The sequence below is a fragment of the Schistocerca nitens genome, chromosome 1 (assembly GCF_023898315.1).
Source record: "Schistocerca nitens isolate TAMUIC-IGC-003100 chromosome 1, iqSchNite1.1, whole genome shotgun sequence".
Taxonomy (NCBI): Eukaryota; Metazoa; Arthropoda; class Insecta; order Orthoptera; family Acrididae; genus Schistocerca; species Schistocerca nitens.
This window is the reverse complement of record NC_064614.1, coordinates 648,166,537-648,238,625: the sequence shown is the minus strand read 5'-3', so window position 1 is coordinate 648,238,625 and position 72,089 is coordinate 648,166,537. Positions and strand designations below refer to the sequence as shown.

The following is a 72,089-nucleotide window of genomic DNA, read 5'->3' as shown; positions in this document are numbered from 1 at the left end:
CAATTGATCATTCTTTTATGCTGAATGTCAATACCATCATCACTGCTTTCTTTCCACCATCCAATACAGGTTTTGTAATGGATTTATAATACACATTACTTTGGCTATTTGCATTCTTATGCAGGTCAGTTAAAAGCAATATTTCACGATATATTTTCACATCTTTAGGCGAATAATTTACAGATTTTGTGGGTCTTGGGAAAATAGGGGTTCAGTAGACCAGTTATCCTTTGAAACCGTCTATCGCCAATCTGTATGGAGTTCTCAGTTAAAGTTATGCTCAACATGCCCAACATATATGGTTTCTCGATACTGACACCGAATGTTTTGTCTATCCTACAGGAAACTTTCATTTATTCCTGGAAAACTTGGATGCATTGTTGTGCTATCTGTCAGATAGGGGAAAGCAAATTATTATTTGTGGGTACTGCAGTGTTGATTCACTGAAAGAGTGTAATAGGAAGAATGACCTGGAAGTTTGCTCGGTTCTTTCAGTTTGACATCTGTCATTAATTTTCCTACTCGGGTAGTAAAGGACAGCAGCACGTTGATAGATAGCTATTTTATAGACCAAGATAAGTTTAAAAACATAAATTCTTGTCCTGTTGAGAATGGCCTTTCTGATCATGGTGCTCAGCTAGTTACAGTATATGACAAAGCTCCATTCAGTAATTCAAAATTACCCTCCAAAGTTGTGCATTCAATTAATGACTCAACAATTAGAAATTTCAGGGAAAATCTTCAGCAGTTAGACTAGGATGAGATGTACAAGGAACCTGATGCTAATTAAAAATGTAACTTATTTCATGATGCACCAAGAAAGTAGTTAAATCTAATTATAAGAAACGATGCAAAAAAGCTTGGCTTACTAAAGGAATAAAAAATCTTGTAACCACAAAAGGGAACTGTATCTTAACAACAAGAAAGAGTAATGACCCAGAAACAGCCAAATATTATAAAAACTACTGTGCTACATTAAGAAAGGTTATTAAAAAGTCCAGAAGCATGTGCATCATGTCTGAGATTAATACCTCTGATAACAAAATCAAAACAAATTGGAATATTATTACAAGGGAGACAGAGCAACCAAGAGTACAGGATGATGGCATTACCATCAAAGCGAATGGAAACTTGAGAAACAACCAGCTGGAAGTCGAAAACATTTTGAATAATCATTTTTTAAATGTTGTTGAGAAAATAGGATCTATATATTCATTAGAAGAAGCAAGGCAGTTAATGGAAGAGGCCTTACCCACACAATTCGATAGAATTGAAATTCCACCCATGTCTCCTTGAATTAGGAAGATAATAAACTCTCTCAAGAATAAAAGCTCACATGGAATTGATGGCATTTCCAGCAGGATAATAAAAGCTTGTTCCCAAGAGATAAGTGGGATTGTTAGCCACATACGTAATAGCTGTCTGAAGCAGGATATTTTTCCAGATAGACTGAAGTATGCCATTGTTAAACCACTGCATAAAAAGGGGGATACATCTGATGTCAACAACTACCGCCCAATTTCTCTTCTGACTGCCTTACCAAAAATTCTTGAAAAAGTAATGTATTGTACAGTAGCATCATACCTATGTAAAAATAAAGTTTTAATAAAATGTCAGTTTGCTTTCGAGAAAGGTTTTTCAACGGAAAATGCTATATATACTTTCACTAATGAAATATTAAATGCTCTGAGTAACCGGAAGTCACCCATTGGGATTTTTTGTGATCTCTCAAAGGCTTTTGATTGTGTAAATCATGGAATACTTCTAGATAAGTTCAAGTACTGTGGTATGAATGGGACAGCGCTCAAATGGTATAAATCATACATAACTGGAAGAGTGCAGAAAGTTGAAATAAGCAGTTCACGTAACATGCAAAAAACTGGTGATTTCTCAAACTGGGGAACAATCAAGACCGGGGTGCCGCAAGGTTCGGTCTGGGTCCTCTGCTGTTCTTAATATATATTAATGACTTTCCATTCTATATTCACGAAGATGCAAAGCTGGTACTTTTTGCCGATCATACAAGTATAGCTATCAGACCCAACAGACAAGAATTAACTGGTGAAATTGTAAATAATGTTTTTCAGAAAATCTTGAAGTGGTTCTCTGCAAATGGACTCCCATTAAACTTTGACAAAACACAGTATATACAGTTCCACACATTAAATGGAATGACACCATTAATAAATATAGATTTCGATCAGAAATCGGTAGTTAAGGTAGAATATTCAAAATTTCTAGGTGTATGCATTGATGAGGGTTTGAACTGGAAGGAACAAACTGAAGATCTGCTGAAACGTTTGAGTTCAGCTACATATGCTATTAGGGTCATTACAAATTTTGGCGACATACATCGCAGTAAATTAGCTTACCACACCTTGTTTCATTCTCTGCTTTCGTATGGCATCATATTCTGGGGTAACACATTAAATAAAAGAGTGTTCATTGCACAAAAGAGTGTAATCAGAATAATTGCTGGAGCTCATCCTGCAGGCACTTATTTAAAGAGCTAGCGATCTTCACTGTAGCCTCACAATATATATATTCACTTATGAAATTTGTTATTAACAATCCGAACGAATTCAAAAGTAATAGCAGTGTACATGGCTACAACACTAGGAGAAAGGATGATCTTCATTATACAAGGTTAAATCTAACTTTGGCTCAGAAGGTGGTAAATTATGCTTCCACAAAAGTCTTTGGTCACTTACCTAATAGCATCAAACGTCTGACGGATTTCCATATAGCATTTGAAAGGAAATTAAAAGAATTTCTAAATGGAAACTCCTTCTACTCATTAGATGAATTTTTGGATATAGTAAGTAGGTAATTTCCCCTCCCCTCACCCCCCAAAAATATTAAGTGTCATGTAATATTTTGTCTAATGTAATATCTTGTACAGACACCTTTTATTAACCTGACACGTTCCACATCATTACAAAGTGTCGTATTCATGATATATGGAACAAGTACTAATCTAATCTAATCTAGCGTCATTGTGACAGTTAATGAAATCGGCAATAGTGTCATTGTCGTCGTAGTGAAATTTCACTAAGCGTTCATTGAGAGATTCAGTAATTGGTGTAAAGGTTTCTCACAGTCTCTGTTCCCCTCATCAAATGCCCTAACCCCAGCAACCGTAACTTCTCTCAAACGACCTTGTGTGCCTCATTGACTTCATGCTTAGTCGACATCTTGTTGTATAGTGATCAGACTTCTGTGTAGCGTGAGGTTTTATGTACTCACTCTTCTTTTTTTTATGACGCTCCTCCTTCTCGGTAAAGCTATTTCCTCTTCAGTTAAGTCGTTTTCTTTCTTTTCGAGTGCATTAATCCGATCATTCATGTTATGGTTCAGTCTCAGAAGGGTTTGACAAAATGTCTCTAGTTCCTTGCTGATTCCTCTGACTTTACGTTCGAGAGTTTTAATTTTCTTGCCCATGTACAGGTGAACGTTTTGTCTATATGCACCCATCCTATCCTCCGGGAATGTGTGCAAATTTATCCATGGTGATACATATATTGATATACACACCTCTTTCCATGTCTGTATATAAAGGAACGCCTGGAAGTTCCATCTATACGTTCCATTATTCGGTTTTTTCGTTTTACCAACAACAAGAAACCCATACTGTAAGTGATTCCAACAATCTGCACGTGTCTTTACAAAGTCATTGAACGACATGTCAGTTCCTACGTGAACCTGGCAGATGTGTTTTAAATTCACATTGTCCTGTTTGAATTACTATAATTACGTTTGCATTATACCTCACCAGCTGTTTTGGGAGTCTGGAATGTGTATGACTTATACAACATACCTCGACAGCCATATGGCGACGAAAACAGAAAGATCATCGAATTGTATCTGTATTTCAACAGCAACATCATCAAATATGAACAATGTGTTTGGCTTTACTTTTTCTGGTGGAGGGTGTAACGCCGGAAATGCATATCCTCCTATTTCCATCTATTGTACTATAATTTTTTTCCTTGTTTTGTTACCTCAAGATATGACATTTCTGTGTCTTTATATATTGTAATTGTTTTAATATTTGTGTATATATATATATATATATATATATATATATATATATATATATATATATATATATACACACACTCCTGGAAATGGAAAAAAGAACACATTGACACCGGTGTGTCAGACCCACCATACTTGCTCCGGACACTGCGAGAGGGCTGTACAAGCAATGATCACACGCACGGCACAGCGGACACACCAGGAACCGCGGTGTTGGCCGTCGAATGGCGCTAGCTGCGCAGCATTTGTGCACCGCTGCCGTCAGTGTCAGCCAGTTTGCCGTGGCATACGGAGCTCCATCGCAGTCTTTAACACTGGTAGCATGCCGCGACAGCGTGGACGTGAACCGTATGTGTAGTTGACGGACTTTGAGCGAGGGCGTATAGTGGGCATGCGGGAGGCCGGGTGGACGTACCGCCGAATTGCTCAACACGTGGGGCGTGAGGTCTCCACAGTACATCGATGTTGTCGCCAGTGGTCGGCGGAAGGTGCACGTGCCCGTCGACCTGGGACAGGACCGCAGCGACGCACGGATGCACGCCAAGACCGTAGGATCCTACGCAGTGCCGTAGGGGACCACACCGCCACTTCCCAGCAAATTAGGGACACTGTTGCTCCTGGAGTATCGGCGAGGACCATTCGCAACCGTCTCCATGAAGCTGGGCTACGGTCCCGCACACCGTTAGGCCGTCTTCCGCTCACGCCCCAACATCGTGCAGCCCGCCTCCAGTGGTGTCGCGACAGGCGTGAATGGAGGGACGAATGGAGACGTGTCGTCTTCAGCGATGAGAGTCGCTTCTGCCTTGGTGCCAATGATGGTCGTATGCGTGTTTGGCGCCGTGCAGGTGAGCGCCACAATCAGGACTGCATACGACCGAGGCACACAGGGCCAACACCCGGCATCATGGTGTGGGGAGCGATCTCCTACACTGGCCGTACACCACTGGTGATCGTCGAGGGGACACTGAATAGTGCACGGTACATCCAAACCGTCATCGAACCCATCGTTCTACCATTCCTAGACCGGCAAGGGAACTTGCTGTTCCAACAGGACAATGCACGTCCGCATGTATCCCATGCCACCCAACGTGCTCTAGAAGGTGTAAGTCAACTACCCTGGCCAGCAAGATCTCCGGATCTGTCCCCCATTGAGCATGTTTGGGACTGGATGAAGCGTCGTCTCACGCGGTCTGCACGTCCAGCACGAACGCTGGTCCAACTGAGACGCCAGGTGGAAATGGCATGGCAAGCCGTTCCACAGGACTACATCCAGCATCTCTACGATCGTCTCCATGGGAGAACAACAGCCTGCATTGGTGCGAAAGGTGGATATACACTGTACTAGTGCCGACATTGTGCATGCTCTGTTGCCTGTGTCTATGTGCCTGTGGTTCTGTCAGTGTGATCATGTGATGGATCTGACCCCAGGAATGTGTCAATAAAGTTTCCCCTTCCTGGGACAATGAATTCACGGTGTTCTTATTTCAATTTCCAGGAGTATATATATATATATGCATTTAGATCGATTTATAATTGGTTTGTTTTGTGAATATTATTTGTATTTATACGCTGGGTCTGGCCTAGGGAAAACTATGCTATCGAACGAATACATCGATAGGTCGTGTGGAGAACGGAAGTGTTTAGGATCTTTGGTAGTGTTAACTCTGCCGCGTGGAGCGCCGGCCGAGCAGAGAGAGTCTGGCTGGAGTAGTGCAGTGGAGCAGGTGTGTTGTGTGACGCTCCCGCGAGTTGCCGCGCGTTAGGGGTTGGGCAGCATGTAATTGCGCTCGACTGGCTATAATAGTTTCTAGCAAGGTGTCGCGGACGGGAAGCATTAGCTGGCACACATCAAGAGCCCGTTTCGCCTGGTGGCCATGTCGAGAAGAAGGCGCGCCAGCATCCAGCTTCTGCAACAGCAACGGCCGACAATGAGTGACTGTCGTCACCTCCTCGATCCACGACTTCAAACCTTCAATCAATCAACAAGGAAGATTAAAAGCACGTAAAGTTTCAGAACTGTATGGCAGACCTCAGCTTTTAAAATTGTTGCATCACAAAATTACAGCAACTTAGCATGAACCTTTGTTGCTCATTGTCCCAATTGCATTGCCAAGCAGGGTCCCTTCCTTTTCCGAAATGAACCCGAGTGTCGTTGAAATTCAAACGCCAGCATTAAAATAATATTATTCTATTTCATTGCTTTAATTTCAAAGTTCAGTTAAAGTATTCATAGCTGGCTACAATATTTAGATTACACAAGCACAAATTATGAGTGCGAGTTTTGTTACCATATTTTAGCTTACCTGTGACTACAGCTCGGCTTGGTACGTACTAAATTTTACTATTGTTAATTGTTCACATTCATTTAATTCAAGTTCAAAGTTAAATCTCTTATTTCTAAATTGCGTGGATTCAAGTAGCTTTTGAAATGATTGTTGAGGTAGCCCAAGACTAACCGTATTTTACTGAATTTCGATCTGCTTCAGAAACAAAGCTCACTATTAATTTCAGTCACTAAATTAACTTTCAATTTTCTGGTTTTATTAATTCTTTTGCTAAATTAAGTCTGAGTGTAGCGAAATTTATTACTTCTGACAAACTTTCAGTTTTCACACTACACGTGTCAACCTTCAGTTGCCACGCTTCTAGTGCTAATTATATGTGTAATAACTTTTCTTTTTCAGTTACTATAGTAATTGTCCTTAGGACTGGCGACCGTAATTTCCCCCAAATCTCAAATATCTAATTACCGCTAGTTAATTGTTGACGTAACGGCCGCACATTTACTTTCTTTATTAACTTTACCCCTTTTCAAAATTAATTTCCACCAGTTTCATTTGCATTTTTCCTTTCATTTAGATGTAACCCTTTCCTCCCTCTTTACCGACAGATTAACTTCGGTGACGATTGCTTTTCCCAAATTTCCATTAGGTACACGCGGTTTAATTTTTCACTGTCATTGAGTTCGATAAGTGAGGGGGAGGTTACAAGGGATATAACTGCTTAATCACCTGTAAAAGCTTGTACTTGGGCTGAAACAGTGTTTTTAAAAGTACACATACATGCTCAAAGTGGACTTCATCCAGATGTTTTAGCAGCAACATAAGAAATTCTGTCTTGCCGCATTTGGATGGACATATGATTATTGCACACATGTTGTCGGAAATGAGTATGACTTCTTCTTCCGGTCTTCTCACATGCTGTCACAGCTCCAATTACTTACAACAAAGTCCTGATGCTTCACACTCCCTTCCATGATACCTACTACAACAGGTATTGGCGAGCAGTGGGTTTTTATAGAAAATAATGAACACTATGCCCTGCCATGATACTGACTATGTCAGATACTGTCATGCAATTGGCTTTTACAGAGAATTTAGTTAAATGACATAATTTTCTGCTGTTGTATGCATGTGGTGAAAATATGGGTAGCAATAGCTTAAGTACTTGCAATACAGTGAGAGATAAGAAATAAAACACATAGATTTTATTCAGTAATCATACATGGAATGCACTACATCAACAGCTTCTTTTTTTATCTTAACACCAGTACAAAATACAAAAAATAAAGCCTTCTTGTAAGCACAGAATTCACCATGTATTTCTCTCAAACTTATTGTCAGTACATTAGTTTTCGCCGGCATTATACTGACTCACTGTTTGAAGTCGTCTACATGCACACTGCTCATACTTAGATACTCTGCAATGTCTCTGTACATAGCTTTAACACAAGACAGCCATCTGTTCAGTCTTTCCAACACAATGGGTAGCACCATCTGCAGATCGAAAAAGTTTTTAATGGTGAAGTGCTGTAGATAAACGGATGTGTCACCTGATAGTCAGCAGTTAACTGCTGCTTGATGTAAGATTTTGCACAGCACAGTTCATCCCATTCCACCTCTTAAACCATACTTTAATACTTTAAGCTGTACAGAGGAGCCAAGCAGATGACGCCTCTGTGCGATGTCAGGAATCGTCTGGAAGTGCTTGTGGCACTAAGAAACATGATTTTTCAGCGTATAGTTTATTTTGACAATTTTTACAAAAGGTAGTGCACTGTTGGCTGTAGTTGCCTCCTGCCCTGGTCATGGACAGACTCTCAGTGTTGGACACTGTGCTAGTCCTTGCACCTGCTTCCTAGTGAGATATTGTTCCTCTTGCGTCGATACGGATGCTTAACCCAGCCTGGTAGTGCATGGATGGCTGCTACTGGCTAAGGGAGTGTATTCGATCCTGCTCCATAGCTCTTCTTCCCTGGAACACTGCATCCGTGGTGTGGTGTAGGCGGCAGGCATTGTAGCCAGTACTGCTAGCCTGGTAGACCCATACCTGGAGGCGCTTAGGTATACCACCAGGAACTCTGGTCATTGTCTTCTGTCCCACACTGAAAAGAGTACAGCACCTGATACTGCACTGTTTCTGGTAGTTCACCAGCTCTCCTATCAGTAATGGTTGGTGTGACACAACATGAAGTTCATCAGTGCAGTCCAGCATCTGCAACACTCCACGACTGACTGGTACTGTGCTGGTTGATCTGAGACAAGACTTACTAAAACAGTATGGTCACAGAATGGAATGTCGTCGATACAGACTCCATCGCTCCCATTGACCTGAACCATCCTCCCCTACTTTGAGCTGGGGCTCTGGTATTTAAAGAGCTCTCCGTAGTTCTGTGAGGTGCGGTTTCTTAACAATGACTGCATATGATCTCCTTATTCTGCTACCCTTGCTTTAATTCTCTCTTAGCAGGTAGTTAAATTGTTCTATGAGTGTTTTTCCTAGGCGTGGTTATTGCTTCTTCTGACAGTCCGCCACATGAATGAGCATGCATGTTATTTTGCTTAGTCGCTGTCCTTTCCTGTTTTCCCACTGCATTTGATCTCTCTCACTCAGCTAATGTAGAGTTGTAGACTGTGACGCCTGTCTATCTTGCATCACTGTGCTTCCTGGTCCACCGCTTATTGTGGTGTAACATCAAGGTGGTTGAACTCTGTTAAAGTTTTATAACTTGGAACCGTATTAGTCTGTGCCATAACAACTGCATTCTCAATCTCTATCACGACATGGCAGTCTCTATCTGTGGATCCTTCTAAACCAATATCTACACACTTTGAACCACTTGTGGTTAAATAATACACTGAAATGAACAGTAGTGGCGCACAGGGCTTAATTGGTATCATCTCATCCATTACATCCTCACTTTGTCCATGCAGTATCATTGGAATATTCTGTAATGGCGCATGCGATGGGATCCAGTACTGACCTGCATCATGTCTGATTGGAGACCCCAGTGCACTTCTGTGTGCCAGGGGCTGGTTGGGTGTCAGTAGTCCACAATAACAGCTCATTGTTTTCCTACAACAAGCTGACCAGGTGCGCGACAATCTGGGACACATGTGCGACAGGCTGAGACACGTCACTGCTGCAGACTCCAATAGGCTGGAGGATGTTGCGTCTACTGATGAGCATAGACGAAAAATCGTTACAAGCGTTAATAGTAGCACAAAGTCTTCATCTTCCTCACACAACAGTAAACACAGACATTAAGCACGGGGTACTTACGCTTCTGTGGCTTCTTACTATTTCGCCAGCCATCTTATATCCCCTATGTAATCGGATGCTGCGTTCTATAGGCTACTGCCAGTTTCAAGCCCTTCTGGTGGCATTATTGTGTTGGGGGGTGCACTTGGGCTTTCCTTCCAGATGGACTGTGGTTCGAGTCCCAGAAAGGGCACCACTATTTTTTAATTTCCAGCCAGTTCTCAGCTGGGGGGGGGGGACGTAATTGTAGCCTTGGGAGAAAGAAATTCCCACTAAAATTAGAAATTCCCGCCAAAATTCGAAATTCCTGCCAATAGGGAGTGGGAGGAGGTGGGGACCCACCTGCTGGCAGGGGAAAACACATGACTTCATCTGAGGATGGGGGTGATTAATTGATTAATTTAATTAATTTGTATATCAATTCCATATGAAAATTGCACCAGTACCACCATCTCCCTACTACTACCGACTCCCTCATTTACAGAGAGCGTCAAACGAAATTTATCTACAATGCTCATTGGCTTCCATCACGATAATCATATTATGTAGGATACATCCTTGTGTTGGTTGAACTATGTGTTTAACACTTTCTATCCATGAAGCATAAGAGGATAGTCTGACCAATATGATGTTTCCTTCCCAAAATAATTCACTCCTGTTCAACATATGGCACTTGAGTGATTTTTTGTGGAATGGACTGACACTGTGCAAATCTATGATATGTGGAAGAAGGCAAGGAAAAACGTGAAAATGAAACATGAAAGGACTGCTCAGCATTATAATATGGGGAAGGACCCATATAATTAAACCCAGTTATCAGACATATGTCAAAAATATTGGTGTTGTGAGCAAGGGGACGAGTTAGGTCATGGGCAAGCTTTTGCCCTGTTTCAGAGGTCCTGTTCAAATCGAAGGGTTCTGGTTACCTTAATGATAAGGGATCCAAAGAGAAGACTTATTTTCAGTGTCCATATCTGAAAGAGTAAACCATATCTGGGGGGGAGGGGGGTTTTTCTGAAAGTAACAAAAATGTAACCAGGTATTCATTATTGCACAGTATACGTTAGTTGTCCTGTACATCAATGTTCTTTAGTATTTAATGGTATAGTTTAGTTAAAATTAAGATATTTTATTTTTTTTGTTTTATATACTCTGAAAGTTGTAAACACTGCATACCTTACAGCAATCTTTCATGTTGGTTAATCGGCATGTGGGAGTTTTTAGGGCCTAGTTCCTTCCCCCAGGGCCTTAAGTTTTGTGGTAGGGAGGATGTGCCATCACCAGAGGTCAAACATCTGCGCCAATTTGGAAGGCTGTGTAAATCGAATTGTGACTGTGACAGTGCTACAGTGTGAGGTACTGTTGGCAAGAACACCGCTACACCCAGCACCGTCCACAGCCAATGTGGGTAGCTAGTAGTCATGGAAGAACAGAATGCTGGACACCACCAAGAGTAACGCTGACCACAAGAAGGAGGTCAAAGGAAGCATTGGAAGACATGCTCAGATAACTGTTGGCTGGCATTAGGCATGTGCTGTTTGCTGCAATTATGGCTCTTCCAGTGCAGTTTCAGTGAAAGAGTCTGTCCTGTGGCCCTATTGGAGTGTGTGAACTGAGGTTAGTCTTGGATCTGTGTGTGTATCTATTTTGATTACAACTCTCTCTGGTACATGTTATATGTCTGCCTGCTATATAGACATTATCATATTTATAAGAAGCAGACGTAAGTAATCTGTGGATATTAATCTGCACTGCTGCCAAATACTTTGAACCAAATTCTGTTTGTCATGCTAACCCATATGCTTGTGGGTAATGTAAAGTTCAACATGTCAGGCATGGTGGTAAGTCTAATTACTTGATAGCAGATAATTCAGCAGGACCATGGGCTCCATTAACTAAAGCTGAATTTCCTCTATGTTAGATATTTTATATAGTGTCATTTTATTTATCTCCCTGTTTTATTTAAATTGTATATAATTTCTATTTATACATTTACATCTATATTCTTCAAACCACTGCGCATGGAAGTGTGTGCTCCCATTGTATCAGTTATTAAGATTTTTCCTGTTCCACTCATATATGGAGCACAGGAGAATGAGTGTTTAAATGCCCTGGCACCTGCTGTAGTTAATATAATCTTGTCCTCAAGATCCCTAAGGGAGTTATATGTAGGGGGCTGTACTACATTCCTAGAATCGCCAATTAAAGACAGTTCTTGAAACTGTGTGAACTGGGGTTAGTCTTGGATCTGTGTGTGTATCTATTTTGTATGCAGCTCACTCAGGCTCTGGTATATGTTGTAAGTCTGCCTATTATATAGACATTATCATATTTATAAGAAGCAGACAGAAGCACTTTGTGGATATTAATCTGCACTGCTGCCAAATAATTATGTGTCTAACGAATCACACATGATTTTGAGCACAAGGTTGAAGTTGAAATGCTAGTTTGTGTAACAATACTCATTGAACCAAATTCTTTTTTTAATGCTAATTCATATGCATAGTGTTCGACATGTCAGGCATTGTGGTAAGTCTAGTCTTTTTCATGATAGTTTACATCTGTCTTCAAGAGTCTGCCAATTTAGTTCTTTCACCATCTCTGTGATGGGTTAGACAAACCTGTGACCATATATGCTGTACTTCTCTCTATAAGTTCAATAGCCCACATTAGTCATATTTGATATGGGTTCCACAAACTTATGCAGTATTTTAGGAATGGTCACAAAAGTGATTTGTAATCAGTTTCTTTTGGAGACTAGTGCCAAAGTCTGCTACCTGATTTACCCACAACTGAACCTGTGTGATTGTCTCATTTCATTCCATACTAATTGTCACATCCCGGTATTTTTATGGGTTTACCGATTTCGACTGTGGCTCACTGGTATGATATTCATACGATACTATGTTTTCTCTTTTTGTGAAGTGCACAGTTTTACATTTCTGAATATTTAAAGCAATTTTGCCAATCTTTGCACCACTTTGAAATATCATCAAGATCTGGCTGAATATTTATGCAGCTTCTTTCAGACAATCTTCATTACAGATAACAGCATCATCTGCAAAATATCTGAGGCTATTATTAATATTATCTGCAGGGTCAGTAATATACATCATGGATGGCAAAGGCCCCAACAAACTTCCTTGGGACACACCTGAAGTTACTTCTACATCTAACAACGACTGTTCATCTGAGATAATTTGCTTCATCCTCCCTAGCAAAATATTCTCAATCCAGACACAAATTTCATTTGATACCCTATACGATGTACTTTTGGTAATAAGCATTGATGTGACACTGAATCAGATGCTTTTCAGAAATCAAGAAATACTGTATCTACCTGACTGCCTTGATCCAAAGCTTTCAGTATGTCATGTGAAAAAAGTGAGAGTTAGAATTCACAAGATCGATGTTTAGGGAATCTAAGCTGGCATGGAGGAGGTCATCCTGTTAGAAATATCTCACTGTGTTTGAACTCAGAATATGTTTTAAGATTCTGCAGAAAATTGATGGCAAGGATATTGGACAGTAGTTTTGTGGACCATTTGTACTACCCTTCATGTAAAGGGCCTGCACTTTCCTTCAACTACGGGGCATGGTTGTTTGTGGCGTGGAGCTCTGTTCAGTTTTAACAGTTTCAGCTGTTTCTCAACATCACAAACACTAATATCTGTTTCATTCATGTTTTGAAAGGCACAAGGATTAAACTGGGGCAACTATCCTGGGTTTCTTGTGTAACGGAACATCTGAAAATGGAGTTAAGGATTTCTGCTTTTGCTTTGCTAACGTCAATTCAGTTCCTGTCTCATCTGCGGGTAAGTTGACACTAACTATGTTGCCACTAACAGCCTTTACATGAGATCAAAATTTCTTTGGATGATTTTGTGAAAGATCATCTGAAAATATTCTGCTATGGAGTAATTGAACTTTTCACACATTTCCCTCTTAACAGCCAAAACATATTTCATTCAGTATCTCTCTGTCTATAGTCCTATGCTTTGTTTTATGCTTATTACTCAGTAGTTTCTATTTCTTCAGAACTTTCTTTACAGTGACTGTATATCATGGGAGGTTCCTTCCATTATGAAATGTTCTACTTGATATATATCTATCCAGTGAATGGTAAACTATTCTTTTAAACTTGAGTCATATTCCTCTACATGCTACTGTCCTGTGCTAAAAGTTTCAAGTTCCTCAATGAGATAGGACACTACCGCTTTTTTTTTATCGAGTTTAGTGAACGTATATATCTTTCTACTCGTTTTAGTTTCCCTTTGTACTATGGTATCAGTGTTGTCACAACTGCCTTGTGATCATTGATACCAGTGTTCATGTGGGCGTCCTCAAAGAGGTCAGATCTGTTTACTGTCATTAGATCTAATAAAGCCTACAGGGTGGTCAGAAAAAGTCTGAAAAGCTTTCAAGGGGATTTCAGGGTAGGTTTCACTGAGAAATAATTGTTAAGAAAAAAATTCGATATGTTGCGCCATTTCCGAGTTAATTAGCATTAAGATAGGCATTCGAGGCATTGCACTCGCAAATTCAAGTGCCCTGCCAGATACAATGATTGTCAGTTGTTCTCATAGCATAGATGGTAGTGCACGAGACTGTTCAACCTTTGGCTCGGATTCGATCCTTACTACCGTCCAATGTCCAATTTTTGTGTCACTCTTTTGTTCGGTTTTAGGAAACCAAATGAAAGACTTGTTCGGCGATGCTGTCTCTGGTGGACCGCTTGAATTTGTATGTGCAAAAACCTGACAGGCTAACTTCAGTGATAATTAACTTGGAAATGGTGCAACATATCGAATTTTTTCTGATTAATTATTTCTCAGTCCCACATACTCTGCAACACCCTTACTAGCTTTTCAGACTGTTTCTGTCTAACCCACATTTCCATCATGAATAGGGTTCTGAATTATCTGTTCTAAGTAGTTTTCAGAGTAGATATGTAGTAGTGTTTCACAGGATGTCTTGCCATGCCTACCAATAACAAAACTTTAATTTGTCAGTGGGCTGTTGGGTGTTTAAAGTCTACGCTGATGATTAAAGTATAAATGGAGAATTTACGTACATGGGAACTGACGTTTCCTCTAAAGTTTTCGGTGAGTCTGGTAGTCGATAGAAGGACGCAGTTACAATTTTATGCCCAGTCCTGATGCTCAGTCTTGCTCAACAATCTCACATGCAGCTTCAGTTTCTGTATCGTTGTATTTGAGTGTTTCGTCAACTGTGACAAACAGACCACCTCCATTTCCCACAGCCTATCCTTTCGATGTACACTAAAATTTCCCTCCAAAATTTCACTGGTATCAACTTCATATTTAACCACTGTTCTGTACCTAGTTTTAGATAAGCTTTGCTGCTTTCCAGGTGCACTTCAAAATTTAGCACTTTATTGCGAATCCTTCTGCAATTAACCGCTAACCTGAAGCAGCTGAAGAAGTACACCGGGAAACCTGCCGTATTCTGACGAGAACTAAACCGATCAAGTCGAATATTACCAGCAGGGAGAGGGCAGCCATTCGGGACCTGAGACAGAGCCCTGAGATTGTTGTCTTGCCGGCTGACAAAGGCAATGCTACAGTTGTTCTTTCCCATAAGGACTACATTGAGAAGATGCGGAGCTGCTAAATGACGAATCTTACAGGAAGATCAACGCTGACCCGACAAAGAAGGTGGAGAACAAGACTAGAGCTCTTCTGAAGGACGCAGATTAAGCAGAGGGTGTCGCCAAGAAATTGACACCTCAAGGACCTCTACTGCCAAGACTTTATGGACTCCCTAAAGTCGACAAAGAAGGGGTGTTGTTACGCCCAATCGTAAGCAACATTAAGGCACCTACATATTTGCTGGCCAAATACCTGGCAGAATTACTAAGCCCTTATGTGGGTAAATGGCAACGGCCTTGCCACAGTGGATACACCGGTTCCCGTGAGATCACCGAAGTTAAGCGCTGTCGGGCGTGGCCGGCACTTGGATGGGTGACCATCCAGCCGCCATGCGCTGTTGCCATTTTTCGGGGCCTCGTGATGCCAATTGAGGAGCTACTCGACCGCATAGTAGCGGCTCCGGTCAAAGAAAACCATCATAACGACCGGGAGAGCGGTGTGCTGACCACACGCCCCTCCTATCTGCATCCTCACCTGAGGATGATACGGCGGTCGGATGGTCCCGATGGGCCGCTTGCGGCCTGAAGACGGAGTGCATATGTGGGTAAATGACCTCATCACGTTTGTAATTCTGTGGATTTCGTAAAACGTCTCGACAACTTCAAGCTGAAAGACTTAGTTATCCTGGTGAGTTTTGACGTTGTTTCATTATTCACCAGGGTGCCTCTTCGAGAATCAGTTGAGCTTATTGCACAGAAATTTGACGAGAAGACAACCGACCTTTCCAAGCACGTTCTAACCTCCATGTATTTTCTCTTTAATGGAGAACACTATCAACAAACAGAAGGAGTCGCAATGGGGAGCCCACGCTCGCCTGTGGTCGCAAATTTCTATATGGAGTACTTCGAGGAGGAAACTTTTGCGTCATCCAAATGGAAACCTACTTGTTTTCTACGTTATGTGGATAACACGTTCGTGATCTGGCCCCATGGAAGGGACAAGCTCCTAGATTGCCTTACACACCTTATCTCCATACATCCGAACATCAAATTCACTATGGAGACCGAAGCAGAAGGAAGATTACCATTCCTGGAATCTTGGTCAAAAGAAGAGTGGATGGCACCCTGGGCCACAGGGTATACAGGAAGAAAACGCACACCGTCCTGTATTTGCAAACGGATAGCTGCCACCACCTTGCACAGAGGAAAGGGGTGCTAAAAGCACTGGTTCACAGGGCGCACACCATCTCTGACACAGAGAGTCTGCCCCAAGAGCTGGAATACCTCAAAACTATATTCCAGAAAAACGGGTACTCGGAATGGCAGATCAGCCGCGCTCTCCACCCCACCTCTACAGTACAGCCTGTGGAGACGGAAGAAGTTACGGAGGAAGAGATAGCCACTTCCTGTATACCGTATACTGGCGCACTGTCGGGGAAAATAGGACGAATATTGAGGAAACACCGAGTAGGAACTGGCTTTTGCCCACCAAATAAAACGCGAGCGTTATTGGGAAGTGTCAAAGACGATCTCGGTTTGCGGAAGGCCGGCATATACGATTCCGTGTCATGTGGGAAGACTTATATTGGACAGACAGTGCGCACCATCGAAGATCGTTGCCGAGAACATCAGAGGCACACTCGACTTGGGTACCCCAACAAGTTGGCGGTCGCATAGCACTGTGTGTCCGAAAATCACGAAATGAACTACCAACATACCAGGTTCTTGGCACAGACATCTAAATACCGGGACAGCGTCGTTAGAGAGGCTATCGAAATTCATACCAGGGACGGACTCATCAACCGAGATTGCGGCTACAACCTCAGCAGGGCATGGGAACCAGCAGTGAGTGTAATTAAAAAGACGCTCAGCAAAGGAAACGAACGTGCGACTAGGGTGGACGAGGCAATTACACCGACGCCACCACAAACACCGACGCCAGCGTCTTACCGACCACTGATGCGCTGGCGCGGACCGCGAAGAGAACGCCTCGCGAGGGGAGGGAATTTAAGACGGCTGTCCGCCCGCAGGAGCACAGTTTGTCAGCGCACCTGACGATGGCGACATGTCTGATCGCCGAAATTTTGTGCCCATTGGACACTATGGATCGGCAGTATACCCGTGGACTGTTCGAGTAACCTCTAGGATTTTAATACTCTCGCCTCTCGGGGTCATTCCTTTGGATCTCATACTAATACTTCTGAATTTCCTACAGCTGTCATTATCTGGAGTGAGTAGAGAGTTGCCTAATCAAAAAAAAAAAAAAAAAAAACATCATGTGCACCCCACACGGTCAGCTACCTGGGTAGCAGTCTTTTACGTGCAGTGCACATTTGCTCCCTTTGGAGACCCTAAAATTCTCAACCCTATGGCACAAGTTCAGGAAGTCGCAGTCTACAGCCTCACAGAACCTTCAGAGTCTCTGGTTCAGTCCATCCATTCTCCTGAGAACGAGAGGGGCCCTATCAATTCTGAGGACAATGCTGCAAATTGTGAGCTTTGTTGAAACTACATGCACAAGGCTGGCTCCCCAACCTTCTCTGCCAGTCCCTGGAATGATCCAGGTATGACCTTCAAGCCCACACAACAGGCATCATCTGTTCCAACGTGCACCACAGTCTGCAGTTGGTTGCACACTGTTACTTCAATGGCTGTCGTAATACCCTCTTCAGCATGGTGAATGAGGCCTCCAGGCATACAAACTGAGTGCACATGATGTTACTCCCTGTCCCTTTCTGCCATTTGCTTGTGGGTACCATACTTTTGAACTGCCAATGATTAATAGATCCATACCCTTTTGTGTTTGTCTCCTCTTGACACATGACAAAGTAGGTTTCCCAACAAGTGAAGTGAGTCCCACTGACTGAGTCTTAGTTTCAGTGAATGACAGCACCTCGAACATGTTCATTAGGGAATTGGTAATGCACCTAGAGTCCTCCCTGGTCTCTGTCTACCCTTTATAGGATGTCTAAACCTACCACTGACAGACCACTTGCAGAGAAGTGGACAAGCAGTGACAACAGGGGAGACAAGATCTACAGGAGAGGACAGCACTTGAGGTATCTATCGTATCCCCAGTGTCCGAATTTCGGGAGCTCTCCCAACACTCGGATCTGCAGCAGCTGCCGATCGTTTTGACAGTAGTCAGAGCAATTTCTAGCTGCTTATGAACGTCATCTAACTTATCATGTATTCGAGAACAGTGTTCATGGTGGGAACTGTATTATGGCTGGTGCAATGTTTTCCAGTACAGTGAACAAATAACTTTAAACTAAGCCTGCTGATTATCTTTTGATCTGTTGAGATAAAATATTATTTATTCCCTTTAAGAACTGAAGCAATCAGTACACAAGGAAACAAAAAAGCCTGTGATAAAAATTGCTAGTCTCCTAGAACTTTTTTAGCTTACAGTTGCTAAGAAAGTCGAAAACAGCGTTATGGGCTATAGATAACATACACTCCACTTGACAGGGAAAGTATGTAACATGATATGTTTGCTATAATATTTGCTACAGTAACTAAATTTACTACAAAATAGCTTTTTCACACGACAGTGGTAATTTCTCAAAAATTTGTTTTTATTCATGTTGATATACACTGAAATTTGGGGTGAGCTGTTCTATCACAAACGCTAATTTGCTACATATGAATTAAGTTATCCACAACATTTGTAACTTACGAAAATTTTCAAGAATATGTTGTTGTAAGCGCCCAAAAATGGTCAAAAATGAACCTATTTCTCGCATAATTATACAGTAAAATTAGGGAACGATTGTTTTGGAACAAGGACGGATATACTGTTATTAAAAATTATAAAATTTCTAAAAGAGAACAATTTAAGTTTAAATCTACAATTGACGATAATAATATGAATTTATCACAGCACTCGCAATTGTCCGAAATTTCGCAAAATGTCATAACACACATTAGTACTGACACAATGAAAGACTGTACAGAAGTGATGTGAACAGTAAAATATTAGCATCCAGAATTTCAAAAGGCACACGAATTTGGCACATACCATCTCACAAAGGACAATTCGGAAGTAATCTTTTATATGTGAATAAATATGTGAATTGCACATATTTATTTGCTAACCTGAATTATTTGACAACTTCTACACTAGTACGCTGAAGATGAACACCACATTGTCAGTTTATCTCAAGGCTTAAAATATTTTTTAGTAACTCTTGCCTTTGTCTTCTATCAAGAAAGCATTATGTTGTAAATAAATCTATGTTTTTATTTTAGAAGCCCAAGTGATTTGTTTAAAATTAAAGCCAATTTTAGAGAAGTTTTTGTAAATGTGTATTTCATGTGGTTGTTAAATAAAATGTTGAAAGCATATGTTCAGTCATATTTCAACCCAGCCCTAGCAGTCCCACTGCCACCAGTACAGAAACTGTGGTTACTGCACAACACACGTGCAACAAAGCATAGATTTATAGACAGAGAGATGCCGAATGAAATGTATTTGGTTGTCGAATAGGTGTTCAAAGACTATCATAGCAGAATCGTATTGAAACATCTTTTACAAATCCCAAATAAACTCATGTGAAGGTACAAAAGTTCGAAAACTACGAAAACTACTAATGGGCCGAATTTGGGGACTGTATCTTTCCAACACAACTGAGACCTACAAATCCTTGGTCTGACCAATACCTCGTTATGTCGAAGTCACCTGAATTTCAGGTGAATCATAATTTTTCCACTACCTCCAAATCCTGAAATACCATGTACTCCGCTTCTCCTTCCATGTCTGCCAACAATGCAACTCTAGAATCGTTTAGGAACGTAGTCATTTATCGTCTTTTCTCTCCTTTGATGAACACTTTCAGATTTCCTGCCAACTTTACACCAAGCATCCTAACATTTCATCACTGATTATTAATCTTAGTACTCTAATGGATCTATGCTAGAGCACTCTCCATATCGTATCCCAATGAAACTTTATCTGCCTCCCCCTATCTGAACATGAAATCTACCCAGAGATCTATCCATCCTTTTATCTTTAATAGAATACTCCTCTTCTATTCCATGCCTAGCCCCTTCCTCTTCCACTTTCCTTTCTCTCTTTATAAGCGCTTTGTTCTGGGTCTTCTTCTCCAGCTCTCCCATTCCACACCCTTTCCAAAGCACTCTTTCTCCAACAATACCCTTCACCTCCAAGTCCTGTGCCTTCACTGAACTGAAGTGCTCCTTTTTATGAAAGCTGTCATCAGTTGACAATGTAGAAAAAAAGACAATATTTTACTGAAAATATTAAATATTCAGCCATATGTTTTGACCATTAAATTTTTTTTCTTCAGACTATGTTTGTAAGTTATATTCATTTCATGCTCTCCATGGAAGGGGGCAGTGTACAGCTCACATCCCATCCCCGCCCCGACAGGCGAGGGAACGAAATACCAGTAAAAAAAGAAAAGAAGCATTTAACAACCTTCTTAAGCGAATTAAAGGGGAAGAGTATCAACAGTAGTCCTTCGGACTGCAACAACAGACGAGAACGAAAATATGGACTGATCTTCCACGGAAAATGAAATGGGCCTAACGTGGGATATCCTGAAACGGAAAATAGAACAGAATACAGTGTTTCATATTCATTGGTCTCCTTGCGTTTGCCAAATTTCAATCTGGACCTCGCCACGAAATGTTACCAATACGCCTAAGCTTACAGTAGTATCCAGTTTGAGCAGAGTAAGACATAAAGGTTTCCTTCTCATATAACCCGTGGAAAATTTTAGTAATTCGCCTAATTACTGCCGTGTGCCGCAAAGAATAAGACTGTCAGGAACTGTTTTTGCGGCGGGCCGTAGCTCTTTGTTTGTCGGCGGGATCAGAGATGCGTACTTGCGTAGCACTTGCTATTCGTCACTTACCTACTCTCTGGCCTTTACATATACCGTGTTTGCATGTAGTCACAATTTTTGCAGTATATGCGGTTTTGCTTTGTGTAGATATTTATATTTATTTTGATAGTATTGTATTTATCGCAATGGGTAGTATAGACAAAGCAGTAATTACAGGCTTCATATGCCGGCTTTGTTCTAAAATGAACAGATTTGTTATTCATATTTATGGAGAAGAAGGAGCGAGGCTACGGCTTGCTGAGAAGATTAACGCTTACTTACCCATTACGGTTAGTTCTTGCTTTCATTGGTGATGTGCATTGTAGTACGTCTCGTGTGTTAACCTAATACTATCTTGTAGAGGTGATTAACCTTGTTATGTTTGCAAGAAATCGCAAGGCTACAGTTCAGTATGAATTGTTTATAGATGGAAAACAATCACAAAATCAGCAATGTTCCGTAGATTTTTTAGTGAAATACCAACTTCTGCCAGCACTATGAAAACTGCATTGTGTACAATAGTACGCAATGTTTCGGAGTATGCAGTATTTGCAAAATATTTCACAAATGTTATATTTGTTTAGTTAAAAGTTTTCTTTTAGTCTGTAGTAAGTATCTATTAAACGTTAGCTAAGAAAGGCATCAGTGAACATGATTTTAAGGACTGGACAGTCTTCTGCATTCTCTGTTCATCATATAACGTTTCAACAAACAAGGGACAGTCTACTGTATGTAACAAGTACTGTTCAGTGGTTTGCATGCATAATAAAGTATGGTGTACCGGTATCTCAGTGCTACAGACAAATTGGCGTATTCTATTCAGATCTCAGTACACGTCACTATATTCATTTACGAAAGTAAAATCCATAAGTGACCTTTTTATATAATGGAAAGACTACTTCAAGCAACAGTTACCTAAATAGAAGTATCTGCAGCCCATGATTACATTGTAGGGCGATTAGTAAGGCTTCTGACTCTCAAGTGCCGCAGCAAAAACTTGTTACAGTCATCAGTCATTGCTTTGTATTTTGCATGTTTTTGTGCAACCTTTTTCAACTGTGCATATATTCTAAACTGAAAGTAATTCTTATAAATTTCTAAATGCATGGCTGACACATGTCTGAGGAAGGTATACTTTCTTCTGTAGAGATGTATCCCATGTTGTTCACTCACTTATTTGCGTGAATTTCCTCACCGTCAACACACTACTTTCTGAAGTCTTGTGTAACACCACGTATCAAAACCGTTTCTGCCTTTTTGTAACCCTTCATGTCTGGGTGTCCCCACCATTGCCATTTAATTACTTCCAATGTTCTTCAGTGATACTCCAGAACCTTACACATTTCTTGACCACTACCTACCTCTAGTATGTTTCATCAAAAGCTTTTCCTGAAAATTTAAAGAACAACTTTGCTGTATACTCAGAAGCACACTATTAATGATTCTGTACATGTGTCATTAATTTTTCCAGTGCTTGCATTCTTTTGCTCAGACAAAGATGCCTTTGAATTTTTGTAATCCTTTCTACCTCATTTTATTACTTCTGTTCTGAACTTTTTAGGTGCTCAATTACCTGAACTGCTAAACTGTAGCTCTGTTGGGTCGACAGAAGCGTCCGATCCCACGTGTCGGCTTTGACCCGTGACGTAAGGGTGTTGTCGTGTGTGACGTCATGACGGCACGGAGTTTGGTTTGAGTGTGGCTGTCTCCAGTTCTGTTTTATCCTATTTTATTTCCTTTTCTGATCTGTTCGTTCTATCTCGTGAGATTTTTTTTTTTTTTATTTAAAACACTTATTACTTATTTTAATTATCTGTTTCCTCCAATTTCTGTTTTAGTTTATTATGTTTATCTTTCTGATCTGTTCGTTCTATCCCGTGAGATTTTTTTTTTAAAAAGACAAAAAACCCTAATTAGCTACTGAAGCATCTTTATCTTCTATGGGTTGCAGGGGTTACGACCCCTCGGGAGATGGGTGGGTATTCATGCATGGCTGTCTTCACTTACACGTTGTAGCTACGCAAGGCGTCTAAATTTGTTTATATTTAGTTTGCCCCCCACCCAATACACGCCATTTCCCACACTTGTCCCATTAGTGTCATTAGGCTTCTTGTGGAAAGTGTGTGTGTGTGTTTTTGTTTCTGCCATATTTGTGATGTCATGGGTCAAAGCAGACGGGCGGGATCGGACGCTTCAGTATTTCCGCTCTGTTGCTTATTAATTTTTGTTTGTCATTTTAAGTGTTAGTTTTATTATGTATCCTCTTTCTTTCCTTTTTTAGCATCCTTATGGTGCATTTTTGTTTTGGTACATCATCTGTAGTCCATTGGTACTTCGAATACCTCTTTTAACTTGATAGTGTGGAAAGTTCCCACAAGAGATTAACTTGATGCATTTCAAATAGAGATTGATAAAATTCAATTGTTAACAATAATGTCCACCAATAATTTTCCTGTTTGTGTCATATAGATTTATTTTGTCCTGTATTTTCATATATTGTTCTCATCACTATTATAGGAGCGTGGAATGTAAGATGAAAGAATCTCATTATTTCTTTTGAATATCCTTGAAAGCCTAGCAGGCCCCTTTCCCATGAACATGTCACTGACACAGAGGCCTTTGATTAGAAATAAAACCAGTGATGTCAATAACTCTTTACCCATGATAACTATTTTATTGCTTGAACTTAATCACTTTGTTATGCAAGGGTGCAGCACATCATGGAGCTGTCATAGTTGCAAGTGGTCACACACCTGGAAGGAAGTAACACTGAATCTTGTGTGTCATGTCTTACACCGCTTGTTACTCCAAACTACCCCCACACCCCCAGCCCTTAATCTCAGTACTCTGTGAATTAATTTCTTTTCTGTGTATGGCCCAAAATTATTAAAATAATTTGCAATATTACTGTAGGGGCTATGCATTACTATTTCTTCCAGTGGAGAGATACTGATGTCAGTGTCCTATTTGTAGCCATTTTTAGGATTATTTACACTACCTGGTGATTTCATTCCTAACTGTTGTGCTTCGTTCCTTTAGCTGATGAATCTCAATTTATAAGTAAGTTGAAAATATTCTGTGCAAATATGTAGGTCATGCTCACCACCAAAAGTAAATTCCAGTTAGGAAAGGGGTAAAATGATGTGTGATAAAAAATGTAAAAAAATGAAAGAAAAAAGAAATCGTACCACAGTGAAACTAATGTCTCAGCATGAAAGCTTAAATGAAAATATCTGTTAAAAAATTGTGAATTTTTAATGAGGAGGAATAATTATTGCTCACCATTAATGAGTATAAAAATTATTGTAGGGAAGACATCACCCTGGTTTGGAATTATAAATTATGTTAGTGTTGGTGTGAATGTTAAATGTCAAAAATGGGTGTTAAAGTAGCATAGGTGGATCATAAAACATTAACTGCAGCAAAACAATCAATGATATTACTTGGACGGAAGCAGAGATACTTTAGTGGTGATGTGTTACGTTTGTTGAGAGTCAGGCTTATACAGAAAAACTAGGAATGGGGATTTCTTTATCACAATGTCCTTCATCTTCTTTCCTTTCCCTATTTGTGTTTTTGCTTTATCCTGATAGTTAGTTCTGTGGTTCCAGAAACACATCAGCTGTCTAGCTATTAGTGGACACCGAAGCATCCTGAAGGAGATCCCAGGAGAGCGGTCGAAACGTCGATTATTTTAGAAGGAAATATGACGCAGCCTAATAACCCAGAAGATTTAATCTATAGTGACAAGGACCACGAAAGCATGCAGACTTTAATAATTATATAGTGCTTAGACAGGGATTTAGGATCCAGATTTTAAATTTTAAGACATTACCAAAGGCAGATGTGAACTCTGACCACAATTTATCAGTTATGAACTGCAGATTAAAACTAAAGAAATTGCAAAAAGGTAGGAATTTATGGAGATGGGACCTAGGTATGGAAAGAACCAGAGGTTGTTGAGGGTTTCAGAGGGAGCATTAGGGAACAGTTGAGAACAACAGGTGACACGAATACAATAGAAGAAGAATGGGTGGCTTTGAGAGATGAAATAGTGAAGGGAGCAGAGGATCAAGTAGGTAAAAAGGCGATGGCTAGTAGAAATCCTTGGGTAACACAAGATACATTCAGTTTAATCGATGAAAGGAGAACGTATAAAAATTCAGTAAATGAAGCAGGAAAAAGGGAATGCAAACGTCTAAAAAATGAGATTAATAAGAAGTGCAAAATGGCTAAGTGGGAATGGCTAGAGGACAAATGTAAGGATATAGAAGCATACATCACTAGGTGTAAGATAGATACTGCCTACAGGAAAACTACAGATGCCTTTGGAGGAGAAAAGAGAACCACTTGTATGGATATCAAGAGCTCAGATGGAAAACCAGTCCTAAGCAAAGAATGGAAAGAAAGAAGAAATGATCACAATAATAAAATAAGGGAAGTGAGAGCTTGCACTGAAAGATGTAGGTGTCTTTTTTTTTTCACGCACTGTATGAGATTGGAATAATGGAGAATTATTGTAAAGGTAGTTTGATGAACCCTCTGCCAGGCACTTAAAAGTAATTTACAGTGTATCTGTGTAGATGTAGGTGTAGAAAGACGGAAGCCCAAAGGAAGCAAGTTCTGACAAGTGTGAAATCCCCAATGGTATTCAATCTGTATATTCAGCAAGCAGTAAAGAAAATAAAAGAAAAAGTTGGAGCAAGAATTAAAGTCCGAGGAGAAGAAATAAAACCTTTGAGGTTTGTCGGCGACATTGCAATTTTGTCAGAGCCAGCAAAGGACTTGCAAGATCAGTTGAACGGAGCGGACAGCATCTTGAAAGAAGAACATCAACAAAAGCAAAACAAGGACAATGGAGTGTAGTTGAATTAAATTAGGTGATGCTGAGGGAATTGGACTGGGAAATGAGACACTTAAAGTAGTAGATGAGTTTTGCTATTTTGAGAGCAAAATAACTGATGATGGTTGAAGTAGGGAGGATATAAAATGTAGACTACCAATAGCAAGAAAAACATTTCTGAAGAAGAGAACTGGTTAACATCAAGATTGATTTAAGTGTCGAGAAGTCATTTCTGAAAGTATTTGTATGGAGTGTAACCATGTATGGGAGAGAAACATAGATGGTAAACAATTTAGACAAAATAGAATAGAAGCTTTTGAGATGTGGTGTTACAGAAGAATGCTTAAGATTAGATGGGTAGATCACATAACTAATGACGAGGTACTGAGTAGAATTGGTGAGAAGAGAAATTTGTGGGACAACCTGACCAAAAGAAGGAATCAGTTGGTATGACACATTCTGAGGCATCAAGGGATCACCAATTTAGTGCTGGAGGGAAGTGTGTGGGGTAAAAATCATAGAGGGAGACCAAGGCAAGAATAATACAGCAAGTAGATTCAGAGGGATGTAGGTTGCAGTAGTTACTTGGAGATGGAGAGGCTTGCACAGGATAGAGTAGGGTGGAGTGCTGAATCAAACCAGTCTCAGGACTGAAGACAATAACAACAACAAGATTACTGCAACACTGTCTAAATTTTTCACATGTGGTTCAGTATAGAGCTTTCTGATTGTAATTTGTAAATTTCCACAATTGGCAAAAAGTACTTCAGTTATCCATGGATTGCAACACAGTATTACAGCAGCCTATATATTAAGTTCCAGGAACTGTTTCAAAGGCAAATTACTGTAGAGTCACAGTGTGTCTGAAATTTGTCCCTCAGTACCGTGTCACATTGCAGATCAAGGATTTCTATTGGAAATGCTTGGTAAGGTGTCTCAATACCTATATCTAAGTCCATACGCTGCAATCCACCGTGAAGTGCATGGCGGGGGTACTTCCCATTGCACCAATTGTTAGTGCTTTTTCCCTTTCCAATCATGTACAGAGAATGGGGAAAAAAGATTGCTTAAATACCTTTGGGCGTACTGTAGTTAATCTAATTTTGTCTTTGTGATTCCTGTGAGAACAATATGAAGAGGTTTGTAGAATATTCCTAGATTCATCATTTAAGGCTGCTGCTTGAATCTTTGTAAGTCAGCCCCTTTGGGGTTAGTTTGTGCCTGCTTTCAAGTATTTGCCAGGTCAGCTATTTTGTTATCTGCATGACACTCTCCCATGGGCAAAACAATCCTGTTTCCATTCGTGCTGCCTTTCTTTTTATCCATTCAGTATACTTTGTCAATCCCATTGATACACGTTCCTTGTACAACATTGTAGATTGGTTGAATAAGTGTTGTGTATGCACTACAATCTCCTTTGTGGACTGATCGTTTTTCTCTAGTATTCTAACACTGCAACAAAATCTGCCACATGCTTCACCTGTAACTAATCCTTTGCAATAATTCAATTTAATATCCTTACAAATGTGGCATCCAGGTATTACGTGAGTTGACTGATTCCATCTGTGAGTCGTTGATGTTACAGTCACAGAATATTACGTGTTTTGATTTTATGAAGTACACAATTTCACATTTCTGAAAATTTAAAGCAAGTTGCCAACCTTTGCACTATTTCAGAATGTTATCATGATCTGACTTAAAATTTGTGCATTTTTTTTTTTAGGCAGTAACTTAGTTTATTAATAGATTACTGCTCCATCTTCAAAAAGTCAAGATTTAATATTAATATTACCTGCAAGATCATTAACATGTAACGTTGCAGCAAGGGTCCCAACACATTTAATTGGAACCAAGGAGGTTAGAATAAGGGAAGATGGCACTGCCCAGGAAGTGAGTTTTTTAGTTAAGTACTGTGTGACATTTGCCCTCTTAGCTTTCATACGTCTAATTAGCAGTCATTTCTGAGTATGTATTTTAATACAGTACAAAGTATCACTCCAATGCAGTGTGAATACACACTCAACGCCAAATGTTGTGGACATGCCAGTATGTTGTAGGTGGCTTCACTTTTGCTGTGTAAGGATCTCTCTCCTTATTCCAACTTCTTTGGTTGGAACACGCGTGAAGTTATTTGACTACCACTCTAGATGAATTTCCATCCAAGATTAACATGTTGCATCCTCCATACCACCCACTTAAATGGAGAGATGATAATCTTCATTCTAGTCTAGGTCTAACAAATTTTGAAATCGTGATGGATTTTTGGCATGTAGTGTTCTTCTCAATTCCATGTATTTACGATAATTTTAACTTCATCAGCACTGTACAACGAAGTCAGTATTGAGAAATAAAACATATCTTCAAAATTAATCCTTTTTAATTGAAGTTATTTCGGTTTGAATGCATTTGTCTTATCAAATAAATAAATCACAGATTTTTACCGTGAAATGACATTATCATTAATTTCTAGTATTTCACAGTGTCTGATAGGCAAGTGAGTCATCCAGAGACGGAACAACGTACAGCACCTTTAACACTTACTTTTATATCACATTTCTAAATCTTCTTCTGAGTTCTTAATTCTGCACTACAATGGCTACTGAAAAAGGTAAACTGTTTGACATTGAGAACTCTTTATTAGAGTAAGGTCCTGCTTGATGAATTACTTCATTGAAAGGTTTCAGATAAGTAGTGAATTAATGTGGAATTTTGTAACTTATGCTTCAAAAAGTTTTTACTCCTGCAAATTTAAGTGAAAAATTTGGGTTTTGCTGTGCTAGTAGTCCTAGTCCCATAATGCTACTGTACATGAAACTTTTTCACACAATTTAATGTTGTGTCACACTAATATGTAAGGGGCAGTCAAATGAAAACAAGACAGATGGAAAAAGCAAGCAAAGTGATTATTATTTCCAAAGTAATCATTATAACTGATGAGAGAGAAGACAGTCAGTGCCTTCATGGAAAAATGTTTGCAGTTGCCTACAGAATGCCAATTGTATCCGGGCATGCATCTCATTGTCTGAAACAAATCAACAGCCACAAATATCTTTCTCTGGGCTCAAACAATATGGAAACCGTATGGGGAGAGATAGGGACTATATGGAGGATGTGTAAGGGGTTCCCAGCAAAACTTCTGCAACATAGGTGAAAGAACTTTGGCAGCACAGGCCAACACACACTGAGCAATTCTGAAACAGCAAAGCTGATCAGTTGTCATGTGCTACTGTTGTGAAGATCTTTGAAATATACATGAAGGACAGTGAAACAATGAGTAGGCATTGAAGTACATAACGTCCATGTCTCATCATAAAACATGGAAGTTGGAGGCTTGCCTGCTCAGTAAAGTAGGGTCTGTGGCAGCAGACCAACTCTATACATTCCCACATTGGCCCAATGACATCATCAGTTACAATTGTATTGGGCGTGGGATCATTGTGACTGGATCAAAGGTCAGTGGAAACCTGTCACTATGTCAGAAGTATCATGTTTCTTGCTGCACTAGGTCAATAATCACGTCAGGACATGCCATAATTCAGGTGAACTGCTGCTCGAAACATGACACAAGCTGCTCAAAACATGACACAAGCTGCTGAGCCCCCCCTCCCCCCCCCCACCCTCTCCCAGGGCTCATGGTTCTTGTGTAAGTTCGTGCATGTTGCATACGGGCCCCGAGCTATTGCAGCTAATTCTTCCTTCCCTGGCTACATTTCCCTCACCCTGCCCTTCCTCCCTATCCTTGCTCCTTCCGCGTTGCCATCTCCTTCATCGAGTGAGGTGGCGCAGTGGTTAGTATACTGGACTCGCAGTCAGGTGGACGACGGTTCAGTCCTGCGTCTGTCCTTCCTTAATCCAATGAGACCAATGACCCCCAACTCCTTCCCCTCTCTCAGTGTTCTGATTTCTGTTGACATGGCTATCCACCTGGTTTCCTGTATTGGTTGCAAATTTGTTCCTTCTGTCTGTTCTTTCATCCTTTTTGGCGTTTAGGTCCCCACATGAGGTTTGACCGCCACTTCCAAATTTCCTGTTTCTAGTGTGAGCCATATGGGGAAGAATTCCCTCCCTAGCATCTATGATGTGGATTCCTCCCCCCCCCCCCCTTCCTTCTTCTCTCCCTTCCCTTCTCCCCCTTCCACTATACTAGGTCACCAGCACGTGTAGCCAGTCTGTGTGGTGGGGCTGTTACGTACCCACATGGCTGAGTCCCCAGACAACACAGGGATCACACTACTGGTACCTGAGCATTTCCCTCCCTATGTATGCCTAGGAGTGGTTCTTGTCTTCTTAGAGCATAGGAATTCCCAACAACGGCCTCTGTGCCAGACTGCCCTTGCTGTGACTAGGTGGTGCCCATGGGGAAAGCCCCTGCTTGGAATGGGTGGTATCAGGGTAGATGCTTGGCACATGAAGTGTATCAAGCTGCAAAAATTTGGCTGTTCTCAAAAGGCTGTCTCTTCAAATGGTGAGGGATCATTGAATGCTGCTTCATATGACCTGGCAACCTTCCCTTCCCTGGCTACACCATGGGAGGAGGGCCAGGCTCGCAGTCTTGGGATGAAACCCTTTCCCGTTACCTCATCTGTACGAGGATAAATGGGAACACATTCACCGCCACAAAGCCATTATTTTTCATGGAAAATATCGAGGACAAGTCTGGTGAAGTGGAGTCTCTTAGTAAGATGCAGTCTGTCTCCCTATTGATCAAAGCTGCTTCTACCACCCAATCCACAGCTCTTTGTGCCTGTGATCTTGTTGGCAATGCCCTGGTGTTTACCACTCCTCACTAATCTCTGAATATGGTCCAGGGAGTAATTTTTCGTAGGGACCTCACCCTGCAAACTGATGAGGAACTCCGGGCTAATCTGGAGCGGCATGGTGTTCATTTAGTTCGACATGTTCGCAAAGACAACTGCACCGATATTGGCACCTTCATTCTAGATTTTGATGGAGACCCCCCCCAGAGAAGGTCAAGGTTATGTGCTACAGATGATGTGAAGCCGTATGTTCCTCCACCTATGCAGTGCTTTCATTGCTAGTGTTTTGGGCATATGTCTTCCCACTGTACGGTGGACCCTTTGTGTGGTGACTGTGGCCACCCACTCCATGAGGGAAGCCCGTGTTCCACCACCTGTGTGTGTCAGTAGTGCTGACCACCACTCCCCTCGCTTGCTGGATTGCCTGACTTACAAGAGAGAAAAGGAGATCCAAGAACACAAGTCTCTGGATAGCTTGTCGTATGCTGAGGCTCACCAAAAGTATAAGAGACTGCATACAGTGTCACTTTCTTCAATTTTTGCCTCTGTTCCTTCATTTCCTCCTCCTCCCTTGCCCTTTCCCAGCCCCATCTCTCTCCTCCCTTCTTTGGCATCTGCCGGTGATTGGGCTCCCTCCCTGGACTCCTCTCACCGGCGTCTCTCAGGCCAGAAGACTCTTATCACCACTCGGTAACGAGGTACACCACGTGTGCACCCCAAGGTCGCCCACTCTCTTTCGGTTCCAGATCTTGCAGAAGCCTGTACTCCTCCTGTGCCCTGCCCTCCTCCACCTTAGAAAGAGAATAAGAAGAAACATAAATCCCAAGACAAGGTGCCCCCGGTACCCCTGGAGGTGCCATCTCCCCCTTCGCAACCTGAGTCTGACATCTTATCTGTGGATGTCACCCCATTCTTGTCGGTGACGACTACTGACCGAGTGACCTGACCTTGTCCTCGGCTTCTTCATGTCTATGTTGGATTCTCGCCACACAATCATCCAGTGGAATTGCAACAGATACCATAGTCACATACTGGAAATGCAACATCTTGTCTCCTCGTAATCTGCATTCTGTCTTGTTTTTCAAGAAACGCATTTCCGTGCTGACCACTCACCAACGTTTCGTGGTTATTGGAACCGTGCTGTTTCGGGGGTAGCATCTGGTGGGTCTGTGCTTTGGTTCGCTCCGATGTCATTAGTGACTGGATCCCCCTAAGTACCAACTTAGAAGCGATAGTGGTTCGACTGCAAACGACTCCAGCAATAACAGTTTGCAATGTCTACCTCCCTTCAGGTACGCTACTTTCTTACGTTGCACTGTCTACCTTAATCCAGCAACTCCCACCCCCATTTCTCCTCCTTGGGGACTTCAATGCCCATAATTGACCAACTTATCAGGGACTTCTATTTGTGTCTCCTCAATATTGGTTCCCCTACCCACTTTAGTGCCACCCATGGCACCTTCTCTGCTATCGATCTCACAATCTCCTCCCCTGTCCTTGTGGCCTCCCTGCATTGGTCATCCCATGATGACCTTTGTGACAGTGACCACTTTCCGGTGATTCTATCATTTCCCTGCTCTGCCTGGCAGACAGCCCCCCATGTTGGGCATTCTGGAGGGCCAGGTGGCCATTATATGCATCTGCTTTGAACTTTGACACCTCGGTCTCGAATTCCATTGATATAGACATGCAAGGCATCTCTGCCACTATTCTTCATGCTGCTGGCACTGCTGTCTCCCAATCCACAGGTCCCCCTCATCATCAACCGGTACCATGGTGGACCAAGGATGTCGCTGTTGCTGTCCAGGACTGCCGATGGGCGCTGCAGCGATTTGACACCTTTCACAGACCAACCTCCTTACTTTTAAACGTCTCCGTGCTAAGGCTCGTTACCTTCTTAAGCAGAGTAAAAAGAATGCTGGGAGCACCATGTTCCTCCCTGGGGTCATATGCCTTTCCATCACAGGTTTGGTCCAAGCTCTGTAGCCGTCTGGGCCGCCAGCGATGGTCAACTGTCCAGAGTCTGAACCTCCAAGGTGCTGTATGCACCAGTCCATTGGTCCCTGCTGAACACCTTGCGACAAACTTTACAATGGCATTGTCGTCCTATTCCTACCCTGCTTACTTCCTCAGGCAGAAACGCAGAGTTGAACAGACACCCCTTCTGTTTCATCTCGCACCACGCTGAGCTCTATAATGCATCCTTCACTGAAAGGGAATGGGTGCAGGCTCTTAGCTCTTCACGGGACACAGCCCTAGGCCCCAATTCCATCCACAACCAGATGATCCAACACTTGGAAGTTTCGCAGAGGCAACAGCTCTTCAGGATCTTCAACCACATTTGGCTCAAGAGTGCTTTTCCGTCACAATGGCGAGACAATATAGTTATCCCCGTCCTTAAACCAGGAAAAACCCGACGTCTCTAGACAGCTACTGCCTAATTAGCCTGACGAATGTACTTTGTAAACTGCTCAAAAGGATGATCAGCTTCAGATTATGTTGGGTACTTGAATCTCGGGGCCTTTTGTCCCCGTATCATTGTGTCTTCTGGGCAGGGCGATCTCCAACTGACCATTTACTCCGATTTGTATCAGCCATCTGACAGGTTTTTACTCACCGCCGGCACCTTGTCATGGTCTTCTTTATAAGGCGTAAGTCATGGCTTGGCGCCATCGCATTTTAATTACCTTCCATGATGGGGGCTTCTATGGCCCCCTTCAGATTTTTATCCACAAGTTCTTATCTCACTGGCTCTTCCAGGTTTGAATTGGCACTTCACTCAGTGCCCCTCAGATTCAGGAGAATGCTATCCCACAGGGTTCTGTGCTAAGTGTCACGCACTTCCTCATTCCCGTCAATGGACGTGTGGCCTCTGTTGGGGCTCTTGCTACACCAGCATTCTACATCAACAATTTTTGCATCTGGTGCAGTTCCCACTCTGTAGTATTTGCTGAGTGCCAGCTCCAAGGCGTCATCCGATGGGCCTCTGTGTGGGTCTCTGCCCACAGTATACCCCGATCCAGAATTTTATTTAGGCAACCAGCTCCTCGATGTTGTAGCTCAGTCCTGTTTCTCGGGCCTTATTTTTGACAACAAGCTGACATGGCTGCCCCACATTCACCACTTAAAGACTACACATATGTGGAAGCTTAATGCTCTCAGACACCTGGCCTACGCCTCTTGGGATGCAGACCATTCCACTCTTTTTTTTCCGTTTTTACTGTGCTCTTGTCTTGTCCAGACTAGATTATGATAGTCAGGTTTATGGCTCAGCAGCTCCTTCCACTTTGAAACTCCTTGACCCTGTCCATCATTGTGGGGTGCATCTGGCTATTGGTGCCTTTCGCACTAGTCCTGTTGATAGTCTCCTCGCAGAAGCAGGGATTCTCACTCTACACATCTGACAGCCAATTCCTTGTTTCTTACACAATTGCAATTCACCAATACTCTGACCATCCTGTGTATCCTGTGCTCTTCGCCAATGAGGGATGTCTCCCTCCCAACACCCACCCACGGGTGGGATTGCCAGTTGGCCTGCGTCTCACTTCTCTCTGTTGGGATCTCCATCTCCACTCTCTGGACTACACCCCTTGTCTTTCCTCCCATACACCCCCCCCCCCCCCCGCCCTCCCTCTTGGATGGTGCTTAGACCACAGATTAGGACTGATCTATTCCAGGGTCCTAAGGTCTCTGTCGCTCCTATGGTTTACCGGCATCTTGTATGTGCCATACTTGCAGAGTTCCAGGGTGCCACCACCTTGTATACTAATGGTTCTAAGACAGTCGATAAGGTGGGATATGCTTTCACGTTTCCTACTGGCTTTGAACACCATTTATTGCCAGGATCATGTAGTGTGTTCACAGCAGAGCTTCTAGCCATTCACAGGTCTGTCCTTTCTGTTTCTCAGGCCTCCATCACCGAGCGAGGTGGCGCAGTGGTTAGACACTGGACTCGCATTCGGGACGACGACGGTTCAATCCCGCGTCCGGCCATCCTGATTTAGGTTTTCCGTGATTTCCCTAAATCACTCCAGGCAAATGCCGGGATGGTTCCTCTGAAAGGGCACGGCCGACTTCCTTCCCCATCCTTCCCTAATCCGATGAGACCGATGACGACGCTGTCTGGTCTCCTTCCCCAAAACCAACCAACCAACCATCAGGCCTCCATCCAAAGTGTTTTAATTTGTTCAGACTCCATGAGCAGCCTGCACGCTATTGACCTATGTTACTTTCGTCACCCTTTGGTCTCTGCTATCCATGACCTCCTCTCTGCCATTGAGTGTGCTGCCTGTTCAGTCATCTTCCTTTGGGCCCCAAGTCATGTGGGCAGCCCAGGGAATGAACTGGCTGACTATCTGGCTCGAGAAGCAGATACTTACCTGCTATTTGCTTTCCTGATTCCAGCTGTGGATATGTGGATCTACGTCAAATCTCTCTTTGCCGCCCGCATCTCGTGGTTGTGCGGTAGCGTTCTCGCTTCCCACGCCCGGGTTCGATTTCCAGCGGGGTCAGGGATTTTCTCTGCCTCGTGATGGCTGAGTGTTGTGTGCTGTCCTTAGGTTAGTTAGGTTTAAGTAGTTCTAAGTTCTAGGGGACTGATGACCATAGATGTTAAGTCCCATAGTGCTCAGAGCCAGTTTTGAATCTCTCTTTGCCCAAAAGTGGATTGCCATCTGGAGCACTACTGCTCATAATAATAAGCTCCGCACAATCAAGGAGTCTACTGCAGTTTGGTGCTCCTCCTTCCAATCCTCTCGGAAGGAGTCCACTATTTTATGCCATTTACGCGTTGGTCATACCTGGCTCACCCATTGTTTCTCCTATGTAAAGGCCCATCCCCGTGGTGGAGTCAGACTGACAATATCTCACATATTGGTGTAATGTCACCTTCTCTTGGCCCTTCGTGTTAAATATTGTCTTCCTGATTCCTTAAGTTTAGTATTAGCTGACAGTCCACGGATGGTTGAACTGGTCCTCAGTTTCCTCCATGAAAGTGGTTTTTATTTCTAGGTATAAGGTTCTACTTTAGTCATGGAGCAGGGACTGGTTGGCTGTGGTTGGGACTTCTTTTAGTCTTCTCGGTCTGTGACCGCATGACTGCTGAACCCCCCCCCCCTCCTCCCCCCATTTTCCAATCTCACCTTTTATGCTTTCACTGTGTGTGTTTGATGATATTATTTTATAATTTGACTCCCCTGACTGGATCCGTCCACTTTTAGCAGACCTTCTTTCTTCTGTGACTCACTTCGGAATCGCAGGACTGATGACCTCGCCGTTTAGTCCCATAACCTCTATCTATCAATCAATCAATCAATCAAGCTGGTGAGGCAGTATTATGTTACAGGCAGTATTGACCTGGTCACCCATAGACCTTTATAGCCCTTTGGTGGTAATTGAAGATGCATGACAGCTATGGAATGTGTGAATGTTGTGGGCCACTTGCATCCTTATGTGCTTGATGTCTTCCCTGATGGCAATTATATCTTCCAGTAGGGTAACTGTCCACGTCAGAAGGCCACAGTCTTCCTACAGTGGTTGGAGATTCACATATGTGTCTCAGCCACCAGATTCACCTGATTCGAAGCCTGTGGAACTTGTCTGGGAGCGCTACAAGGCACCAACTCCACACTCACAAAGCACTGATTCATAGTTTGTGGCAATTGTGTTATCAGTTTGTAGATAACTAGTGCCACATACCTTTGAAAACCTGCCATGGTCTTCGTGTATCCATACCAAACAGAACTGCTGCTGTATTGAATTCAAAAGATGGACCAACACACTATTAAGCAGGTGCTCGTAATGTTTTGGCATATCATTATATACTGTGCTCCTATTAATGCTGCTGCAGATAAGGACACTTGTTGCCACAGTGATGTCTTTCTCCAATATTGGCCAGATTGTAATGTATCATACAGTACACTCAATAAGACTAAGCTTATGTAAAAAAATTGTCAAATTGGTGTCTAATATCCACTCCACTCCAATTTTCCTCACTCTCAGCACCAATTGTAGGCTTTGTAACACCTAGGCAAAAGCTTTAACCAGAATGCTGTTCTGAGTCACCGTCTGATTCTACTGAATTGACTTTATATCTCCAAAATGCTCTTCATTGAGGTTAGATGTGGTCAAATGGGAGAGCATTGAGTTTACCAAATCAGGCAAGTATCTTTTGTCCAGATGCTGATGCATACGAAGTCGTCTATGTGGCAGCAAATGATGGCAAAGGATAAACACACGCCATTTCTGTTCTTGTGGCCTCGAAACAGATAGTTGTCACATGTAATTAAAGTGCTTCTTGTTTCTCATGCAAGAATTCAATCCTAAAACTTATTTAATTGACTGTGTACGACTACAATATTTGAACAGCTGGCGAAAATCACTTCACACACACAACTGTGACTCACTCATGTACATGATCTTACAAGCTGTTCTGAATTCCACCTACATCAGTGAGATATCAGATTTGTCAAGCCAGTTGGTGCATTTGTATGAGGAGAATTTATCTGGCAAGTAGCTGAGCATGCAGAAACCCTGGGGCAAGCCAGTGATCCAAATTGCGACAGGTGATGTGACCCAGAGAATTCTGTGATGTGTCTAGGCAGTACAGATGTTGTTGATGTAGTAGGATATCTATGACCACATAAAGGCAAGATAAATTAAACAACGGAAATCTAGGCTGGGGTAATGACAATATTATGAAAAGGTTAGACTGCTGATCACCCATAGGGGAGATGTTGAGTTGCAGATAAGCACAACAAAAGACTGTAAAACAAGTAAGCTTTCAGCCAAAAATGCCATCATCAGGATTAGCCCTTTGCACTCCGTAAGGCAGACACAGGGCGGCTGCGCGCGCTCTTATTTAAATCGACGCCACCTGGGCGGCAGTGCACCGCAGAGATTTGCGCGGTCGGCACTTGGATGGGTGACCATCCAGCCGCCATGCGCTGTTGCCATTTTTCGGGGTGCACTCAGCCTCGTGATGTCAATTGAGGAGCTACTCGACCGAATAGTAGCGGCTCTGGTCAAAGAAAACCATCACAACGACCGGGAGAGCGGTGTGCTGACCACACGCCCCTCCTATCCGCATCCTCACCTGAGGATGATACGGCGGTCTGATGGTCCCGGTGGGCCACTTGTGGTCTGAAGACGGAGTGCCTCTTTGTGGAAACAATGTGGCCACTGGCCAACAATTGGGATATACATTAAAACAAAATGTGTGCTACAGTTTCACGCCTGCCACCTTTTTTTTCTGTCTGAGCACACTGCACAGTCCTTATGCTTGTTCCCAGGAAGCTTATTGATAATGTGCAACTTTACAATCAAACGTTCCTCGTCATCAGAAGTTGAACGACGTCCTCGTTTCTGTCCTTGAGTTCTTTCTTCGGCAACTAATCCTCTTATAACACTTTTACGGAATGCTTTGTGAGACGGTATTGTCAAGTTGTTTTTCTCACAGTGGTTCTTGTATAGCAAATAGCTGTTTACAAGTCCTACCTCCAACAGCCAGAAGTATAGTTTTCGCCACCACTTGAGACTTTTCATTAGAAAACCGTAACTGGAAATAAAATGGTCAGATCGATCAACTCCACCCATCTTTGAAGTATAATCAATAATCACATTTGGTTTCTTTATTTCTTCCCTTCCCTTTCCTTTCTGTTTCTCCTTTCTATAAGTGACACTGAGTTATTGGCTTTTGTAGAAAGCATGAGAACTGTTCGTTTATCTTGCCATACCAGAACCATCATTTTGTTGTTGCGGAGGCATTTTATTTCATGCTTCCTTAGACGCAGAGCTCCTTACTTGATTGCAGCTGGAAGGTTTTTGCGATTGGCCTGAATCGTTCCTGTGAGATGCATGTTCTGTTTCAACAGCTCACCAGCTAATGCAACACTTGTATAAAAATGGTCAGTGTACAAATGATACCTTCAAGTGTGGACAAATCAATAACTCAGTTGTTACAGCACCAAAATAGGGTATCAAACTGCAGATATAACCATTTGATGAATCCGAAATTACATAAACTCTGAGTCCCCATTTTGTTGGTTTTTGAGGATTGTACATTTTGAATAATACACGACCCTTGAACGATACTGTAGATTCATCAGCAGCTAAACACTGATATTGTCGATAAATTTCGAGAAACATGCCAGAGAAGTAATTCAGTACATTTGTCACTTTACTCAGACGTGACTGAACCTGACTGTTGACATGTGTAGCACTCGTTGGATTAGAAACATGAAGTGCCCAGAAAATTTGCATAAATCGTCGGCGACTAAAACAATCTGGAAAGAAGTTGGATGATTGTAACCATTCTCTTGAAAAAAAGTCCTGCAAGTTCTTACACTTTTGTAATGCCATATTCAGTAGCACACCATGGAAGTGGTTCATTTCTTCCATGGTAACATTTCTCCAGTCCCACCATGCAGAATGTTGTGGAAGTGGTGTCACTTTACATATTATTGATGTAGCATACCTATTCGTTTCATCTGCTATTTGTTGAAATAGGTTATCTGTAAAAATTAATTGAAAGAATCTGATGGCCGATGATGGAACAGAACTACTTTCTGTTATAAAACCACACTTTGATTCGTCAAATGGAAAATCTGTGAAGTCAGTGTCGCTCCACATTCGCCACGAATCCTCTGCTGCAACCCTAGAAACATGCACATTGTCACTGTTTTCTTCGTCATTGTCACTCGAATTGTTTTGAAACGAATCACTATCATAATCAAAATCATTTTCACTCTCGTTTTCACTTAAGAGATTGCTCCAAAAGATCTAAAATCTCTTCCTCAGAAAGGACTGTACGTGAAGAACTAGCCATTTCAAGCGCCTGGACTTGACCGTAATAATTACAATCTTTGACTTAACACAGCTGCTACTGTTCGACACCAAGTTAACACTAGTTCTTCTAGATGGCGGCACACTGCAGCAATAATGCCTAATAGACTCAAAATACGTCTGAGTGACATTGGAGTGGAAAGGGTTAGACAGTTCTCTCTCTCTCTCTCTCTCTCTCTCTCTCTCTCTCTCTCTAACACACACACACACACACACACACACACACACACATAGTGAGTACCAATCTATCTGTTTCATAATACTGTCAAGATAAAACAAACCTAGCTGTGTGTTGTAATGTGGTCCAGTGTACCTTATTGGCCATTCAATTGTCCCCATAGCTTTGATATAACAGTGTAAACAATAATAAAATATTCTTGAGTTTCAAGCTGCATAAAGTGTTTAACCATCCACAAGCTTTTGGCAGAGATCTCCCCTGCAATTGTCAAGTGGTTGACTGTCATGTAGATGCCACTGTTATGTTGATATAGCCATGCCATTGCCAGTGTCATCACTGTTGCTTAGTTCCACATCATATATGGTAATGTTTTGGCAGCGTGACCACTGCACCTGTTTCAACTGCCCAGTCACAGCAACCCAGACCATAGTCAGCTGCAATCCACCATCTTTACTGAGGGTGTTGTCTGTTATTTTTATCTTTATTATGCTATCCCAGAAGCCATTGGTTTTTTAACAATAAAAGTGTCATTGAATGCAATTCTGTGCCTGTTTTCCAGTACATGTTATGCTATAGTTGATTTCTTGGGATAGCATAAGCTGAAATATCTTTCACGGTCTGTGGTGCACTGTTCAATAGTATGGACAGTCTGACTGACATGAAATTGTCTACACCAACACTGTATTTGATATATTCCAGGTGTTTTGAAGCTTAGGTTGTCTTTCACAGGCTTCATTAGTTACCATATCTTTGCTGGGGCCTGAAGACTGTGTCGATTGTATGTCCCTTCAGGAGCCAGCTAATCTTCCCTGTTATTGAACCGCAAAATGGTAAAAATATAGTTTTCTTCATGTCTTTTTTGAGGCCTTCTGCTTCTGTAGCTTAGGTGTAAGTGCTTGCAAAATTTGTCTGTAGTTGTAACTGTTGTCATTCCCAATGAGATAGTTCCAGCTTGATGCACCAAGTTCCTCAGAACAGACAGTTGATGTGCTGAGTGGTGGTAGCTGCTGGCATGCAGATACTGAATCGTGTGGATGGGCTTGCCGAAAACACTGTGATTGAGAGATTTATTGTGTCTACGCCGGACAAGGGACATCCACGAATGGCAAGGAACAATCTTTCTCTACTTCCACTTGAACTTTCTGTGGTTGTGGATGTTGTTGACGTGTTCCTGCAACTATTCCAGCTTTTCATGTCCATGAGGCCATTTGATGAAATTATTGTCACTGTAACGATGGAAACAACACTTGTATTCTCTCCCAGAACTCTGCTATATCACGTGGTAGAGGCGGTACATACACCATGTCTTTAATGTGTACCACAGAAAAAAGTCACACGGGGTGAGATCTGGTGATTGAAGAGGCCATTTCATGAAACAGCTGTCCTCTTTTGTAGCACGGTCAATCCATTGATGTGGCAGCTCCATGTTCGGGCATCCACGAGCTTCACGATGAAAATGGGGAGGAAGCCCATCCTGCTGAAAGATGAACGGATTACATTTGAGCCGTCAGCCATTGCTGCAACATGTCCAAGTAGGAATATCCAGTGACAGTGCTCTCAGCGAAGAATAATAGCCCGTACAGTTTTCGACGTGACAAGGGACAAAAACATTTACCTTTTAGGAATCATGCTCAAATTCAGTGCATTTATGCAGATGCTTTGTACCCCAGATTTGACAATTATACCTGTTCACTATCCCATTAGTGTGAATAATGGTTTTGTCGCTACAAATTAAGCAGTCAACAATGCCATCCCCATCCTCATTCAATTGTTGCAATTGCTATCAAAACTCAAAATGCTTGTCTTTGTCATTGTCATGAGCTTCTGCACTAGCTCCAATTTGAATGGTTTGATAGACAGCTTCTGTTGCAGGAGTTTCCACTCTGCCATTGGAGCCATTTCGAGTTTGTGGGATGCACAACACACAGATTTCTTTGGACTCCTTATGAGTGTCTCTAGTATGCGCTCCACACTCACACTGGGACGTCAGCTTCTCTTTGCTAGGCACAAGCAACCCTTTGTGACTAGCGCTATCAGCAAATTACGAAACTACGCTGTGGCAGTATACATGGGGGGGGGGGGGGGGGGGACTTTCAGGGTTTCTCTTCAAAATGACATATGTATGATATCTGTACAATATTTGGTTCTTGTGCAGTAAATAATTGAAAGTGTTCCTGGATTTCATGTACACCCTGTATTTCAGCGTTGTCCCCATTTTTGTCCACAATCTCATCACTGTGCCATGTTTCTTCATAGCTCTTGAATATCTCATGACTTCTAGGTATGAGTGTAATTGAGTGAAATGTAAAATAATTGATTTCATTGTGGTGATCTGGCCTTTGGCTCTCAACTAATTAATTTATGAAGCTTTTTCTATAAATATACTGAGGTGACAAAAGTCATGGTATAGCAGTATGCACATATACAGATGGCAGATGGTGATAGTCATGTACACAAGGCGTAAAAGGGCAGTGCATTGGTGGAGTTCACATTTCTACACAGGTAATTCACGTGAAAAAGTTTTTGATGTTATCATGGCTGTACAATGGGAATTAATAGATTTTGAATGTGGAATGGTAGTTGGAGTTAGTCACATGAGACATTGTATTTTGGAAATTGTTACAGAATTAAGTATTCCAAGATCCACAGCGTCAAGAGTGTGCCAAGTATACAAAATATCAGTTGTTACCGTCTCACCAGGGGCAATGCAACGGTGGATGGTCTTTACTTAAAAAAGAGAGCAACCAAGAGCAGTGGTGTTTACATAAAATTTCAGTGCTAACAGACAAGCTACACTGCATGAAAGAACAGTAGAAATCAATGAGGGGTATATGACAAACATACCTATTAGGTGAGTGTGCCAAAATTTGGCATTAATCGGCTACGGCAGCAAACAGTAGGTGAGAGTGGCTTTGCTAGCACCACCACATCGCCTGCAGCACCACTCCTCAGCTCGTGGCCACATCAGTTGGACCCTAGATGATTGGAAAACTGTGGCCAGTGAGACAAGTACCTATTTCAGTTTGTAAGAGCTGATGATAGGGTGTGAGTGTGGTGCAGGCCCCACAAAGCGATGGATCCAAGTTGTGAGCAATGCACTAAGCAAGCTGACAGTGACTATGGTGTGAACTGTCTTTACATGGAATGTACTGGGTCCTCCAGTCCAGTTGAACCGATCATTGACTGGTAATGGTTATATTCAGCTACTCAGAGACCATATGCAGCCATTCATGAACTTCAAGTTTCCAAACAATGATGTAATTTTTGTGTGATGCAAAAAGACTGTCAGAGTTGCAACTAAAATGGGTGTTTATTTAGTCAGTTTCAGGCTATGCCCGGCCTCAAACCAACCAATGTTTCCCAAGTAAAATGTCCGTCCAAAATAAAAGAAAATTCATGTGTGTGTGGTCCCGACTACTTTTGATTATTCTAGTCGTGTTTGCCATATTAATGGCAGAAAGTAGTAGTGGCCACATTTCTTTCATCCATTTGCTCCTTCAAAACATTTACACATGTCATCTTTTAATTTATTTCACTATGTTTTAATGTGTGTAACTGTATGTACAGTGATGCTAAAAATCATAAAAAATAAGTTTATGTTGTTTGGAAGTACAGGTGCATATCTTATACAGTATAAATGTTTATTTGTGATATAGATCAGTGCCAATGATCCTTTGCCCAAGACTGTCTGTGTACCTTGCATACAACGTTTGGAAATACATCATGAACTCATGGAGCAGTTCACGTGGGCCAGAAAACGTCTTGCAGAATCAGATGATGGAAAGAAGCGTACAAGAGTAAGTTAGGGTTTGTAGAATTTTACAACTTGTTTCTACATGTTATTTAGTGGTACTGATTGTAAAAGTAGTAGCAAATATTTTCTTTGCTTTAAAGTATTGACTATCGTAGTTCACCTAAGTCATCTGAAGTCATCTGGGAAAAAGAATTGCTTTGTTGTATAGAATGTTTTTCTCAATGACTTGTAAATTTTTAGTGCTTAGATCAAAGTCTTTAATGTTGTAAATAGATGATAAACATTCAAATTAAAAATCAACATGCTGACTCAAAGAGAAAAGATCTACTGAAACAATGTCTTAGAAGTATTAACTGGCTGAGCAAATGGTATCAGGATTTTAGAACTTTCTCTGGGAGAGATGAGAACAATGTGGACGAAACCATCTTCGTGGTAAGTATTTGAAAGAAATGGGAGACTGATAATAGAGAGGATATAGCTGGTGGGCAACATGATCATCGAATCAGAAAGAAAAGTTACAGTGGTATGAAAGGTGATGAAAAGAATTGAGGATCTGAAAAGCAAGACTTGTCTAGATTGCAAGCAAACTCAGAAAGGACTACAGAGGTGTACTGATGCTGGATACATAAGGAATTTGGAAGTTACAAAAGAAATTCAGACATCCTAAAGGAGGACAGAGCCAACTGAGTTTATTAGAGATGTGATTCACTGTTCTAGAATTGGAGATATTACGGACGAGATAAAAACATGTTGGCCAACCCAAACAAACTGCCAGCCATAGTTCATTTACTCAGCTAATAATATATTATTATGCATGTGAAACATCACTGGTTTTATTGATCTGAGTGGGAGGGGAGAGGAGAGGGAGAGGAGACAGATGACCACTGATATTACGGAGAGAATGTGATTATGCAATTGATGAATAGGATACACTTAAATGTTAGATTATCTGGGTCTTTGCCAAAGGCTGGTTGGCAGGAAGATAGTAATGCAGAAACTGTAGTACTCAATTCCATTCATTGTATTCTATTCACCATTTGTGGTTTCTCCTTTCATTGAATGGCAATCTGTTTTAATTTTTATCGTCTTTTTTGTGCAATGTACTTTGAAGAATGGATTCTTCAATACACCCTGAATGTCTTTCCACAACCTAATTCCTTCATTTCTTGTTTACGAAGAACAGTACTGAGAATTCTCTTCTGTTTGATTCGTTGTCTGTCAAGTTTGCGTTTTTGCCATTTTACTCATTTTATATTTGCTACATGAACCTTCTGTTTCTTTATTCTCTTTATATCGCTGCATTACTTTGCCCTTTTCCTCCTAGTCATTCCTGGCTTTTGCATCCTTTTCAACACACATTATCTTACAGTTAAGTGAGGTCTCATATAATTAAATACAGAAAATTGTATTGTTGGCAACAGTTATTTGACTGTTCCAGAATTCTATTGAAAGTTTTCTGTGGCTTTCTTAAATGGCTTTTTGTGACTGCTGAGATGAGTTTGTCATTTTTCAAGATTCTTATTTCATTTACAATTTACAATGATTTGGCAGATGACAACCCATATTAAGAATAGATGTATTTCCTTCTGTGAGTCATTCCATGAAAAGTCAACACGGTGGTTTTATTCCCCATCTCAGATTTAAATGAAACTTTGCACGGTAATAGTCCACATATAGATTAAGAAAAAATCCACATATAGATTAAGAAAAATATCCATTCTATTAAAATATGTTGATTCATTTGGAGAGTTATGCAATGTGAAGTTGTCAAAAATAGCCAAAAAATGCCATACTGTAATCATTTCAAATTGCTGTTGCAACTCTCCTAATAAAGTTAAAATGATGGGATAGGTATCATTTTGCAACATTTTTCATGAGTGTTCTTGTGATGTATAACACAATATGGCTTTGAGATCAAAATTGGTTTCCAGATTTACGTGGAAGCTTAACTTTTTAATTTATCAAAAAGCACATTCAAAAAATTTTCAATGAATTGTGTACAACACTTCATGTTATTAACTAATTTCCTAAGTATGAAAGTGGGATGTCATTAGTTCACACCTTTATAAAATTTCAAAGATACGTATTTCACTAAAAATTGACATTTTTGAAAAATTATTAAGTGACAATATACGTAACTGTATTCTTAACATATCTATGTACTCATTCAAATTTACTGTTACCACATACATTCAATATGCCACTTGCAAAAACTGATACAAACAATATGTTTTTTATGATCTCACGCCATTTTAAATGCTTCATTTGTTTTTGCAGTATCATTTCCCGCTATCTGATACATTCTTCCTGTTGGTGTTAATGGGTTTACTTTAGAAAAATCAACATTTACAGATAAGCAAAGAATATCAGGTTTTGTATGAATGCAGAGTCTCGTAGCGATAACATTGAATAAAATGTTCTCGGGTTTCCAGTCGCTTCAATTGCTTAAAAAATTCGACGATACCTCTGTCGTGGCTCGCAGTAACAGCTTTTGGGACAGTTTAATAAAGGAAGCTATTGAAATAAAAATTACCGCCAACACCCTGAATAGAGACAGTGGCTTGCAGCTCAGCACTGCGTGGGATCTAGTGATTGCGCAGTTGAACAGGGCACATCTAACACAGACTCAAAACATGCCCATATATGGCAATGTCAAGGGCAGCAGTCACGTCACAGCCGGCAACTAGCATATATAAGGGCGCACCAACAGCCCACTGGCAGTAATATCACTTGACAATGGCCAAGGAGTGCTTGGCCGAAAGCTCGTGTAGTTTTAAACAATTGACACGGTTGGAAACAAGAGAACATTTTATTCAATATCAGGTTTTGTAGGATATGTATAAGACAGTGATGAGCCAGCTAGGTGAAGGGAAGTAATTAACTTAGATACCTTCATGTTTTAAGAAAACATAATCTAGTCACCATTTCTTGTGGCAGTAACATATCCATAAATATCTCTCAAAGCCAGTTTTTATGGAGGTTTTGTGACTTTTCCAACAGTCTTCAAAAGTCTTTACCAGTAATTTTGAAGTGCATGATGCTGTAGTGAAAAGGAATGTAACCTCGGTGTCTCTTTGATGGTAGCAGCTTGACTAAAGAGCTCTTCTAACAATCTTTCAGTTTCAAAGTTCTCTTCTTGTGTTGAAAATTCAAAGTGACAGATGTAAAATTTTTTTAACTGCGCAATCAAAAAGTCATGGTGAAGTAATAATTTGGTTATCATAGGCCTCTGCAGATTCCATTTTGTTGCTAATCTCTGAACAGTGCCGCCAACATGATGTCGGTATCCTTTTCCATGAGCAGAGGCAAAAAAAAAAAGAGGGGGGGCATTCTGTTTCCATGAAAAAATATTTTGTGTGGAAACATAAGTGTACAAAATTCTTTTTATTCTTGTACTGGGCTGCACTGTCATCTGAAAAGTAGTATATCTTCTGTATATCACTTTTAAATTTGGTTCTGAAAAATTAAATTAGCTTTTTGTGGAAACTGTAGGCTGATATATTTTTATGCTCAAGATAGTTTGGAATTGTGACATAGCTCATATGCTCTGTTTTCTTCTCTTCTTTATAATAAACTACTAAGAGGAGCATTGTTGCATCATTACTTGACCAGTGATAAATCGGAGCCGCATCTTGGATAACAAAAGCGTAATTCTCAAAGAAGTCAGATGTAACAACATATTCACCCTCATTCAAATTTACCTCAATTGCATTTACTAAAGAGCTTTGCTAGAAAATCATGGAGGATCAGTGTGATCAATTTTTCAAAAGTAATTCAATAATGTCCAACTACGTCTTCTGCATTGTTTCTAAGTTACATCTATCTTCTGAAACCTACCATGGAAAAGTGATATTTTCAACCATACTATAAACAAATGCATTTTGCAGTGTAATTTTTATTGGGTTGCTTCCTATGCAAAAACTACAGTTTCCCACAATACAGTGAACTGGTGGTGGGTTGCACAACATTTTTGCCAAACAGTTGTTTATAAGAGGCCAGTTCTCCATTGCTCAACATACCGAGCTTAGCATTTTTTATCATGAATAGTTGGAATAAGATTTTTATCCCGATTTATACTTTTTACATATGCCCAAAACTCATCATCATGGCTTTCAGATTACAATTGTATTAATTATAGTTTTATTAGTTGTTATAAAATAATCACCCATGATATCCCCAAGTTACATTTTAAACATATTTAAAATTAATTTATGAAAAAGTGAAATTTTGTTTATGGGTAAGTTTTGGATGTTTTTACTTAAATTTGTAAATTTTACCAAAATTTAATTTTTAGTGAAATATGTGTTTTTGATATTTATGAAGGCGTGAACTCCCCAGTCCCACTTTCATATTTCGGGAATTAGTTAACAATAACTTGAAGTCTTGTACACAATTGTTTGAAAATTTTTGGAGCTGCTCTTTTTGATAAAATAAAAATTTAAATTTTCATTGAAATATTATAAACCATTTTCACACCAAACCCGCATTGTGTTGTATATCATAGGAAAGCTTATGAAAAGTGCTGCAAAATGACACTTCTCTCATCATTTTAGTGTCATTTGGACAGTTGCTACAGCAATTTGAAATAATGGCAGTGGGGCATTTTTGGAAACTTCACATTGGTGTATTTTCAAAATGGGTCAACATTTTTGTAAAAAATTGGTATTGTTCTTCAGAATGAGATTTTCACTCTGCAGCGGAGTGTGTGCTGATATGAAACTTCCTGGCAGATTAAAACTGTGTGCCCGACAGAGACTCATTTGGTATTGTTCTTAATTTCTGTTTAGGCTAGCTCTGTACCAAGTTTCATCAAAATCTGAGATACGTCCTGCTACATTATTCCCCAGGTGTTTTGTATACATGCACTGCGACGGCTGTCTGTATGCATTATGAGCTTCGTGAGTAAAAAAGTTTTGAGTATTTATCATACAATGTGTGTGCCTCACTGCATTATCTGATTTGCAAAAAACCTCGTTTCAATATCTTGAATTGTTTAAGAAATATGATGATTTTTGTGACCACGACTCGGACGCACAAGGATGTGATTCGGCGTGATGTGAGCAACCAGCCTTCAGATATAAAACCCAATAACACAAGAAGGAAATGAGATATTCTTTTGCTCTCAATTTTAAATAAAATTTTGATATCTTACCTACATTTCATTCACTGCAGTGTAGGAGTTAAAATCAATCTCAAGCAAATTTTACACAGTGAATTTTGACCTCCGCAAAATGTTTAAAAGTTTGTTCTATATTTGCTTACTTTGATGTGGCACAGTAACTGTGACGTATAATGAAAAGAAATTCAATTCTTTATGAAGCAAAGATATCCGATTGTAAGATATTAAAAAATCAAATTTTTTTTACCTAATAGCTTTCGAAAAATATGTTAAGTATTTCAGATATGCCAGAACGCCATCTGTCAGCAAAGGCACCAGCATTTGGCGAGCATTACTGCCATAACAAAAGCTGCCTCAGCATGGAATGCAAAAAACACGTCTGTAGCAGCAAAAGGGTTAAAATTTCGTTGATTTGACAGGAAATGTCACCTACCTTGTTTTAGCTTTTTGACATTTCATCCCAATTCCCTCCAAAAACCTCCATAATTTTTGCTCATTTTTTGTCATAAATATAATTTATTCTGAGCAATGTTGGGATATCAGTTTGTGTAACTTTCTGGTCATTCAGATTACTTATTTGTGTGTTAATCATATATTGATTTTTTCACTGTCAGTTGAATGCTGTCAGTTGCCTGTAACTTTTCACTGTGGTGTTTTGGTACTAAAGTTTTCCTCCAATGTTTCCTGACGTTGCACGCTATTGGTGTCAATGTCATATACCTTAAAGTCCCAAATACTACAACTACTGCTACCACCACCACCACAGCTGAGAAAGTTTCTTTTGTTTGCATGAAAGGTCTCTGTTTCAAGAAGTTGGTAACTTATTTTGCATAGTTTTTGATCATTATATCATTTTAAGTAGTTGTGTAAAGTGCCAATTTTCTCATCTGTATTGTTTGGGGCACCAGCATTGAGATTATTGAAATTATATTTTACAAAAAATTCCTCATAGTTTGTTATATTCTCTGGACCTGTGTTAATTGTGTCTATTTTAGTTGTCACCTTGATAGAGTTTTGGCAAAATGAAAACCATTGTTCCAGTGTTAAGGAGATGTGTCATAAGGATACCAGCTTTCTGGTGTACAGCAGTTGTACTTCAAAGTACCAAGGCAGCAACAGAGGCTGAGTTCTGCAGTTTGCATCTTATGGGAAGGTAATATTTCCACGTATCAATCACATCATTATTCTTCACTTTCTTCATTTGTGTGGCTGCAAAAATATTTTAACTTAGAAATTTCCCTTGGCTGTCTCTCGTGCTTCTCAGTAAACATATGAGCAAGCTGACTGGTGTTGAGGAAAGGCATTTTGTTTCAACTCATTTTGTTTCCCCTTTCTGCATTATGAATATATCTTGGCACTGCCTTCATCACTCTTATCTCTGAATATTAGTTAACCTGTGAGATGGGGATGGTTAGTCAAATCCAGTGTGATACCAAATTGATCTCTGTGACAATGATTGAAGATGCTATTTTGAATAATTGTCCTTTGGTTGGTTAGTGTACCACATTTGGACTCGAACAAAGCTCAGAAATTTCCTTGAAGATAGGACAGTGGTCATCTGTTGACTACAATGCTGTTAGGATTGTTTTTTGTAGCATTCATAAATAAAAAGCTAGATACATTCACAGCAAAAATAACATTCACCGTGCAGATGGCACTGTAAAAATTAAGCTTATTTAATTTATTATCACAAAATTATAACTGTGGGTTCTGCACTAAACATTGCAGCAAGGTGGAATATTTGGTTGGATTGATTATCAGTGGTATACCTCTCTCATAGTGTCACTGTCAATTTATGATTTCCGTTGGATATTTTCAAAAAATCATTGCAGGTTGCAAAACACCATCAGCTATACTCTTTACCCCTCATTCAGTAAGCTAATTGTAGTAGTTTGAGAGTTACATAGTTTCTTTTATGGTTTCATCTGTGACTTTCAAAGTTGTACATTTGCATATGACATGAATTTGAGCTGTTGTTTTGAAAATTAAGATAGTGTTAAACATATTATATTGTTGATATGATTATAATAGAGGGAAACATTCCACGTAGGAAAAATATATCTAAAAACAAATATGATGTGACTTACCAAATGAAAGTGCTGGCAGGTCGACAGACACACAAACACAAACATACACACAAAATTCAAGCTTTCGCAACAAATTGTTGCCTCATCAGGAGAGAGGGAAGGAGAGGGAAAGACGAAAGGATGTGGGTTTTAAGGGAGAGGGTAAGGAGTCATTCCAATCCCGGGAGTGGAAAGACTTAGCTTAGGGGGAAAAAGGACGGGTATACACTCGCGCGCGCGCACACACACATACCCATCCACACATATACAGACACAAGCAGACATATTTAAAGACTTTAAATATGTCTGCTTGTGTCTGTATATGTGTGGATGGATGTGTGTGTGTGTGTGTGTGTGTGTGTGTGTGTGTGTGTGTGTGTGTGTGTGCGCGCGAGTGTATACCCGTCCTTTTTTCCCCCTAAGGTAAGTCTTTCCGCTCCCGGGATTGGAATGACTCCTTACCCTCTCCGTTAAAACCCACATCCTTTCGTCTTTCCCTCTCCTTCCCTCTTTCCTGATGAGGCAACAGTTTGTTGCGAAAGCTTGAATTTTGTGTGTGTGTTTGTGTTTGTTTGTGTGTCTGTCGACCTGCCAGCACTTTCATTTGGTAAGTCACATCATCTTTGTTTTTAGGTATATTATATTGTTGCATTTATTATATTGTAAATCATTTGTGAATTTTAGATAAGTATTCTGGCAATTTTAATTTTATTATATTCTGTAAGCCAGTTGCAAAATGTTAGTTTTTTTTTTAACAGAAAGTAAATCTCAGTTGACAGTAGAACTTGTGAAAATAACTACTTATTGGAGGAATCATTCTTGAAGTACTCATTTATGTGTATCTGTTACTTAATGTCTCTGTTATACAGCAGTTGAATATCTGACTTGTCTTAATTATTTCACATGTAACAACCAGGATTTCTCCCATTTCTTATTACACTTTGTGATTCAGAAGACGTACAAAGACCAGTTTAAGGCTTCATGGCTTTCCAAGCAGAAAGTAAATGTTGGAGTGAAATAAATTGTACACTTGTTGTAAAAAAAACTTTATTCATGATAATCCCTCCATTGAATTGTCCTTAAAATGTTTTAGCTGTGGAGGATGCATGAAACGGTATTGTTTTTATGTCCATAGGTTGGAGGATAGTCTGGTTTGGATGCAATGATTGATGGTTCCGCATTTACTTTGATAACTAATATTTATTGCAGTCCCACCACCAAAAAGTAAAGGTCCACATAAGAAAATGATGATGGAAATGATCATCCTTTATCAGTATGAACATAGCAACACCAAGAGTTTGTCGTGGTGTGGATTGTGACATAGGTCATGAGATGATCACTGCTGCACAACTACACTGTAGCACTGGGTTCCAGTGACAATGGCTTCTGGGGCTGGATAGCCGAATGATGCGGCATGGTGCAGAGTTGGCTGTGCTCCAACAGACTGGCTGGTGTAGATGACTGGTGCGAGTGGCTCAACTGAAGCTGTGACGGCAACTGTTGGCTGGAGCATATGCCACGGCTTTCGTACACCACGTTAGAGGATTACCCATGGGCTGTACAGGATGAAGTGTGTGCTGCCAATGTGTAATGGTAGAAGGCCCTGGTGTGCTCGTTAGCATTGAGCCTGTAAGCAGAATGTTCACAATCAGCACCAAATACAAACACAGGAGGTATTGGTAAGATGCAAACTGTTTCTCTCCAAAGGAGGAGCTCGGGTCAAGGCTAGAGTCAATAACAACGGGGCTGGCTGTGATGGGAACAGGAGAGCGGGCTGCAATACGGGTCGAAATGGTAAAGAAAGCATGGCCACTCCAGTGGACGTGACGGTTGCTGAGGAACACATCAATCGAAAAACAGGCGAACGAGCATGGAGGAAAGGAGAGGGGCCAGCTGAAGGGATGCCAGGAAGGGTGGGAAAGATGCTATGGCATGTGTTCAGAGCACAAAAACCTGGCATTACGAGAAGTCACTGAAAACGAGAGCTGCAAAAAACAGGCAGGAGACAAGATACGTGGGCTCGCTTGACTGCAGTCAGGCTTGACAGTGCACAGAAGAGTGCTTGGGAGTATGGAGCTGCATGTGGGAGAGCAGGCACCAAGAAGACAATGAAACGGGAAGTGGAAAACAAGGGCAGAACTAATGGAGAATTGGGTGTGGAATGACATTGGGTGCTGTCTCTGAGAGGGAGGCCAGCCAAGGCTGCACCCCTAAGGCAAGGGGTCGGAAGGCAGGAGCAACATCAGGCTCACGTTGTGAGAGGGTGACAGCTGGCAGACCAACACAGGGCGGGAATGCACCACTGGAGCAAGTGGCGTCAGCATTGGCACTGATGGTGGGTGTGATGGTGGTGCCAAGGCAGGCAAGAGAGAGTGACATGTTGGCCAGGACTGGGTTAGCCAGCGGCTGGCGGGCCAGGCACGTTAGAGCTGGAGGTATGGGAGCCGGTGGCTTGTGTTGGAACCCAGGACAGACATTGTAGCACAGGAGGAGAGGCACTGGGTCTAAAGTGTGGATTGGCAACAAAGGTGCCAGAGGCAACTGAAGACATTGATGGATGGGAAGGACTAGTGGAAGGGTCAAGCTGGGAGGCCAGAGATGGAAAAGCAGTCCTGGAAGAGAAAAAGTGGTGGAGCATGGGATCCACTGTGTGCAACATAATGAAAAGTGAGGTGGTCACACAGGTGAGCATAGGAGAGTGGAGCAAGATCGACCCCACGATGCAGGGACAGAAGAAGCTGATAGGCCGAAGAACCGAACCAGGCAAGGAGAAGAGTTCATCGGCGAGAGTCCTCAGTGATGCCGAAGGCTACGAAGGAATGCTTCAGATGGTTGTGTAAAGCAGACCGCGGCTTCGAGACAGCTTTGAAGACCTGGAGCATTGGATGCTGATGCATTGATGTTGTGAACCACTAGGTTGGTGCTGTGGAACAGAATCCAGTAATCCTTGTTGCCACTTTTATGTCCATAGGTTGGACGGTATACTGTTTTCCACACAATGATTGATGCTTCCACATTTAGTTTGTCAGCTAAGATTTATTACAGTCTCACCACTGAAAAGTAAAGTAATGGAAATCAATACGAACACCAAGAGTCAGTTGTGATCTGGATTGTGATGTAGGTCATGATGTGTAAGAAACTTCTATAAAAAACCCGTCAGTCTCAAGATGTACTAAGCGTTGATGAGATGGATGGCTGTTGAGGTGGAATAGTTATCAGCGGGTAACCCCTGGGGAACCTACCACACCTCAGTAGTATAAGGCTTACCTAGGCATAAGATCCTCTGTCTAGGTGGACTTGATTACCCTAGGTGCTTGTGGGACCAAGATGGAGGCATTGAACTTTTCTTCCACATCCCAGTGGAATGGATGGGCTGCTGGTAGGTATCAACAACCAATCAAATAAGAGGGCTCATGTAGCCAGACTCAGAGATATTAAAAGTTCTAGTGTCTTTAGTAACAGAATGCATGCTGCTGGTCAGTGTTTTTTATTAGTTAAAGAAAAGGGCGAAGTTTCAAAATAATGTCACCTTTTTCCATACAAAAGGGTTTAGAGGGAATTGCAGGTATTGTAAAATCAGTTACGCAGTTATGAAATGGGACACTGTTGGTGGAAACATCAAGTTCCCAACAGGTGACAAACCTGCAGATGGCCAAAACCCTTGGGGAATATGCCATTGAGTCTGAGCTCCACACAACATTAAACTAAAGTAAAGAACCATGTGGCCTTATGTCCCCAACTCAATGCGCTGTTCTAAATGCTAGTTCTTTGTGCACACCAGTCGTACAAAGGGAGGTTATCATGTTGGGATCACAGATTTACTTCAGACTTTGTACACCTATAGTAGGCCATTAAAACAACATAATGTGCAAGTAATAACGTGCACTACTCTGACAATTCCGAGAAAATCGCAAGAGAAGTTTTACATGTCTATTATGTAACTGATGTACCTGTGCCTAGGTGCCAGGCGCTAGAATTCATAGTGGTTAAGTGGTTAGCGTTATAGCCTGAAACGTGTCAGAACACTGTTGCAGAAGCAACGAAAAAAGCATGCCAAATTCAGAAGAATGCAAAATTCCTAACACTGGCTAAGTTTCATGGAAGCTCGAAATTTAGTGTGGACGTCAATGCTGGATGCTTTTAATAGTTTCCACAATGAAACATTGTCTCAAAATATGGCACAAAACCAATAGAGATTCTGGTCATATGTAAAGTACACCAGTGGCAAAAAAACAGTCAATATCGTCACTGAGTGATAGCGATGGAAAAGTTACTGATGATGATGTCACTAAAGCAGAGATACTGAATACAGTTTTCCGTAATTTCTTCACGAAAGAAGACGAAGCAAATATTCCAGAATTCTAAACCAGAACAGCTGTTAGCATGAGTGACATAAAAGTAGATATCTTAGGTGTTACAAAACAACTCAAATCACTTAAGAAAGGCAAGTCTTCCGGTCCAGATGGTATACCAGTCAGGTTCCTTTCAGAGTATGCAGACACAATAGCGCCTTTCTTAGCAGTCGTATACAATCGCTCACTTGACGAAGGGTCTGTTCCTAAAGGCTGGAAAGTAGCACAGGTCACACCAATATTCAAGAAAGGAAATAGGAGTAACTCATTGAATTACAGACCCATGTCACTGACCTCAATTTGCAGTAGGATTTTGGAGCATATACTGTACTCGAACAATATGAATCACCTTGAAGAAAATGCCTTATTGATACATAACCAACACAAATTCAGAAAATATCGTTCTTGTGCAACACAGCTAATTCTTTATTCCCATGAAGTAATGAGTGCTGTCGACAAGGGATCTCCGATCAATTCCATATTCCTAGATTTCTAGAACGCTTTTGATACCATTCCTCACAAGCGACTATTAATCAAATTGCATGCATATGGAATATTGTCCGAGTTGTGTGACTGGATTCGTGATGTCCTCTCAGAAAAGTAACAGATTGTAGTTATAGATGGTAAATCATTGAGTAGAACAGAAGTAATATCTGGCATTCCACAAGGTAGTGTCATAGGCCCTCTGCTGTTCCTGATTTATATAAATGATCTAAGTGATAATCTGAGCAGCCCCCTTAGGTTGTTTGCAGATGATGCTGTAATTTACCATCTGGTACAATCATCAGATGATCAATTCCAATTACAAAATGATCTAGAGAGAATTTCTGTATGGTGCAAAAAGTTTCAATTAGCACTAAACAAAGAAAAGTGCGAGGTCATCCACATGGGTACTAAAAGAAATCCGATACATTTTGGGTATACGATAAATCGCACAAATCTAAGGGCTGACAATTCGACTAAATACCTAGTAATTACAGTTACGAGCAACTTAAATTGGAAAGATCACATAGATTAAATTGTGGGGGAGGTGAAACAAAGACTGCGCTTTGTTGGCAGAACACTTTAGAAGATGCGACAAACCCACTAAAGAGACAACCTACATTACACTTGTCCATCCTCTGCTGGAATATTGCTGCGCGGTATGGGATCCTTACCGGGTAGGATTGACGAAGGACATTGAAAAAGTGCAAAGAAGGGCAGCTCGTTTCGTGTTATCGCACAATAAGGGTGAGAGTGTCACTGATACGATATGCGAGTTGGGGTGGCAGTCACTGAAACAAAGGCGGTTTTCTTTGCAGCGAGATCTGTTTACAAAATTTCAATCACCAACTTTCTCTTCCAAATGCGAAAATATTTTGTTGACACCCATCTACGTAGCGAGAAATCAGAGTTTGAACGGAAAGATTTAGGTGTTCTTTTCCCAGGTGCCATTCGGGAGTGGAATGATATAGAAGTAGTATGAAAATGCTTTGATGAACCCTCTGCCAGGCACTTAAGTGTGAATTGCAGAGTAACCATGTACATGTACATGTAGATGTAGATGTAGATGGTCCCACTCACACTCGAACTTTAGTTTTTGTAGTGCAAGTTTAAATTCTGTGATATTCAGTAAATTTACACTTATACTATTCATTCTTGCTACATTAGCAGTGTCTCACCACTACACAAGTTAACTGCCAAATGGGGCCTGCCTCTGTGTCTGCAGCTCGAAGCATTGGGTTGCAAAGTAGTTCTGGGTACATTACCAGATTGCATGCATAACGAATTACACAAACCATGGCAGCCATAAATTTTCAGGGAAACTCGATGTATTTCTTCATTTACTTGTCAATAGTTATAAGTTTGATGGTTCTTATAATTAAATTTAATTAAAAACAGTAAGTACACAAATAAGACGAAATTCACTAAAACTTCATGAAAATACACGTGGTTGTTTTTGATTATAGTCCTCTCAAATGTCATATAAATTAAATAATGTGACCAGTGAAAAACATATAGACTAAAATTTAAGTCTGAGCCGGAGTTGAACTGTCACCTCACACTCTTTTGTCTTAGGAAGATCAAACGCTAACCATAAACCACCATGAGTGCTAACATCAAGCACCTACACACAGATACGTCAGTTACATAATAGACCTTCTCTTGCAATTTTCTCAGATTTGCCAGAGCAGTACATCTTATTACTTGCATGTTATGCTGTTTAAGAGGCCTACTGAAGGTGTACAAAGTTGAAATAAATCTGTGATCCCAATATCATGGCCTCCCCTTGTTAGAAGTAAAGGAGAAACCACATGTGGCAAATGTGGTAAGGCTGCCCACAAATTGGCTGTTCGTCTCCTCAAAAGTGTGTGAATGTCTCTGGGGCTACCCTGCCTGGAGTAGAGAGTGCTGTGTCTTTCTTGAGGAACAGGAGATTAAAACCAGAAGACGGATTCTCTGTGCTGAGGCCAAGAAGATTTATAAGACTGCAGCCCCGACTTTTGCTTCCTCCTTTGCTTCGGTTGTTAAACAGCCAGTACAGAAAACTGTTGCTGCTACACAAACAGAGATAGCAAGTGTTAGCACTAGTACCTGTGTTTGTCATTGTACATGTGCTGCTGCAGTTACTTCACAGCCCACACTCCCTCACAAAATGTCAGACAAGTCTAACATTGCAGAGCTCCCTGCTCCTCCAAAGGTTCAGTATGATCCACGGCCCAGCGCTGTCACTACCTTTACCACTGCTGTGGTGGTTCTGAATCCAACCAAGGCAAAAAAAAAAAAAAAAAAAAAAAAAAAAAAAAAAAAAAAAAAAAAAATCAAACCCCAAGCAACCACCACTGATGGAGTCAAGAAGTGAACAGACTGATGTTGATGTCATCCTATCTGATGCCTCTTTTGACTCTTCGATAGAGCTAACTGACCTCTATGTCAGACTAGGGCAGTCATCTCGCCCCAAGACTGAGCTCCTATCCATTACGGGCTCAATGACAGGGTGAAAGTACAATCCCCATTACAGTTGGCTCCCATATTACAGTGGAACATTAATTGGTTCGGGACACGTGTAGAAACTGAAACTGTTAGCACATGAATGCCCTCTGTGCCTGTGTTTACTAGAAACACGTTTTTAAAGCCACTGACACTCCTGTATTATGGGGCTGTAAACTTCACTGAAAGGATGACCTCACTGGGGACATAGCTAAGGAAATGGTTGCTGTGTTTGTCCATAATGCACACCACTTTTCTGCTCTCGCCCTGGCTACTGATCCACAAGCTGTTGCTGTTGAAATTCACATGTGTCAGAGGAACACTGTTTGCTCCCTGTATCTGCCTTCACAAGATGAAATAGTCTCTGAGGCTCTCACAGAACAACTCCTCCGGCCATTTCTTCTCGAGGAAGTTGTCAGTGCCTATCATGTTTTGTGGAGCTCAACCTTTACTTGCTGTTGAGGTTGGGTTTTGGAGAGCCTCACGACGTCTCACGAGCTGTCTATCCTTAATACGGGTACTCCCACCCAGTTTTGTGCTGCTGTGGGTCATTTCAGCCCTTGACCTCTCCTACTCTATGACCCTCGTAGACAATGTTCAGTGGGAAGTCATTGGTGACCATTCCAGTGACCACGTCCCACCCCACTTTCACCTACTGGATGGAGCATTACCTGAAGGGGAAAAAAAAGAAAAACCACTAAAATGGATGGTCAGCAGGAGTAACTGGACACTGTTACCCAGCTGACTGTCTTTGAACACACGACTATGTCCAGAAATGCAGGGACCACATTACACGTGTGAACCATCATGACACTGACTTGTTGTTGGTGTTGTTGTGGTCTTCAGTCCTGAGACTGGTTTGATGCAGCTGTCCATGCTACTCTATCCTGTGCAAGCTTCATCATCTCTCAGTACCTACTGCAACCCACACCCTTCTGAATCTGCTTAGTGTATTCATCTCTTGGTCTCTCTCTACGATTTTTACCCTCCACGCTGCCCTCCAGTGCTAAATTTGTGATCCCTTGATGCCTCAGAACATGTCCTACCAACCGGTCCTTTCTTCTTGTCAAGTTGTGCCACAAACTCCTCTTCTCCCCAGTTCTATTCAGTACCTTCAACAAATTTCTCTTCTTCAGAAGCTCTTTCCTTGCCATTGCCAGTTTACATTTTATATCCTCTCTACTTCGACCATCATCAGTTATTTTTCTCCCCAAATAGCAAAACTCCTTTACTACTTTAAGTGTCTCATTTCCTAATCTAATTCCCTTAGCATCACCCGACTTAATCCGACTACATTCCATTATCCTCGTTTCGCTTTTGTTGATGTTCATCTTATATCCTCTTTTCAAGACACTGTCCATTTCGTTCAACTGCTCTTCCAAGTCCTTTGCTGTCTCTGACAGAATTACAATGTCATCGGCGAACCTCAATGTTTTTATTTCTTCTCCATGGATTTTAATACCTACTCCGAATTTTTCTTTCATTTCCTTTATTGCTTGCTCAATATACAGATTGAATAACATTGGGGAGAGGCTACAACCCTGTCTCACTCCCTTCCCAACCACTGCTTCCCTTTCACGCCCCTCCACTATTATAACTGCCATCTGGTTTCTGTACAAATTGTAAATAGCCTTTCGCTCCCTGTATTTCACCCATGCCACCTTTAGAATTTGAAAGAGAGTATTCTAGTCAACATTGCCAAAAGCTTTCTCTAAGTCTACAAATGCTAGAAACGTAGGTTTGCCTTTCCTTAATCTTTCTTCTAAAATAAGTCATAAGGTCAGTATTGCCTCACGTGTTCCAATATTTCTACGGAATCCAAACTGATCTTCCCTGAGGTCAGCTTCTACCAGTTTTTCCATTCGTCTGTAAAGAATTGGCTTTAGTATTTTGCAGCTGTGACTTATTAAACTGATAGTTCGGTAATTTTCACATCTGTCAACACCTGCTTTCTTTGGGATTGGAATTATTATATTCTTCTTGAAGTCTGAGGGTATTTCGCCTGTCTCGTACATCTTGCTCACCAGATGGTAGAGTTTTGTCAGGACTGGCTCTCCCAAGGCCGTCAGTACTTGTAATGGAATGTTGTCTACTCCCGGGGCCTTGTTTCGACTCAGATCTTTCAGTGCTCTGTGAAACTCCTCACGCAGTATCGTATCTCCCATTTCATCTTCTTTTACATCCTCTTCCACTTCCATAATATTGTCCTCGAGTACATCACCCTTGTATAGACCGTACCCCTTCCACCTTCCTGCTTTCCCTTCTTTGCTTAGAACTGGGTTTCCATCTGAGCTCTTGATATTCATACATGTGGCTCTCTTTTCCCCAAAGATCTTTTTAATTTTCCTGTAGGCAATATCTATCTTGCCCTATTGACATAAGCCTCTACATCCTTACATTTGTCCTCTAGCCATCCCTGCTTAGCCATTTTGCACTTCCTGTCGATCTCATTTTTGAGACGTTTGTATTCCTTTTTGCCTGCTTCATTTACTGCATTTTTATATTTTCTCCTTTCATCAATTAAGTTCAATATTTCTTCTGTTACCCAAGGAGTTCTGCTAGCCCTCGTCTCTCTACCTACTTGATCCTGTGCTGCCTTCACTACTTCATCCCTCAAAGCTACCCATTCTTCTTCTACTGTATTTCTTCCCCCCATTCTTTTCAATTGTTCCCTTATGCTCTCCCTGAAACTCTGTACAAGCTCTGGTTTAGTCAGTTTATCCAGGTCCCATCTCCTTAAATTTCCACCTTTTTGCAGTTTCTTCAGTTTTAATCTACACTTCATAACCAATAGATTGTGGTCAGAGTCCACATCTGCCCCTGGAAAAGTCTTACAATTTAAATCCTGGTTCCTAAATCTCTGTCTTACCATTATATAATCTATCTGATACCTTCTAGTATCTCCCAAAGTCCTCAGGTCATCTTAGGAGGCAACCTGTATTGTGGTGAACTGGTGAATGCCACTCAGCAATGCGGGCCAGGCATGCAGGTCTTCAATGGTTTAATTACCGCCCGACTGCAGAGAACCTCATCAGCATTTCGTGTTGCAAGAGCTGAAGCTCAGTGTGTAATTAAGAAGAGGAAGAAAGGTTCATGGCAAGTGTTCCTGGATTCCATCAACTGTTCCACTTGTTCTGCAAAAGTATGGGAAGCCATCAGTAGGATATCTGGAAAACACAGTTATGCCAGGATCTGGCATTTCATCACTAACATGTGACTATAGAGAGGGCAAAATCAGACTTCATATCCAACAATTCTGAGATTTACAACTACCCTTCCTCCATGTGGGAGCTGGAATCGGCACTATATGTGACTTGTGATACTGCACCCAGTCATGACCAAATCAAGTACTGCATGTTTCAACAGTTACCAGCAGCATCAAAGGAAATCTTCCTAGAATGTTTTAATGTTATATGGCACACAGTCACCTTTGTTACCTCTCCGCAAACCGGGAAAGGACTGCACTTCTCCTAGTAGTTATCAGAATATCGCCTTAATGAGCTGTGTAGGAAAGACCCTGGGACGAATGGTTAACAGTCGTCTAGTCTGGTTATTAGAGACCGGGCAACTCGTTAGCCTCTCTTGCTGTGGGTTCCAAAGATTTCGGTCCACTGTCAACAGCCTGATCCTGCTGGAGGCAGCTATTCAGCAGGCTTTCCTACATAAGCGTCACTGTGTTTGCACATTTTTCAGTTTCAGTAAGGCATACGATGCTACTTGGAGACGAAGTATTCTCTTACACCTGCATCAATGGGGCTTTGGTCGCCACCTTCCCACCTTCATAAGGTCTTTCCTGTCTCAGAGGTTTATAGAACCTGAGTTGGTGACATGCTGTCAAATCATTTTGAGCAGAAGGATGCTGCCCCTCAGGTCAGTGTTTTAAGTGTTACCCTCCTTGCCATTTATAGGGCTTTTGTGGTTTCGTGGCTTGACTATGGGTGCACGGTGTATGGATTGGTGAGGCTTTATTATTTGAAGGTCATTGATGCTGTCCACTATGAGGGGGGATTAGGCTGGCAATGGGTGCTTAATAGGACCAGCCCCATACACCCTGTCTCTTTGCCGAGGCTGGTGAACTGCCACTTGAAATTCGATGCCAAGTCCTCATGGTGCTTCAGATATGTAAACTTGTCACAGCTCCAAATTCACTCTCATACCGTATCATTGCTCATTCCCTTCTGGAATGCCTTTTCTCCCATTGTCCATGAGCAATAAGACCATTTGTGATCTGCTTGTGGCATATGCTGGAGTCACTTGGAGTGGAGCAAGAGCTTTAACAGTCTACCACTTATCTGCTGTATGTTTCCCACTGTAAGAATTGCGGTCATTGGTGCATCACCTCCATGCACTTAGAAACTACCAAGTTTTTAATAACAATCTCACCTCCATGCACTTAGAAACTACCAAGTTTTTAATAACAATTTAAGTAATTTGGTGGGGGTTCAGGATGTGTTTGCTCACTGGTTAAATTTCCTACATTTAGTGAACAGGTACTACTGAACACTACATTTGATGCTGAACTAGCTACAATCCAAGTGTCTACCTTGCTAATGAATTATGAGGTATGATAAAAAAGTAATAGAATTTTTTTTTTAATTTTGCGGGCTTTATACATTCAGTTTTTTCTTTCACATGTTCCTGATGTATATTTGCATTTTCATCGGTTTTGAATATTTAGTTTATTGTTGACAGTTGAAAAGGTCATATGCGTTTTTGAGTCCTCAGTGAATTTTTCCTTAAAAAAAAGGTAAAATAAAAGAATATGTATTAAATTTTGCTTGAAAAATAAAGTGCAGCACCACATTTGAAATGTTGACTGTGGCATTTGACAAACCTGCTATGAGTGAGACAAGAGTTTACAATTGCTTTAACTGTTTCAAGGGGGATCGAGAAGATAATGAAGATGATGACTGCTGTGGATGCCCTAGCACATTAATTACTGATGAAAATGTGGAAGAAGTAAGGAAAATTTTTCCAAAAGTCACCGACTCACCATCAGAGAGGTTGCTGGTGATGTAGGCATATACTTTGGCTGATGTCAAGCATTTTTTTAAGATGTTTTTGACATGAAATGTGTAGCAGCAATGTTTGTTCTGAAATTGTTGAATTTTGACCAAAAACAGTGATATCTATACATCACAGATTGAAATTGTTAATGATCCAGAACTTCTAACAGGTGTTGAAACATGGGTATATGGGTATGACATTGAAACCAAGGCCGTATCATCCCAAAGGAAACTGCCTGGAGAGCCAAGATAAAGAAAAGAAAATAAATAAAAAAATAAAAAAAAATCATCGCATTCGATCACTGTTTCCTATATTACAGTTGGATGATTTCCTGTTGTATGGCCATACACTCAGTAAGGAATACTACCTGAAAGTTATGTGCCATTTGCATGAAGGGATCCAAGGAAAATAACCAGACCTATGGCATAACCACTCATGGAAATTGCATCATGGTAATGCTCCCACTCACACCTCAATGCTTGTTCATGGTTTTTGGCAAATAACAAAACTGTTATTTTGCCTCAACCACCATATTCACTGGACATAGGCCCCTATGACTTCTATTCACGAGGCTGAAGAGAACCATGAAAGAATGGCATTTTGCCTTCATTGATGAGATAAAATCAGAATCGCTGAACACCATAACGAAAACTGAGTTCCAGAAGTGTTTCGAAAAGGGGGAAAAAAAAAGCACTGGTGCAAGGTATTATATTTGAGGGGGATTAGTTTGAAGCTGACTAGGTTGACATTGACAAAAAAATATAGTTCTGTAAGAAAAACAAATTCTCATTTCTTTTTGACTGTACCTTGTGTAACCTATACCTCCTGTCAGGTAGAGATATTCCTGTCGAGAGATGGAAGAGATATCACATCAATTACCCCTCCCATTTAACCTGTTGGTTGGTTGGGATGCCTTAGACTTACTGTTGTGCAGTCCTAGGCTCGTATCTATAATGGCATGTCCATAATGTTTTGTGTGATTGTGACCATTACTTTATTGTTTTATCAGTACCACATTTGAGACCTAATGATGCTTTACCAATGCAGGCCTTAGAAAAAGTCAGTTAGACAGCATACTCCTTTGAAGCCTGTATCAAAATATTCCAATAAAACGACATTGAGAGAGCACAAAAGGGATCACCTGCACAGTGCATAATGTGGTACCTTACCATTCTGGACCATCTGGTACTATGGTGGTATCAAGATATAGTGAGATCATCAGAAACGGACAAAGGGCATTACACTGAGAAATAATCTTGATTTTAAGTAAAAGACTATGAGCAGAAATGTGTTACTTAATCAAACAGAAGTTGGATTATTGGGAATAGTATGTCGCTTCAATGAATGTACTTGCAACAGACACCCAGTTGTGAGCTGAACTGTGATATGTCAGCTTTCCCAGCTGTAATACCTGGAGTTTTAGACTGAGGAGTACTTCATATTAATTCTTCTGACAAGGCAAAATACTGGCAATGTACTTCACTGATATGCCAACTTCAAACGTTTCTCTCACATATTTTAATCAACACTGAATTTTTTAAACATAATATAGCATTCTATCTTTTAAAACCTGACAGATAGATACCTGCAATGCCCTTTTACAGACTGGGAAGTTAACAGTGAACTAACACAATGTAAAGGTACCTTCTCAGTGCCAGATATCGTAATAGTCAGGATTGGTCTGTCAGACTCTTTTTGTGCCTGGGAACAATAAATTTGCTTTCACGATTTCAGTGCAGATTTCAAAGGTCCGTATCCACAGCCCACCACCTTTTATTACTAGTCTTCTGTCAGGGAGGCCTTCATGCTTCAACACGACCGTACAATCCAAGTTACATGGGGGAGGGGGGGGGGGGGGGTGTAACTTTCCAACATCCATTAAAATTTTCTCACCCTACTGTTATTACAGAGTTCGAGCTGGCATATCTCTTAGTAATCAACATATACAGGAAAACTGGGTTCTTAGAGTTTAAAAGGAAGAAACAGAATAGGTGTTGAAAGAGGAGAAATAAAGGGCAGAAAAGTAACATTATTTAACAGTAGCAAAACTTGATTGGCCAGTTCAATAAATGTGTTTGCTAGAAAATGGAGAGCTATAATCAACTATAGGAAAATGCTGACAGCAGTTGAACAAAGTTAGTAATCTCAAAGATAAGTGAGGAGGAAAACAGAAGGAGAAGGAAGAGTTATACTGCTAGGTAAAAATTTTGGAGTGGTATTGGCCAGCAGCAATAGGAAAAATTAGGTTAGTAAACTAAATGGTTGTCTTCCATAAAAGTTAGGGCAGTGGGGACTTCGAAAATGGAATATAGTACTGAGTGGGACTCAGACAAAATTGATGCAAATATTAAACAGTCTAATTTGGCTCTTATGGAAGGTCTGTGATACAGTGATTGGTAACTTGCTTAAAAAGCAAATGAGCACAGAGCTGAATGGGCATCATAGGGCAGTACATGATCTTGTGTTGTTACTATCCTACTGGATGCTGTAAGAAGGCAGGATATACTTCTAATGACTGAAAACCTAATATCAGAGGATAAAGATTTGTCTCGCTATTCGGATCAGGTGTATATCTTTTTAGGTTAAATTCAAAATTCAGAGAGGCAACTTTAAAGTAAATTAAACTGGGACTCTCATTTCTTAGCATAAGCATAGAGGAAAGGGAAGTGAACTTGTATAATCATAATATTAAGGAGGAAAAAAATAAACACAGTGTTCATTAAGTATACGTTCCAAAGTACAGAAATCTAATTTTCTGTAGATCAATATCTAGAAACATTAACTTGTGGGTTACTGTTGTTATCATGTTCAGGCCATGACTGAGAAATTGAAAAACTTACATGGGAAGCCTTGTGAAAGCTGCATAGACACACATCCACCTGTGCCAATGGATTAAAATAAACTTAATACAGAATACTGTTCAAAGATAAACAGAGAAAGTAATAATAAAAGAGGATAGTAGTTGTAATAAAGAAAATTTATGAATGAATGATAGTAGAAGTGTAGCAGTGACTTTCTTTTTCACTTTTGCCCTTTGGGTAATAGGAGAGAGAAAAATGATCTTAAGAAGTTGATAAGAGAAGCCAAAGTAACTTCAGTAAAATTGAAAGTCCATCTGAAATGTAGAGTATATTAATATCCATGTAGAATAAAGTTTGTATGAGGCACTGTAAAGCTGTTGCTTTATAATATGTAATGTTCTTTGTAATAAATGTAATATACCATATCATTAATTCGATATTTTTCAATAAATCAAAATATTTGGTTATTAAGCTTTTCTGTGGGAATGGTGATTCCTAGACATCAGTAACTAAGTCAAGTCTCTTTCCTTAGAGTATATCAAAAATTTGAAATAGTAATGCATGCAAAAGTTTCCACTCACATATGGAGAAATGACATGTTGAATCAGTTTCAATTTTTACTTCAAACTGATATTCTACTGAGACTATTAATTGTTCAGTCAGTGAGGGCTTACCAGGATTTCCCAATAATCACAATAAATCTTTTGTTAATACAATACATTTGATTGTATTGGTAATGACATTTTGTTGTAGTTAAAGTTTTAAAGAATAAATAGTTTCTCATGTACCTAATTTGGTTAATAGAAAATTGAGAAAGTTCTGATATGCCATTGAAGTAATACGGAGGGATGACCCATCATCATCTGCTTGGGGGAAAACTACAATAGGCTTAGGTTTAGATTATGATATTTTGTTGTTCTCAGTGCATCTGAATGATCTACCATTTTATTTTTTACGGGTATCAGAATTGGTTATTTCTTCAGGTGATACAAGCATTATTTTGTGAAACTTATCAAGTATTCTTGCCCAAATGATGATGTTTTAAACAGTAAAAAACAGTTTCCAAAATGAAGTATACCAATCAGATAAGTAGGTACACCATTGTAACAAATGGGAACAAGTGTGGGAACAATGGCTCACTCACTCCCTGCCCTTTTTGTTGTGCATTGTTGAAACCTTTGTAGTGTCTGAGGTCAGTGCACTGCCAGTTGGCTCACAAAGTGCTTGGTTATGTTAGTTATCGATTTCTGGCACTCATAACACTTGTATTGTATTCATTCAGGTGTAGTGGTGTACATATTTTTGTCATGAGTAAACGGAAACATACACCGTTAACTCTCAAAGAAAAACTGATTGCTTTGAAGTGGATAGACAGTGGTGAGTCCTGTGCAACATCTTCGGGGAAAAACACTCGAAATTTGGCAGACTTTATAACAGTCCCGGTACGATAAAGTGGATGAAGCTCTTTACCTTTGGTTTGTGCTGGAAAGAGAAAGGGAAACTCCTTTGAGTGGAGCACTGGTTCAGGAGAAGGCTGTTTACCTGAGCAAGTAAATGAATGGTGATGAGTCTTTTAATGTGAGTAAGGGTTGGTTGGACAGATTCAAAAAAGTCATGGAATCCATCAGCTAACAATTACTGGAGAGAAGCTTTCTTCTGACTGTGATGCAGCAAAGGAATATTTGGGTGAGTTCGAAAAAATAAGAGGGGGAAAGGATTCTCCACAACAAATTTATAATGCTGATGAGACTGGCCATAATTTTAGGGCGTGCCAACAAAAAGCCTGGCATCAAAAGCAGAAGACCATGCTCCTGGTTTTAAAATGTTCAAGGATCGTGTGACTTTATTAGCGTGCAGCAACGCTGCTGGTAATCACAAGCTGCCTTTAATGCTGATCGGCAAATCTGCTAGGCCCAGACCTTTTGAAAACTGCAACATGAAGTCCCTTCCCGTATATGATCGCAGTCGGAAAAAGCATGGATGGATGGTAAGCTGTTCAAAGAATGATTTCACGGCCAGTTTGTTCCCTCTGTTTGACGGTTTTCTAAGGAAAACCATTTGTCTCCCCGTGCAGTCCTTTTGATTGATAATGTGCCATCTCACCCCAGCACTGAGGAATTATGTGATGGAGAAATTGTGGCAAAGTTTTTGCTGTCGAATGTTACACCACTTCTACAGCCGACGGACCAGGGTGTACTGTAAACATTAAAACTGAGGTACAGAAAAAAAAATTTTTAAGAATGGTGATTCATTTAGTGGACAAAATAAAAAAGACCAGTGTGAAGGGATGTTGTTTGTTTGGCCGCTGAGGCATGGCAGAATATTTCAGAAAATACTCTGAGAAAATTGTGGAGAAAACTGTGGACATCTCTTGAGTTTCAGGACTACCTAGTTGAAAATGAATAGGAAAATCTACTACAAATGATACAAATAATCTCTGGATGTGAAGAAGCTAGTGAAGGAGACATTTATGAGTGGATAACAGCAGATGGGCATGTGTGGAGAGCCTTACTGATGCTGATTTAGTTGCTGCTGTGACTCAAGACCAGCAAGATATGGACACTGTGACAGAATTGACAATGAGCCTGAAAGTGACAAAGGAGAGCTGGTGCCACACAGTGATGCAGCAGAAGCCCTTGACCTCGCGCTACGTTATGTGGAGCAACAACCCACTGCTACACCTGCTGATTTGATTTTTATGAGACAATGGCACAACTATACATCATGTAACAGACTGTCTTCATTATGCCAGAAAACAATGATTGAGTTTTTGTCATCTAAAAAGTAGGGATAAAATGTCTATTGTATTTTAGTAAGTTTAACATCTTTTCTTTCATTGTTATGCATTGTTTAAACCTGTTCTCTTTCCAATTTTTCTAATACATGTGTTCTGTACTGTGCAAATTAAAATAGTGTGTATGTACAGCAGTTTACTGCACAGTTTTCCATACTTGGACAAAAATTTTTCATGTTCGGATTAACCGAACGTTTGGATTACTCGGGTTCGGACTAGCGTTACTCTCCTGTAATTGCAGCAAAAATGGTGAAATTGTATTATTGTTCTCCTCCCATATAAATTATGGTGAAAGTAATAGTGTTTGGTAGTGTTAATGCATGTGCTATATTGACAAGTCAGAACTTCCACTACTCACTATTTCCAGGCTCTACTAAAGTGCAAATTTATTGTGAAACTGAACTACTGTTTGTTGCCAATTCTTCAAGCTTAGGATCGCTTGTTACTGTTTGCAGGTGAAACCTCGTACTCTGTCAAGAGAATGTGTGTTGGTGTTAACCAGAGAAGCTGCCCATCAGGACACTCCACCTGTTGGGGATACAGCAGCCCAGTAGTTGCTTCTTTCCACAGTCATTTTTTTTTACTATATTTATTTTATATGCGACAGCAATAGTGTTATAAAATAAACTGAACTGTGAAGGTGATATTGAGTGTGAATTGTGTACATACAACTTTTATTCTGAGACTGTGCTGTTTATTCTCTAAGTGTTATTTTTATTTAAAATATTTAACTTTATATAAAGGATATAATCATAATTTTTTTTAAATACAGACATATGCTGTGATCAGTGATGATATGTGAAACAACTTTTTACAATGAAATATTCGCACTGACAATGACAATGTAACAATTGATTTTTTTCTTTGATTCATGCATTAGGTATATAACAGACCAAATATTTTTTTCCCTGACTGCTTTGTGTGTGTGTGTGTGTGTGTGTGTGTGTGTGTGTGTGTGTGTGTGTGTGTGTGTTCATGCTGTAACTTTTCTTGGAAATGTTAACTTCAGCTATGATCAGTGCTGCTTTGTCACAAGTCACATGAAAGTGGATAAATCTTAATATGTAACTTTTTTTTAGTTCTGATTATGTTGTAGGTTTTGTATTAAATGTGTAAAGAAACCAAATAAGTTCTTTTCTGAATGCTTTAATGTAGAGGCTGTGTGTATTTGTGAGAATGACAATGAATGGTTTGTTCAGTCCTATAGTGTACAATTGTATACAGCATGTTTCAGATCGGACAAAACTGTGTGTTTATATTGACCAAAAAAAGTAAAAAGTATCATTTAATCATCTGAAAGGACTCTGTAATAAACTCATTAAAAGTGAAATTATATTTTATCCATTTCTTATATGTAAATAAATCAAAATTCATTGACATTCTTTAGTTATAGAAATAAGATAATTAATTTTTGTTTATAGCAGTATTATACAAAGTTTGTAAAGTCATAATTTTATGTGTGAAGTAATGACTCAAAACAGAGGGCATATATTTTATATTCATAATTTCTTAACAGTGAATGTCTTTGAATTGCGATTGTAGAAGTGCGTACCATTTCCAATTGATTTATCGCTGCATCAATATCATTCACCTGGAATGAAAACTGATCCTGCATAGCAACTGTCAGCCAGTAGCACTTGGCAGGATACATTACTTTATACTCATACAGGAGGATGTTTTTTATTGCTGCAGACTGAGTAGAATGATAGTTAAATTTTCAAAAACTTGTTTAACTATCTATGTTCAGGAGCATCCTCAATGTTTTTGAATGTTGTGTTTATAAGAGATATTATTTTTTATCGTTAAGTCACCTCATCAGCACTGTGACTGGAGGAGTGGACACACTGACTTCATAGGACAGTTTGTCACATGTGAAATCTGAAGCTGCAATGCTCAGCTGATTCTGTACTCCCAATATGTACATTAATTAAAATTGAGCATATAAACAGTGCTATTAACTGCTGTTTGAAGAAGACATGACATTGAAACCAACAGGAAATTCTCACACCCATACCACAAAGCACCATCTCAAATGTTTCCTCACATTATAAAATATTATAACATGCTTGTATATTACTTTTTTTAAAAGTACCATTATCTTTCTTCTTTAAAGTGTTCCACTATGCTGAAAGAGATAGGTGAACAGATCTCAGTGTGGTTAATGACTGTATATTACTACAGTTCTATTTTTAAAAATCTTTTCCTCCTTTCTTTGGCTTACATTGTTTGCAATATGATCAGTATAATTGTTGGTTATGAAAATAATACAAGATGATCCTCCCATCAGCTTCAGATAGAACTAGCTCATTCATTGGGCATGGTAATTTTCCTAACATTCCCACATGTCTCTTCTGGGTAGCAAGTACAGGACAATTGTTTTTACGAAGCTGAATGATTAGAGAAATTTCTTATTATCTTTAATGTGGTACTTGTAGAGTGTGTATCTACAAGGTGGTATTTGAATGACATCCTCTTATGCTATTATTTGAAAGTAAATGTTGAAAGTATCTCAGCAATCCTTAATCAGTATTTCAGTGAAAGTTTTTTATAGCAAAGGATTGTGATATATTGTTTCTTTGTTTACTCTCGTAAATAACTCACTACCTGCTTTCGTGGCATTCTCTTGTAATGCCATGCTATATCTGTTTCCTTAGTACTTTACATCATGGATAGTTGCAGTTAATTCTAATTTTATGTTTGGTATATTTAAGGGAAGTGACAAGTTAAGCGTTTAAATCCTGTTTGCACAGAGTAAGATGTTGCAATGTGGAAAGTACACATAACTACAGGGTTTGCCTTTAAAAGACTTGTACAGTTATATGAAAGGAAATTGGAAATCAAAAAACTAGATCAAGACTATGAACTTTTCTGTAGAGCTTATCAAAATCATCCTCCAGTCTGAAAATTCCAATATATAGATCGTGCTGTTCCCATTCAGCCATGTGCAGCATGGGTGCCCATGAGTGCCTGTGCGTTGCTCATCAGGCAGGTGCACGTAGGGTAGTTTGCCCACCAGGTGACCCCATTGCATGGTATTGTAGTGCCTTTTCTGTCATCTGCATGATCATTTATCCACTGGTGCCCGAAGGTGCTCAATGGAGGCATACATTTGTATATGGTTCAGATTCCTGACTGTCTGTGCATGAGCTGTTTGTCCACGCATGCCTGCAGACACTCTCTCAAGTTGGACCAAGTGGATGTAATGACCTACTTTCTTTTGTTAGGTGTCCATAAATGTGCAGTATGCAAAAGGTGATTGGTACAACAGGAATCACAGAAGATATAGTTCACATTAGAGAATGTGTATATGTTCATTCAGACATTTTAGGATAAACGTGGTTAAAAAAATTGTGCCTTGAAAATTTGGAAATAAATCACTTTTCTTTGGGCAAAAGGTTATAAGCCCACAAATAGGAAAAATGAATATGAATTTCTTACATATAACAGTGACCAACTGAGCTACCCAAGCACAGCTCATGCCCCGTCCCCACAGCTTTACTTTTGCCAGTACCTCGTCTCCTACCTTCCAAACTTTACAGACACTCTCCTGCGAACCATGCAGAACTAG

General features: G+C 40.6%; 1 protein-coding gene and 1 pseudogene across 1 annotated transcript; both read left to right on the top strand.

The window, feature by feature from the left end:
* Positions 1 to 15,477: 15,477 nt before the first annotated feature.
* On the top strand, positions 15,478 to 15,594 carry LOC126203480 (5S ribosomal RNA; annotated as a pseudogene).
* Positions 15,595 to 21,045: 5,451 nt separating this feature from the next.
* LOC126258528 (uncharacterized) lies at positions 21,046 to 69,820 on the top strand. Its single transcript, XM_049955649.1, has 3 exons — positions 21,046 to 21,329; positions 43,315 to 43,455; positions 68,977 to 69,820. Exons 1-3 carry the CDS (start codon positions 21,186 to 21,188, stop codon positions 69,073 to 69,075), a joined length of 384 nt encoding a protein of 127 aa, XP_049811606.1. The 5' UTR covers positions 21,046 to 21,185; the 3' UTR covers positions 69,076 to 69,820.
* Positions 69,821 to 72,089: the final 2,269 nt, after the last annotated feature.

Excerpts from the sequence above, each read along its gene's own strand:
- LOC126258528 (XM_049955649.1), top strand. The coding sequence starts at position 21,186 with ATGGGTAGTATAGACAAAGCAGTAATTACAGGCTTCATATGCCGGCTT. Across the intron at positions 21,330-43,314 it reads ACGCTTACTTACCCATTACG|ATCAGTGCCAATGATCCTTT; the intron begins GTTAGTTCTTGC and ends TTTGTGATATAG. Across the intron at positions 43,456-68,976 it reads ATGGAAAGAAGCGTACAAGA|GTGAAACCTCGTACTCTGTC; the intron begins GTAAGTTAGGGT and ends TACTGTTTGCAG.